Source organism: Lycium ferocissimum, chromosome 11, assembly GCF_029784015.1.
Source record: "Lycium ferocissimum isolate CSIRO_LF1 chromosome 11, AGI_CSIRO_Lferr_CH_V1, whole genome shotgun sequence".
Lineage (NCBI taxonomy): Eukaryota > Viridiplantae > Streptophyta > Magnoliopsida > Solanales > Solanaceae > Lycium > Lycium ferocissimum.
Window position 1 is genome coordinate 27,817,013 of NC_081352.1, and position 72,089 is coordinate 27,889,101.

Genomic DNA, 72,089 nt, shown 5'->3' on the forward strand with positions numbered 1-72,089 from the left:
CTTTGATTCAAGTTTTGGAGCGATTAAGGTATGTAGAACTTCCATCCACATGTGGGAACCTCTACGTTCTTCCCCATGCTCCGTTTCTTGATATCCATGAAGATCAAACCCTAGGGCATTAAACCCAACATATTGGTAGCCCATAGTTACGTATCTATGCATATGAATTTTTGTATCTATATTCGTCATTGTATTCCTAATCTTCCATTATGGTTATTAGGAACCCTAGCTTAATCCATGAATCATGAATTCTTCCTCATGCATTCTCATTATGTTCATATGAAAGTTTATGATTTTATGTAGCAAGTCACATGCATGTTTTCAAGACAACTACTTATATAATTATGAACTATTGTTATTACTCATGAATCAAGAACATGTTTGCAAGACTACAACAAGTTATCTTATGAAACCATGTTACAAGTTATTTCGTGAAATCATGATTACAAGTTATTTATAAGTTATTTCACGAAAATCATGGGCTTCTTAGCCAACTATATCATGTTCATGTTTTGGGATTGCTTAGTTAACCGAGAAGGCTCGGATAACGAAACTACGTTGCCACCGTAGGATAAGGGTTGTCAGCAAGTAGGCAACACCTTCATTATGCAGTTTGGATCCTTACATGCTATTATTACTTAAATCTCATATCCCCTGGCAAGGTGTGAGTGTTCTCCTGGTAGGGCGCAAGTACCAGATCATGTTGTCGGTTACACTATAGCATTCCCCACGTTACAAGAAGTTTTATATACATGTATTTTCATTGAATTACTGTTTTCAGGCTTTACTCACGTTTCATGCTCATGTTACGTTTCATGCTCATGTTCAAGTTACATTCAGTTTCAGTTCATGTTCTATACCTATGTTGTGCCATGTTCTTCATTTCGGCGGGTTTTACATACTAGTACTATTCACCATGTACTAACGTCCCTTTTGCCGGGGCACTGCACTTCGCGGTGCGGTCCGATTTTCGGGAGCATACACACGCGGTAGGATCTCTTCGATTATCGGCTTATTGGTGAGCCCCGCTCCTCTCGGGGTTCAACATGGAGTCTATATTTAGTATGCGAGATTATGGTAGTCCGGGCCATGTCTGGTAGTCGATAGTCGGACATGTTTTAGAGGTTTCATAGACAGATATTAGTTCACGAGTCGTTATGCTTTCATGTTTGCGAGACTATTATGTTTCATGAATTTTCATGCTATGAGATAATTTCAAGACTTTATTCCGCAAATTATATTTTCATGATTTATTTAAATAGCATCATATAGATATATTGTTTTGATGCCCATGTTGACAAGCAAGCCATGAGGTTCGCTCGGACACGTTCGGCATTTGGTAAAAGATTAGAAGGTGCTCAACAATCCCACGATACAACACTGATAAGTACAATTAGTATATATGAAAAAAAAACAAGGTAAACAATGCAAAAACAGTTAGTAAAATTACCTTTTGCATGTCTGACATTACTATAATTTCATCTCAATTCCCACCTAAATCATTGATTCCGAATAAACCATGTCCGTGACTCTTTTGACTCATTGTCAATGATAGCCAACAATGGGAAACATCTCTTCGATTCCCATTTTTCCAACACCACCGACAGTTCACCCTTACGTGCACCGGGCAACCATCAAACCCAATAAGCATCCCTCCAAACTTTTTCATTGCATCAAAACAAACATAAAAATAGTTAAACAAATTCACCTGTGCCGACTTTCTCTACGTTTTCACTATGCAAGTGTTGCCAAATTACTCAAAATGATTTGTTCTGCATAATCACAAAGTCTTGCAAACTCCTCCCTCCAATCCCTCATAAACTTATTAAACACTATTTGTTTTGCCCTATAACATATAGTTCTACCAACATGCAGCCCTAACTGGTCTCTCATCAAGTCCTGAATTTCCCAAATTCTAATATTAGGTTGAGAAGTGATCTTACCCTTAAATCTGTTGGATATGAACTTAGCATTGCACATCTTATTCTTGTTAGGTGGAGTGCATTTGTGAATTGGATGGTAAGTTTTCACCATAAAATCACGATTTTTTTTTTTTTTATCAAGACTAGCATGCAACCTCCAATTACAAATCTTGGACTTACACCTACACCTCACCTTCTTTTGCTCATTTGGTTTAATTTTCAACTGAACATGGTATTCAACAACATAATTAGCTACTGCCTTTCTAAATACTTCAACATTCTCAAATACCATACCTGATAAGTTGGTATTTTACCAATTTATCTCTTCTTTAATCTTATATTTTTGCTATGTTTGATTGATAAAATAGTGCATTTAACATCGTTTACATCTATTTTATAGGTTTTATGTGATTTAGACGTGATCGGAAGAAATCAAGTGAAAATAAAGTCAAAAAGAGGCCAAATTGGACAAAAAAACTATCCAGTTTTGCAAAACTGTCAAAACTGGAGAGTTTTGTTTTGCAAAATAATTTTGCAAAAACGAAACAAAACTGCAAAAACTGAAATCTGGGGCATATTTTGTCATTTCTTGGACTTGGAAAAATTGGGGAACTACAAAAGGAAGACAGGGGAGCAATTATATTCATCTTTAGCCATTTCATACAAGCTTGGAGAGCTAGGGTTTCATCTACACCATTGGAGGAGAAAATTGGAGCACCTTAATGAGATATTTCTTAAACCTTTCTTCAATTCCTTGTTTTGTATTGAATATTTAAGTGTGCAGTATTTTCTTCTTTTACTTGAATCTTGTTTATGATATTATTCATTATCAAGTGTTGGATTAAATCTCTTATTATGCTTATGTATTGAATGATTTTTATTTTTAATGAAGTGGGTCTTTGTTGTTTTAATTAATCTTGTTCTTTAATGTTTCTTAAGGGATTAGCTAACCCTAAGACTCGCCCATTTACTTTGATTGAGCTCGGAAGAGGAAATCTAGGTTGGGAAAGATTAATTAACAAGGATTTGGGTCATTAAACCCATCTAATAACTTGAGCTCGGAAGAGGATAGTTACTTAAGGTTGAATTGATTGTGCTTAATATCACACTCTAAGGCTTGGAAAAGCTTAGAGTGAAATTCATTGATTTGGTTGGAAGACTTTCAATGAGATTTTAGAAATCATTATCTATTAACATAAACCCGCTCTTAGTTGTAATATCATAACATATATTGGATCGTTACTTGAGAGTTCCTTGTATCCATGCTTGTGGCCATTGATCATTTTACTTGCTTTCTAGGTTAGTTTACATTTTTGCATTAGTTATAATTTTCTTAAAAAATCAAAATATTATCAAGTGTTTGGCTTAGCGCAGAAAGTGATAATTCCTTACTTGTTTAAATCGCCTAGTATATTGTTTCCAAAGGATCGACCCGACTCATAGTTGAGTAAATTATATTGCATACGACCGTGTACACTTTCTCTTTAAGGAGTGGATTTGGATGTTATCAATGCCTAGCTCAAAAATGCTAACCACACAATCTGGATCATACTTTATTTTGTTGCTCTTCCTTCTACTCGGCAAGTCAACACCAGGTTCAGCTTCCACATCCAGTTCATCATCTGAATCTTCATTATATTCTTCAGCAGAACTATCAATATACTGCTCATCCCCTGCTAAGCATCAATTATATTTGGAGGCCTTGTTGTTTCCAATCTCTTCAAAACCCCTATCTATTTTTCCCTCACCTAGGGGTACCTCAGCAGTGACAGTAGGTTCCTTTCTCTTTGGCATTTTCTTCTTCAATTTACTTCTCTTTTCATTCCTTAAAGAAATTAACTCTTCATCAGCTTCACTATCATCTTCATCTGGTATTTTATCCAGATCTGACTCACTACTAGCCAAAAATGAGTCTCCATCATTAGTTTGTTCATAATTCACTTCCTCTTCAACTTGATAGTTGACCACCTCTTGACATTAGGAACATTTACAGACCCTCTCTCTTCAACATTAGGAACATTTACAGACCCTCTCTCTTCAACCTCTTCAACACTAGGAGCATTTACAACAGCTTCATCACTTTCTTTAGGGTTTTCTATGTTTTCTCCAACCCCAGTATTTATATCAGTGTCAAAAGCCACATCTGTTGCCCTAAATGCATCATTTACCTCTAACCCACATATAAGACCAGTAGGGCCCACATCTTCCACCACCTCAGGGTTTTCACACACATGTGAAATATAAAAATGTAACACATCACCAAGTTTCAAACCACTCACTACATTTAACAATTCAACATCAGTCATCACTTGGACAAATGTTTTACTTATCAAGTCTTGGTAAAAGAAACTACCCACTAAATTATATCCAATTTTTTTTTTTATATATAAAACAGTAGCTCGAATAAAGAGAAGTGGTCATTATCAATATCAGCAATTGCAACATCCTTCTCATCTACATATTTGGGGTTAGGGCCCATTGTAAAGTTACCACCATGGTGAAAATGGACCTCAATAATATCTGACATATCTACTTTTTAAGATTGCCAATCGTTTAAAAAAAACCTAATTTTGCACGAAATAACAACAATACCATCCACTAAATATTTCGACAATAATAAAAGGCTAAAGCAAAAGTTACCTTTTTAAAGAAATGGAATGAACAGAATTCACAGAATAACCTTCAAAACCCACAAAAAACTAAGACTCCAACACACAAAATCAAGCAACTGAAAAAAACGAACTTAGGGTTTATTTTGGGGGTAACTAACATCGTATGAGTTAGAATTGGGTGGAAGTTTAAACACTATGTCGAATTCTACAGTGGAAATAGATGAATTTAGGGTTTGAAGTAGGATGAATTGAGGGTTTGATAATATTTGGAAGAGAAATGGATTTTGACCTAGGGAATATGATCGGGTTTTGATTTATTTGGGTAAAAAAATAAATCGGGTTTTGATTTATTTGGGTAAAAAATAAACCGGATTTTGATTTATTTGGGTAAAAAAATAAATCGGGTTTTGATTTATTTGGGTAAAAAAATAAACGGGTTCAATGGGTATAAAACGGGTTGGCCCGTGCATATGTGGCGTATTAATTGACGTGGCAAAATGTAATTGGGAGGCTAATACACATAGGCGGCGCGTGCCAACACGCATAAGTCTTATTTTAACCAGTTGGCCCAACGTGTCCAAGTGGCACAATAAAGATTGTCTTGGAGGGTTCATATGGTACGCTGCTTAGTTGAGGGGTCCAAGTGGAAAATATGGACAAGTATGAGGGTCTATCTATGACTTTAGCCAAATAAAAATGTTTGACTCTCAAATCTGAATGTGCCACATAAATCAGAACAGAGAGAGTGTTACATTAATAATATAACTAAACAACTAATTATTCTAGAAATTTTGTAGCAATACAAGATGCAACATCCAATATATTGTTGAATACTTCATTCGTTACAATTTACATGACAAATTTTACTCCGAATGCTATCTAAGAAAAAAAAAAAAAAAAAGAAGCTCTAATAATTTGTGATTTATTATCTTAAATATATCACGCTATTTATTTGACAATAAATGTTTCTATTAAGAGTAAATATAAAATATGTAATTCTTTTTAAAATAAATAAAAAAGAGTATCACATAAAATTGAAATGGAGGGATTAATTACTTGGTTGCACTGTTAATTTTACTTTTCCTAAATAACCGATAGTACCAACATCCATTGATCACTGAATATGATTAGGAAATGATCATTTTAAAAATTATTTATATTTATAATTCTTCCTTATGACCATATAGTGCTTAGAGTGTTCTACTAAGAAAACTATAAATCAATCATATTTAATGAGTAAATCTCTACCTTTTTATGCTTATCATGTATTGTTTTTATTTTCTCTTAGGGTATAATCTCCTGTAAGGCTTGGATTAGTTGTTGCTTGAGAGTAATTAAAAGTAATCAAATAACTTAACGTATGCAAATAATAGACAAAGTTAGTTTAAAAAATGAACTAGCTTATAACCCAAATCATCATGCCAACAAGGTAGATGTTTTTTCTTCTAATAGCAAAGTTAGTTCACTTGAGGATATATCATTTGTGAATACACATAGCATTGAATTGGATAATATATTATTTAACTCATGTACCTATAGCATAAGAATTTGTAATTCATTTCATCCTTTGATAAAGTATTGGCTATGTTGAAATTATAATTAAGTAAATCATATCTTTTTTTATAATAGTTTAATTTTTTAGATGAAATAATTAGGCACTACAATATGCATGTTATATAGCAAAGTAGAAAAAATTTATGGGTTTGAATCTCATGATTGCCACCTAGAAAGCAACAAAAAAGATATTTCACGTGCTTGACCAATGAAAATGAATGAAATGGATACGTAATCAGACTTTTGAAGATATAGTTAAATAAATAAAATTGCGTTATCTCTAACAAGTTAAAATTTTAAATGAGGTGATAACATTAAATTAAAAAAGACAGAAATTTATGTCTGAAATTTGCTCATCGAGGACGTTTCCTACGGACTTTCCATTGGAATTCCCAAATTTCCAATGGATTTCAGATGGAAATGTCTATCAGAAATTTCCCTCTTCTTAATTGTGTCACGCCATTTCAAAATGCTATTAGAGTAAGTAGAAGTTTTAGATTCAAGTGTCGTTCACCACTCATTGCCAAAAGAATTTACACGTATTTAACTCATGAAAAAAAAATTTAGACATGCATAAAAAGAGGCCATACTTTCTTTAACAATTTAGTTTTAGATAACATAGTCAAACACTCCAACAAACTAAAATCGAAATGTGTATTGGGACCGGGAGATATAGGACGACGACATACCATTCAAAACAAATACTATTCGAAAAGAATGAAATCATCAGAAAAAATGAAAGTTCTCGTTATTCACATTTCATTTGAATAATGGATTAACCTTTTAATTTAAAAAACATTAGATGGATTAGCTAAACAATTCATCAATTTGGTCACGTTGGAAATACCAAAATTTAAAAATCGAGAAAAAGTTCCAAACTTGTATGAGGAAAGATAGTTTGAACGTGAAATTTAAAGTGACTCAATCATGACTTTTTCACTATTAAATTCAATTATAAAATTACCTCAACAGCTTTAAATTTCTTCTTTTCTTTAATTTAATTTCCCTTCTAATTTACGTCACATTAGTCCGCCAGCCCAGATGAAGAAAAAGAAAAAAATTAAAATCATTGTTGGGATTATTTTAATAAAAAGGCATAAAAACATTCCTTTTTTTCTTCTAATAATCAAAACAACTTGTTCTCTTTCTTAGATAGTATTGTACTATGAGTTTAAATTATGTATATTTGATGTTATACATAATTTTATATTATCACTGCAATTTAACCGGTATAGCCAGGTATCATTAGGTTAAAATGATCTGAAGATATGTGGTGGATTTGTTGAGATATATATAAACGAGTATGAAGACGACGGCGTGATGGTGTGGGGCCATCTTAATGTCTTTGTCTGTCTAAAGCTGGTTTGCTACCTTTACTCATAAAGAAGCTAGTGAATTATGGCTTATTATAAGAAAAAGAAGGTGTTGCAACTCTTAAACAAATCCTCACATGAAAAAATAGAAAAGAAAATTATAAGCTACTTAAAAGTGTTGCATATATACTCTTAATCGTATGAAACATTTTGGGAAAAATCGTGCGAGTTTGGTCCAAAGTAGAAAATATCCCACCATATTAAGAACACATTTGAATCATTTTAGTCCAACACATGTACTTATCATTTATTATTGATTGTAGATTAATGCTAATTAAATATGGTTACATGCAAATATATTTTAAGTGACTTGATGACATACATTTTTCTTATTCACTGTGAGTGTATGGAACTCAAATTCGTTAACTATGGTTTTAATATTGGAATTTAACCCAGTAAAGTCGTTCAATCAGTAGTTATAGACTTTTGTAAATAAAGTTTCTCTCTCTATGAGGCCGGCGCACGTTAGCTAACTACCGTCGGTGAGAGGACGCGGCAGAGGTAAAGTCAATGATCAACAACAAGCATTCTAGCTTTAGCTCTTGTGTTGATTAGGACCTGTTAGCAAGTTGTGCTGAACTTGCTACTGCTATGTAATGCCCTACTTTGGTGGTTAATAAAAAGTTCAATTACAAAAAAAAAAAAAAAAAAAAAAAAAAAAGGGTCGTCCGCTAAAATAATAGCCGATAAATGTAAATTTTTTTAGATATATATATATAAACACTACATATTTTATACATAATAAGTGTGTGCGCGCTTGAAATTATGTTTTACTAGTGGCGAAGTGTGTAACTTTTCCTTCAGTATCCTCCATAACTGGCCCGTATGATATTAAGAAGATTGCCTAATTAAATCTTCCCGAGCATGAAGCTTCTATATGTACTATATTTTATCGTAAGATCTTTAATTATATCATCCCTAAAGATGAATATTATTGACTGATTTAGGGTATTGGCATTTCATCAAGTGTATAAAGTGAGTTAAAGCCCCGCAGAAATTTGATGTTGACGATTTTGGATAAGGTTTTCTTTTATACCATCCTACTTTGATCTAAAGAATATCTATAATTATTTGACTAGATTTCATTGGAACCTGAGAAAGAAGTTAAAGAGAGAGGATTAATTTTTCATGGAAGTATTATGTTGCTGTTGAATATAACATGATTTGAATTGACCACTTCCCTAATCAAGTCACTGAACAAAGAAGATCCCTCTAGAAGTATACACCTTGTTTTAGAATTCAAGAAGTGCGCCATTGTGCTTTTTTTTTTTTCCTCCGGATAAGAAAGAGTGTCCATTTAGCCTTTTTTTTTTTGGTCAGAAAAAGTGTTCACTTGTCAAATCAAGAAAGAATTAATCTTATTTTTTCAGATTTACCCTCTATTAAGTGTTATATGATCAAATTCCAATACGTATTTAATTAGGGGTAATTTAGTCAAATTACCTATTTTTTTTTTCTAGGAATCAGTATTTTCTTAAGGGGTGAGCAAATAGCTAAGTAGACACTCTTTTTGATCCGGACGGAGTACCATTTTACCCGGTAGGACACTAGCCTTTAATTTGTCCATCCATCAAATTTAAGATATTCGGCTTCAACTTTAAATCCTCCAAAAAAAATGTTAAGAGTTAAAATTCCTACAATATTGTGATTGAACAAAAGAACAAATACTGTGTTGTGATGAGCCACTATTTTACAAGCAATGTTGGTCTGATTAGGATGTGTTGGGCTAAACGGTCCAAAGATACTCTTAACATGATGTGATATTGTCCGCTTTGGGCCAAGCCCGCACGGTTTTCCCTAAAAAGCCTCACATCATTAAGAGTATCTCACTCCTTATAAGTAGCTCATTTTTCTTTCTAGCTACCAATGTGGTACTTTGTTCGCACACCAAACAAAAAGCTCCACTAAAATCAACAAGAGTTACAACAATGTTCTCCAAATGGCTACAACATCAAAACCAAACACGGAACAACAATACATAAAAGATAGCACCAAAACTAGTAAAGAAATGAGAGAAATCATCCCTAAAAACGAGCTATTGTTCGTACTCGAAAACTGGAGCTACAAACCACAAAATCCAATCTCCATGGTTGTAATCCAAGAACCAGATGTTGAGAACCCCCAGTTCAAATTTCAGCACGATCCAACGGTTAACGAATTGGAAACCGCAATTTTAAGTGGACTGCTGTGGCTGATTTTCACTGGTCCGAAAATCACCTCTTCTCTCTCAATTTTCTCTCTATATGGCTACTATGAATTCACTCTTGTGTTATAAAAAATAAGACCTAAGTTGATTCTATATATAGTGGAAAAAGTGGCCTGGTCCAAATTGGATTGAGTTTTATTAATCCAATTCCACATAGGAAGGGAAAACCCAAAAAACCCAACAAGATGCACATTGATCGTTAGAGGTTCCACAACACTTTCAAACACATGCACTCGTGGCTAGAAGTTTGAAATGTGCAAAATACTCAGAAAAATAGAAGAAGAACAACTTATGAGAGGATGAGAGAATATATTTCGATGTAGAAAATTCACAAAGAACGTTGATTTATATAGGCCAAAGTTGCTGGAGGTTACATAAATATTTACTTCCTCCGTTTCTAAATAAATGGTGTTTTAGACTTTTCATTTTGTTTCAAAATAAGTGGTACTTTAGGATTTCAAGAAGACATTGATCTTATTCTTCCAAAATTACCCTTATTTACATAATCATATATCATTTAATTAGGGGTAACTTCGTAAAAACTCTCCTAATTTTCTAGGAAAGAACACTTTCTTAGGGGTGTGCATAAAGCTAATAAAACCACTGATTATGAAAAGAATGGAGTAGTACCTATCACAAATTAAATTCAAATGTTACAAAAATTAATTCTGGAATATATCTGGATGTGTTCTTGTAAGCATGTATTTAATTTGCGATTAATGTAGAAATAATCACATTCAATTTGCTTCTGTCTTGAATTGCTTGTCAAACTATTCAATGCCATGCATTTTCTAAGCATGACAACAAACTGGTACACCTTTTTCAGGGTCCGGCAAGACACTAGCAACACTCTCCCTCTTAAGGCATCTTTGTGTATGCATCAAATTTAGAACGTTCTTCATCAACCTTAAAACCTCCAAATTTCTCATAAGCATGGAACCAACATGTCATGCTAATGGCTATAACATCAACATGTACAAAGTTGTCTCTTGTAGAAAAAGTACTACAATATTAATATTGAACAGAAATAAAATCAGTAACTAACAAGTTAGAACACCGTGTCGCATCGAGCCATTGTCTTCAAAGCGATTTCGATCTGACTCGGATGCAAATCGATGTGATCGGTGTCTCTCCGAGGTTCCACGACACTTTCAAACACATGCACTCGTGAGTAGTAATGTGGAGTTTGCAAAAATCAATTGCGTAGAAAAACAGAAGAAGAACAATTTATGAGAGGATGAGATCGAGAATATAATTTGACGTAGGAATTTCACAAAGAAAGCTGGTTTACATAGGCCAAAGTTGTTGGAGGATACATAAATAATTAACAGTCGTTACAAGTTTTTATTCTGCAATGTATATCTAGACATATTCTTGTACATATATTTAACTTGAAACTGTTGTAGAGACACATAAACTTTAATTTTTGAATCCGCCTCTGTCCTTAATTGCTTGTCAAACTATTCAATGCCATGCATTTTCCTAAGCATGACAACAAACTCGTACACCTTTTCAGGGTCCGGAAGGACACTAGCAACACTCTCCCTCTTAAGGCATCTCTTTATCCATGCATCAAATTTAGGACATTCTTCATCAACCTTGAAACCTCCAAATCTCTCATAAGCATGGAACCAACATGTCATGCTAATGGCTATGACATCAATATATCCAAAGTTGTCACCTCCAAAATAATCCTTGTCACCCAAAGCTCCCTCAAGTTTCTTCAATATGTCTACAAATTCCTTCTTGGCAAGCTCTAGTTCGTCTGCTTTAGTACTCCTCCATATAGCCATGCCTCCTTCATAGACCTGCACCTCATGTGTGTATTCACTTAGAAGTAATAATACAATTAGATCAACAACCCACACTCACAATAATACATGTAACTCAGTAATACATGCCATATACTTAATTATTGACTTAAATTTGCCCTCGGTTATACTATCGGAGAGTTAAAAAGCCCATGACATTACCTACAGGGCCAAAAATACCTCTTTTCACCAACGACCATCTAACGTGGAATAAAACATTTAGGTCAAATTACCTCCCTGCTATTCGATTTAAAGCAATTTTACCCCTCTACTATCCGAATTGGAGCAATATAATTTCTTACACAAAATATGATTTATTTCTTATATACTCAGCGAAATCCTTGTTTATTTCTAGGATTGAATATATTATGTCCCTATGTTCAATTGAGATTCGTGCTTACAAATAATAATAGTAATAATTATGTCTCAAGCCCAAACAAGTTAGAGCAGGTATATGAATTCATATTATCGGTGTCGCTCGAATCAAGCTTATCTCAATCCAATAATATTGTATAAATTAGGAAGGATAAATTTTAAAAAGGGTGAATGACATATAAAGACATAATAAGAAAAGTATTTACGTAATATGACGAAACTTTTTTATTTACAGAACATAACAAATTTTCATCTTTCATACCAACTTTTTTTTAAAAGGAAATATAATTTTTTTAAATTTTTTTTACTTTTTTTTTTCCTGGTTAAAGGCTTAAAAGATTCGCTCAAAATTTTGTGTATGAAATGTGTATGTCTCGCTCAAGACTTAAAAAGTTTGCTCAAAATTTAGTGTATGAAATGTGTATCGAGCTCGTTCAAGGCTTAAAAAATTCGCTCAAAATTTTGTGTATTGAAAACGGTACGAAATTTGTATCTCGCTCAAGGCTTAGAATTTCGCTCACATTTTCGTGTATAAAGTTCATGTTAGGTTTCTATAAAATTAATACAACTACAACAACATTGTATACAACTTTCATACAACATTCAAGACTTAAAATAATCGCTCAAAATTTTGTGTATGAAATATGTATATCTTGCTCAAGGCTTAAAAAGTTCGCTCAAATTTTGAGTATGAAAAATATATGAAATGTGTATATCTCGTTCACGGCTTAAACATTAGCTCAAAATTTTATGCATGAAATGTGTATATCTCGCTCAAGACTTAGAATTTCGCTCACATTTTTCGTGTATAAATTTCATGTTAGGTTTCTAGAAAATTAATGCAACTACCCAACACTGTATACAACTTTCGTACAATATTCAAAGCTTAAAATTTCGCTCACAATTTTGTGTTTGAAAAACTATGTTAAAAATTTCGCTCACATATACAAAAAATCATACATTTTTCATACACAAAAATTTGAGTTAGTTTTTTAAGCCTCGAGCAAAAAAAAATTAATAATTTTAAATTTTTATTTTTTATTTTTTTAAGATTATTTTAAAAAAAACATTAAGAGAAAACGAAAAAAAATATGAAAATCCGTCATGTTTCGTAAAATATCGTTATGTTTTGTAAATAAGGAAAGCTATCTATATATTTTGTAATAAAGAGTCTTAAGTAGGGCTGTGCACGAATCGGTTCGGTTCGGTTTTGGCCATCATCGAGTTGAAATTTTGAATTTCGACTTTCTAAAATTCTCAACCAAACTCGATCCATTCTAGGTTCAATTTGATTCGTTTTTTGTTATTTCGGTTCGGTTACACAAATCGATTTGTTCGAAATTTAAACAAGTAAATATTTTTATTTCAATTTTAGAGCAAACATAATCAAAAGTAATGAGATCCTAAATTTGCAGCCCTATGCCCTATAACCAAGACATTAACTAAGAAAAAACCATAAACTTGCAAGCAAAATAGCATATAAATAGCAAAACAAGAGTTTGACAACTTGTGCAAGCATACAAATCCGCATATAGCTAAACAAAATTAATGTTTTACCTTGAAAAACACTTGAGAAGAACAGACAGTGTAATAGGATTTAGGAGCCTGTGAGAGAGAGTTTGAGAAGAGAAGACAATATTGAAAGGGAGTGAGTGTATTTCTGTACTAGAATATTAGGTCTATGAAATATTGGGATTTGGGCCAGTGGTATAAAATATAAAGTATTAAGTGTATTAGAGTACTATTAGTCATTAGTGATATCTACCCAATTCGGTTTGTTCGGTCGGTTCGATTTATAAGTAATACCCAAACTCGTATTCGAATCGAAAAACCATAATATTTGACAATTAAATTTGTAAACCAAAATCGAATTGTATTATCCAAATTAAATTATCTGAATTGATTCGAATCGGTTTGAAAATTCGGATTGAACCGATTTGTGCACAGACCTAGTCTTAAGTAGGTACTCTATGTCATTTTCCCTTTTAAAAAAACATTAGATGTTCTCTATATATTCTACTGGCATATATAACATAATCGAGCAAAATAAGCATATACTTTGTTGGGTGATTAGGAGTATTAGAAATATAACCTTTTTATCAATGAAGTCAGCCCAAAATCTTGCCCTGGATCTTCCATAAGCACAAGAAGGTAGCAAAGGATTTTGATTAGCATACTTCTCATCAATATAATACACAATATTTGAAGACTCCACAATTGGCTTGCCATTATCCAACAAAATAGGAACTTTTTGGTAAATTGGATTTGATTTTAGAAGCAATTCACTTTTGCCTCCTAATAAATCTTCCTCTTGAGAAATATAGGCCAAACCCTTCTCAGCAAATGCAATTTTTACCCTCATGCAAAATGGGCTCACCCAGAAATCTAAGAGAAGTAAATCTTCTTTTGACATCTTTGAAACTTTTTATTTTTTTACTTTTATGTTTGATGGGTGATGATAGGTTGTGAATAAGTTGGGGATTTATATAGAGGCCAAAGATTTGAGTATTTGAGTTTCCAAAGCAAATGTTGTTACCTTGGTTTTTAAGACGTCCTCGGGATATTCACCCCTTCCTTGTTTATGCTTGTCATGAGGTGTGTTAAAAAAGGATAGTCCGACACACACAAAAAATTCAACGTTTATGTAGGGTTTGGAAAGGATCGCACTTTAATAGTATGTAATGTATGTATTCTATCATGATATAGGTGGAGATAACTTTGATTGATGTTTTGCCTAAGTTCGACTCAAATGTCCCGTGAATTTATCACGTGGAGATAACTTTACGATTGATTCACCTATATGTTTAATCATTTTTACCGTGTACAAACAAATTTTCGGACAAAAATAGGGACTTAATGTCATTTTTGCTGCTTTGGTGCTAGCCCTCGAAACGCTGACATTTCTCATTTGAAATCTTTAAATTTTGCCGCTCACGACATATTTTAAAAAATTTGCAAAGCGAGTTTAAATTTTCAAGCAAAAGCTTTTAGTTATTAAAGTCAGATATATAAATATATCGAACTTCAAAATTAGTTGAATTTTCAAACACAATATTTAAAGTTAAATTTTGTTATGATTAACTTTAGACACCTATGTTTAAAGTTGTCCGGAAATGAATACGTGTACAAACAAATTTAAAAAACGAGCACAAATTAAATGACAGCGTCAAAATCGCATATCCCTGCTGCCCGACACTGCTGGTGCTAGCCCAAACCTTCACATTTCTTCAACCAATTTGGCCCAAATTACTGGGTACGTCCATCCTTGCCCCGAATCACAACCAGATTCCAAATTTGGACATTGTTCTCCATTCTCTCTCTCACACAGCTGCGCTATAGCCATCACCTCTTTACAAAAAATATTTGCTTCATTCTTAATCTTCACCATATCTCAACTACCCCTTTACTTTCCCCTCAACCAATTCCCTCCCAAAAAAAAAAAAACAGATTGAATATTTTTTCCTCTTCAAGGAGATCCAAAAAATATCCACCATTTCTTGAAATTCCACTCAAAGTTTCAATTTTGCAGATTACACACCTTAATGTGTGTCATTTAAAATCAAGAAATCAAAACCCCATCATGTTTAGTGCTGTCCAAATAAAGAAAAATTTCAAGAAGATCCAAAAATCAACCATTTCTTGAAATTCCACTTTAAAGTTTTAATTTTTCAGATTTCACACCTTAAAGGGTGTCATTTAAGATAAAAGAAATCATAAAAAGAAAAAAATAGATTGAATTTTTCCTTAGTTCATTTCTTCAAGAAGATAAAAAATCCATCAGTTCTTGAAATTCCACTTTAAAGTTCCAATTTTTCAGATTCCACACCTTAATGGGTGTCATTTAAAATCAAGAAATCAGTAAAAAAATCCATCATTTCTTGAAATTCCACTTTAAAGTTCCAATTTTTAAGATTTAACAATTTAATGGGTGTCATTTAAGATCAAGAAATCATGTTTGGTGCTGTCCAGGTAGGACTATTTGCAGCAGGTGTTGTACTTTTTGTTCCAATGGGTATGGCAGGTTGGCATTTAAGTCGTAACAAAATGTTGTTTTTTAGTTGTGCACTTTTTATCACTCTTTTTGTTGGTGTTCATTTAGTTCCATATTTCCCTTCAGTTACTTCTTTCATTTCAACACCATCAAGTTCATTACCTCCATCATCATTTATCGTAAATCGCGATTATTGCTTTAATTTACTTCATCAAGTAGCATTTGATTATCAAGAATTGGGTAATAATAATGGTAGTGATAGTATAATAGATTCTTGGAAGTGGGTTGATTCTGGAAATGTTGTAGGTTGTGATTTTCAAAAGTTGAGTAAGAACGATGCGTCGGATTTGTTAAACGGATCGTGGGTTGTTGTTGCTGGTGATTCACAAGCAAGGTTAGTGGTAGTTTCACTTTTGGAGTTGATATTAGGGGAAAATAAGATGGAAAGTATAAGGGGGGATTTATTTTTGAGACATAGTGATTATGACATATTTGTCGATGAGATTGGGATGAAGTTGGACTTTATTTGGGCGCCATACGTGAGTAATTTGACCGATTTGGTTCACGGGTTTCAAGGAAAAACACGTTATCCGGATGTATTTGTGATGGGAGCAGGGCTATGGGATATGTTACATGTAAATAAAGCGTCGGATTATGGTGCTTCCTTGAGGTCTTTGAAGGATTCAGTAGTGTTGTTATTACCAGTTGCTTCAACTAATGATGATTCGAATGTGGTTGTTCCGATTCGGTCGCCCAACTTGTTTTGGTTGGGGATGCCTAAGTTGATAAGCTCAATGTTGAATACGGATGAGAAGAGGGAAAAGATGAGTGATGTAACTTGGCAAGCGTTTAATGATGAGCTTTATAAAAAAAAGCTGGTTCAACAATCTGGTGGACCGATGTTTTTGCTAGACATACATTCGTTGAGTAATAACTGCGGAGCTCGTTGCACGTCTGATGGAATGCATTATAATTCGGTTGTCTACGAAGCTATTGTACATATCATGTTAAACGGGTTGCTTATCGAATCTAACCAGAAGTTATGATGGAGTAGTTATGGTTTTCTGTTGGCAAGTAAGGACTTTACCGAGGTTGAGAATGGACCGACTATTACTTTTACCTATTTCTCTAGGTAATCTATTATTGACAACTTCGTCCCAACACAAGAGAAAGAAGCTGCAACACCCTTCCGCAATGGGGAAGGGCAGCAGAATTTCTTTGGTGATTGCTAGAGCTCATACTTCAATATCGTCAGCGAATATTTTTTTTCCAGGTTTTTCTTTGGCAACTGATATTTCAATGGCAAGAATTCTTTGATGGTAGTTCATATTCTTTTCCACTTGTTCAATTGTATGATTACTGATATACTTACACGAATTGTATTCTAGAGCAGGAGAAAACCCCTCATATCTCATCTCATATCTGATTTTGATATGATCATGTATGTAGAATAAATCAATGTTTCTGAAATATGTACAATATTTTGAATTCCAATTATATGATTGCACCTTTATACTGTCTTTTTACTTGTTTGTGTCAAGTTACCTAATCCCTCTTGAAACTAGTTAGATTTGATATGATAATAGACTGTCTTTTTCTGCTTCTCCAGTATATTAAAAAAATTTGTTGGATTAAATGCTTCAAACACTTGCTGTTTTGGTCCAACGTGATTGTTGATTTTGTTGTCAAGAAGATCTCGCATTCTACTAGAAATATGAGCTGAAATTTAGGTGCTACATTTATTTTATGCTTTGCGTAGTTTAGCAACATGTGTCGGGGTGTGTGGGTTGGGTGGGGGTGGGGATGGGGGGGAGATACCACAATTAGCTAGTCTCCTTGCGGAGTCAATGTACCTTGGACTTCTTTCATAGCATCCATTGCAATTAAAGGGAGATAAGTTGCAAAAAATACTTTAACTGCATTTTTGTGATTTTTGGAGTCAAAGCCAGTTTTGTAGTAATTCTTTTGGTAGTTGCAAGGTCTAAGTAACTTGGGTTTGATAGAGATATCACAATTAGCTTGTCAAATTGTGGAACTACCCTATGTTGCTCAAACTCTCCCAAAAATTCACTACTTTTCGGGGATCCGACCCGCACACAAGGGCATCTTTGAAGAGCCTGGGCAACATAGATTGTCCCTTGGACTCCTCACATATCATACCTTTCAATTATTAGACAGATGAGCTGCAAAAATGATACTTAACTCTAGTTTCTCAAAAATTTTGGTTGTTGCAAGGTCTAACTTGAGTTCATATGGGTCTTTTGTATGTTTGGTGCTCGTACTTCGGAGTTCGTAGTCTTGCATTAGAATTTAGAACTCGTGCTGTATTGAGAAGGCTCTGTAGTCATATTAGTCCATTGAAGAACTCCGAAACTTCCAACGAAAAAGGGAAGTTGCAAACTCATCTTTCAATGGCATAAAGCAGGCCAATATACAATAGCGTTGGGCAGAATAAGAAATTAGTTTATGCCATGATGATCTACATGGAAGAACAATTTCCTTGATGAATTCTTCTTGAGAATGAAGAACATTTACCTTTTCCACTCCTTGTATATGGAGAATGAATCATAATTTGTTATGTGATAACCGCGATGTCCAGGTCAGCTCACGGGGTGCCTGCTACCTTCGGCCAGCACAGGTACCGAGTAACTCTATCCATCCAGGCTTGGACAAATTGGTGTTGACCTTTATGGTTAAACAAGGATCTGAGATGCAATAGTTCAGTCTGCTACGGATCCCGAATGTCCGAGTTTGCTATCTCCAGTATGTGAACTTAGCCTATCCAACGCTTTATGATAGGAACCTAATTTTTCCAATTCAGCGGTTTGATCTATAACTTCCTCATGATTGCTTATTCATCATAGCCGCATCGCCTTATATTCTTCCTCCATGGTGCAAGAGTAGGAATACTTATAAATGTTTCCTGCTCTATTAGGATATAGAGTTTCTATCATATTGCTCTGGTTTATTTTTTTATATAGAGTTTCTATTATATTGCTCTGTTTTTTTTTTTTTTTTTTTTTTTGCAATATGGATGGGGTACTAACTCAGAATCTCCTAATTTAGTCCCTTTAATCCAATCAATATTTCATCTTACCCTTTGGAATCACCTGAAAAAAATGCTTCAAATATTGCTGTAGTTCTCTTAGTTAGTTACCTTTTGCTATCCATCAGTAGGTGTTGTAAGTCAACCTAATAGATATTGTTTTCGATATTATCTTTGTACCCTGAACATTTAAAACTTGATCAAAATATTCTCTGCTGAACATTTACTAGCTGACTATAAATCGTATGTATTAGCGACAATCCATCTCAACAAATTGCAGTATTTTTCTTATGCTAGGTGCTCTCCAACACCAGCAGTTGGGCAACTTCAGCTAGGAAGGTAGAATTTGTATCTAGGGTGAGTTCTGTAGGTTCAATTAAATCCATTACTTTTGGCTCGCATTATGTCACCATAAGCAAAATAAATACTGTACTGAAACCCGCAAGGGTGGCTCGGTTGGTTGAGCATGGGGCTTTCATAATGGAGGTCTTAGGTTCTAAACCCCCTGCCTAGATCAGCCAGGGATTTGTTTACCCTGTGCGCACCCGAAGGGTAGCGGCCGCAGGTTCCCTTGTCATAAAAAAAAGAAAGAAAGAAATATTGTATAGAAATACATACGTGTATTAATGGTCACAATCACACTGAACCCTCTGATTCCAAAATCCTGAATTCGCCTACGTCGAAAGGCATGGATTTCACTTCTACCCAAATTTTGCAGTGTCCGAGAACAGCACTAGCCTGGACTAGAACAGTTTCATTTCAGATATTTATATTGAACAGCACATGCTATGCATGTCAAGTTGAAGAAACTTGATGTTGGAAGCATAAGAGAAGCCTTTCATAATATGATATTTTCTTGAGAGTGCTGCAAAATGGTATTTTTTTTTTCTTCAAATAGAAAATATGTTGTTTTAACAGTGCAAATTTAGGTGAATTTTTTCTAGTATCACTTTGCTTTTTCCTAAAGTCGACTTCCTTTATTGAACGGATCTCTTTATATTTGACAATAAAAGTGATGCTCCAATTTGAGTTGTTTGAAATGAGCTGTCAGAACAGAAGAGCTAACAAAAACTTGAATCTTCAATTAAATTACTGAAATTATACATATATTTAGTACTTACTTCGTTTCAATTTATGTGGTAATATTTGATGTGGCAATATTTGATCGTGCACATAGTTTAAGAACGAAAGAAATATTGCCCTAAACCATGTGGAAAAAGAGAGAGAACAGAAGAAAATGCGACGTCATCCGAGGTAGTTTCACATAGCAATCAAATTCTTAATAATCACGTGAAAAGTAAGATGTCAGCTTAGCAGTTTATCAGCACCACACATTTTCTTTCAGTCAGTAATTATAAGGAAATGTTAATTCAATAAACTCTAATCAAGCTAAAAATTGAACTCTCGTATGACATTTAATTTAGGCAAAAGTCATAAATAGCCCCCTAAACTTCGCCGCATTTTACTCTGGACTACTTAAATCGAGGATTGTATCTATTGGGTACCAAACCAGTCTAAATTTTATCCTATTGGGTACCTTTTGCCTATGTGGCCCCTACGTGGCGCAGCAATTGAGTTCACTTTTTGTTGGGTGCGCGGACAACCCTTTCATCCTTAGATTTTTTTTTTTTTTTTGGTTAAAATTTTACCTCTTTTAAATAAAATTTAATAGATAAATAAATAAAAAACTAACCCACCTCCCCCCCCACCCTAGCCGCCTGTCTGTCCCCTGACCCCACCCCACCGTACGTTCCTTTTTTTCTCTTCTTCTTCACTGTAGTTCTCTTCTCTTCTTCTTCCTTTTTGTTTTTTTCTCTTCTTCTTCTTCTTCATTATAACACTTCATTTCTTTTAATTATTTATATAAAATTAATTTTTGAATTGGATGTTATTTTTTACCACCATTTTTTTTTGTCCTTTTTAGATCTGAAAAGCAGCATTACTATCTTGTTCACCGGAAAAAATGGGGATTCACCATTACTATGACTCTTTTTTTATCTCACCTTTCATTAAAGGTTGGTGGGTCTTGTAAAGACATTGATAGACCTAAATAAGAGAAGAAAAGAGGAATAAATTATTGGTGGGGTGGGGGGACGGCGGTTGGGGGTGGTGGTGCGGCGGCCAGTGGTGGGGAGCGGCGGCCGGTTTCTTTTGCAGTTGGAGGGGGAGGGGGGGAGGGGGGGCGGCGAAGGATGAAAATTTTGGGGGGTGTATAATTTATTTTTTAATTATTATGATGGATTCCACCGCCACGTGTCACGTTTTTATTGGACAAAGTTGTCACGTCATGGAAAGTGTATTACACTCTCTTAATTTTGTTGATTATTGTAAAAAAAGGTACCTAATAGATCAAATTTTGGGATCGGTTTAGGTACCCCGAAAAGTACAATCCTCGGTATAGGTAGCCCAGAGGAAAATGTGGCAGAGTTTAGGTGGCTATCTATGACTTTTGCCTTTAATTTAACTTATATAGAAGCATAGAGTTTGGAGGTGTTATCGTCGTCCACCTCCAAAAAAAAAAAAAAAAAAAGTGGACCCCATATTAAAAAATCAAGCAATATTCATGTAATTCTCAAAATATACTCATTAAGTCAATAATGGTGGATTCATTGCCATATGCGTATCAACCCATTAGTGGGAGCAAATGAAATCATTGGGAGCAAATGAAATCATTGCCATATTATTGATTTTCTTCAAAAGATAGCCAAACCATACAATTTCCTTTCTTTTCTTATATTAGCCTGAGATCTAATCTAGTTATTTAACTGTCATATTTGCTATTCTGCCATGTCATTTATTTGTTATGTTTACTAAAATAAATATACTTAAAATATTTATATTTTAAAATAAGATAGAATTTAATTAATTTTTCATTTTTATTCTTACTCTAATAAATGTGAAAAGAGACTAATGTCGTAAAAGAAAAAAATATTAAATGGAGATCAAATAATAAATAAGGTAAATTAGTCAAATTATAATTCTAATTGACTTTCCTTAAAAAAATGTGCAAAAGACAACACGATAAGTAAAATGAGCTAAACTAAGAATATTCACCAAAAAAATAAAAAATAGTAGTTCTTATTTCTACTTTGTTTCGTTTTAAACATGTAAAATTAATTTAATAATTTGAACTAATGTAAATTTGTTTTAATTTTAGAATTATCCAAATCAAAATTTGATAAAAAATAATAAGTTTTATTTTTTTGGCCAAACAGAAAATTTTATTCAACCAAGTATAGCATTATGTACAATCAGCTCATTTGGACTCTAGAGCTAAATCTCAAACATAAATCTCTCACTCAACATATTCTGTACTCAACCTCACTGCACAAGCCATCAGTAGCTCAATATGTGAGCTTCTTCATCTAGCAGCAGGGTGGGAGGCAGCTAACATGGGAAACAATTTAAACTATCTAATACTTTGGACCATTTAGGCTTGCATCTCCCCACAATATGTAGTTGCAGGGCAATCTCTTTGAGGATTTTGTGCTTGGTTTGCTGCTTCTGTTGAAATCTTCTATAGTTCCTCTCGGTCTAGATGTGGTATACAGTGGCAGCAAACAAAGTTCCTAGCACCAGGGTCTTTGGTTTACTGGGTCGGATGGTTGCCACAAGCCATTGCACTTCTCTAGACCATGATCCAACTCGTCTAGCTATGCCTATCCATGTGAGGAGAGACTGCCAGATGTATTTAGAATATTGGCATTCAAAGAACAGATGATCATGCGTTTCCTCAGCATTAGTGGAGAATAGCACACAATCAGGGTCAGCATGAATCCCCCACTTCCTGATCTTATCTACTGTAGACAGTCTCTTGTGCATAGTTAACCATAGAATAAATTGATGCCTAGGTATCATGCCTAGAGCCCGAATCAATTTCTTCCAAGATACTTTAGGGAACTGAGGTGTGAGTGATCTGTATATAGTCTGGATACTAAACTTTCCGGCTGATACAGCATTGTCTAAGTGTCCCAACCAATCCAAACCAATCAGCCCACCACTTCCTTGCGTCAAATATTTTCCTAACCACCCAGCTAGCCTGCTTGGGGGTTGGAGTCTGCCCAAAATCATCACCTTTCACATAATAAGCATGAATCCATAACACCCACAGTCTCTTTTTTTTCTTTGCAACAACCCATAGCAATTTGCAGATAGCAGCTTTATTCCACAAAAAGAAATTCAGGATATTCAACCCACCAGTGGACTTGGCTGACACATAGTGTCCCATGAGACCAGTGCTTTTCTAGAGTAATCATTCCTACCAGTCCACAAGAAGTTTCTGCAGACACTAGTTATTAGGGAGAGGATCTTTTTGGGTAGTAGAAACACTTGGGCCCAATAGATTTGCATTTCAAACAACACACTCTTGATAAGTTGTACTCTGCCCCCATAGGATAGGAACTTTGAGGTCCATCATTTTACTCTGGCTATGATCTTTTCCGTTAGAGGTAGACACTGGCTTACTGCCAATTTTCTAGATGACAGAGGAACACCTAAGTATTTAAATGGCAGGCTCCCTAGTGTGAAGTGGAAGTCATCCAGCATCTGGTCCCTAAGAACATCAGTGATCCCAGCCACATACAATGAATTCTTTTCCATGTTTGCTTTGAGCCCAGACACCTCTGAGAAGTGGTAAAACCTTTGTAGCATTGAGTGCAGGGACCCCATATCAGCTTGACACACCATAAGTAGGTCATCTGCAAAGCAGATGTGCACCAAATTCAGCCTTGCACACCTGGGGTGGTATTTGAAATCAGGGGTATGTCTAAGTTGCTTCAAGGATCTGTGCAAGTATTCCATAGCCAAAACAAAGAGGTAAGGGGACATAGGGTGCCCTTGCCTTAACCCTCTCTTGGAAGGGAAACTTGGGGTTAGTCCACCATTAATCAACAAAGAACCGTTTAAAAGTACTAACACATGTCATAATCGGCTGGACCACTGAAGTGGAACCCATATTCTTGAATGACCATCTCAACAAGGCCCATTCAACAGAGTCATAGGCTTTTCTTATATCTACTTTATCGGTGCATCTAGGAGAAACATGTTTTTGAGAATAGGAATTTATTAGTTCATATGCAATGATCACATTATCTAAAATATTCCTCCCTTCTATGAAAGCAGACTGGGATTGCCCCACTAACTTATCCACCACTGTCTTTATTCTTACCATAAGCACTTTTGAGATAAGTTTGTATAGGGTGGTGCAGCTGGCAATAGGCTTGTAGTCCTTGACATAATTGGGATTTGCCACCTTAGGCACAAGTGTAACTGTGGTGCTATTGATTTCTTTGAGCATCTTCCCATTCTTAAAGAAATGAATGACAACTTCTGTTATATCCTGTCCTATTAGGGGCCAAAACTGTCTGAAGAATTCCACCGGATAACCATCAGACCCCGGGGCCTTATCATTTGGCATTGACCTTAAGGCCCTGTACACCTCCTCTGTTGTTACTGGAAGCAGGAGCTGTTGTTGTTACGCTAGTGTTAGACAAGGACCATCTCTGGCTATATTAATATCAATTCAGGGCAGTTCAGGATTTGTATCACCCATCAACTTTTGAAAAAAAAACCACAAATTCCTGATGGATTGCTATTGGATCAGTCAACTTTACATGGTGTTCATTATATATCTTTGGAAATCCTATTCCTGGCTTGCCTTGCCTTTAAGTGAGCATGAAAGAATTTGGAATTAGAGTCTCTAGCTGCTATCCATGTAGCTCTAGATTTTTGTCTCAGTACCTCTCCTGTATAGCATCCCATTTGTGTAGTTGATCAATGGTGGTCCTCTCATCATGGAGTAGTTGAGTCTTTGAAAGGGTCAAGTCTGAGTCCTGTTTGAACATCTGACAGTTTTGTGTGCAGCCCCTCCAGCCTACCCTCTAGACTAGAGTGAACCTTTGATATGGTCCTAGTGCCTTTCTCAATATTCTGCAGTTTTTTTACAGATTCTAAACATTTGATACCCAGTGATCTTTTGGCCCCAACACTCTTCGACTATAACGCTTATAAGACTCCTGCTCCAACAGGACATTGAGCAGCTTGTAAGGTTGTTTTATGTGTTGGAAGCTAGTAACAGTATTTAGCACAATAGGAGAGCAATCAGAGCACCCTGGATTCATATAATCTGCCTCAATGTTGCTGTAATTCTGGAACCACCCATAATTTCCAAATATCCAGTCTATGTGGCTATAAATTCTGTCACCCACATCTCTCTTATTGCACCAAGAGTACTGACAACCTCTTCTAGTGACTTGTCCCAAGCCTAGATCATTAACACATTCTTGGAAGTCCTCAGTTTCAGTTATATGTACAGGGTTCCCATGTAATCTATCATCGACAGATAGCAAAGCATTGAAATCTCCAAGGATTAACCAAGGACCTGTCAAGGATGAGTATATTGTCCTCAACTGATCCCACATTTCCTTCCTCTCACCTACAGTGTTGAACCCATAAACGAAAGTGATGTAGCTGGCAAAGGATGTGTCCTTGTCCTCCACATAGCAGTGTATTACCTGGCTAGTGGTGTGCAAGATAGTAAGATCCAGATGTGCAGGCTTCCATCCAACCCATATCCTACCATTAGTGGCATAGTTGTAATTGAACCCAAGCTGCCAGTCTACTCCCAGAGTTTGAGTGACTTTGGCAACCTTATTCTCTTTCACTCTAGTCTCTAAAACAGCCATCAGAGACACTTTATTCTTTAGCATAAATGCTTTCAGCTCTTTTTGTTTAAAGGGCAGATTAAGCCCTCTGATGTTCCAAGAGCTTATAATCATGTCCTTTCCTTGGGCCTGGGTCATGCTCACCCCTTTCTACAATGTTATTCCCCTAGGGAATTCCTCTATGTACCTTCTTTCCTCTACCCTCTTGGACTTTCATCAAGATGCCTTCCATTGCTAGTATTATGGCATGAGCTTTTTGACCTCCACCTTGTGCCTGACTAACTCTTTTGCCCCTGTCCACAAGTGGAAATTCAGTCTCAGGGATTGGGATATTATTAGTCTGGGTCTGTGTAGATGGAGTGGAGGTTGCATCCACTGGGGTAGTTGGTAGTTGGCCACTTGCTGTTGGAATTTGCTCCTGTACTTCAGGTATACTAGCATCTCCCTCTTTAGCATTGCCTTCACCAGGTTTTGCTAGCCATTGAGGTACTGCCTTCTTTCTATTCCTTTTCTTGCGTTTGGGGGGAGCTTTTTCTTCTTGCTTGGTTTCCTGCTCACAATTACCGGTCAAGTGCCCAAACTGATTGAATCTGTGACAAAAGCACGAAGTCCATTCATATTCAATGTCCTGCTCCTTGACCCTACCATCTGTTGTCTCAATCATCATCACTCCAGGCAGAGGTTGAGTAATATCTATTTCAATGAGCATCCTTGTATAGGACAGTCGTTCCTCCTTTGCAGTCACCTTGTCTGTGCAGATAGGTTTACCTAGATAGCTAGCAATTCTACCCAGGTTCTCCTCTGTCCAGTATTGCAAAGGTAGCCCAGGGAAGAAAACCCAAAGTGGAAGGATACGCATCGACTTTGTGTGTAACTGAAAATCTGGTTTCCACATCTGCAGGATCATGGGTCTATTGTTAAAAATATACGGTCCATTCTCGAGGATAAGCTCTTTATCTTCTTCTGTGTCAAACTTGAAGATGAAGTACCCATCATCGTGCAAAAATACTTTAGGAGTAGCTACCGCACGCCAAACCCCATACACAAACTTAAGCATCTCTTTAAAAGCAGGTGTTCCTCCTAGCACATAACCTATCAAAGCCGTATTCCATTTCTCGCTTTGTTCCTTAATTTTCACAGGGTTAAGTCGCACCACTTTCAATCCATCCTTAACAACTAGTGGATAGTAGTTTAGCTTCATACCTTGTTTGTTTGCTCGATTATTCCGAACGATTTCAGCTAGGGTTGGTACTGGGGCTGCTCTCATTGCATCAAACTCCAATCGCCGTGCCGCTGCGTGACTATCATCTGGTAGAGGTTGTAATTCCTCCAATCCAGCTGTATCAGTAGTTATACGTGGGAGGGTTTTCGTCGATTCCGGATCCGCCATGGTCGTGTTGGTACCAGATGTGCTCATCTTTGGAGAGCCAGCTAGCTAGCTGTAGTGGCCCTAGGGTTTGAGCTACGCCTGATTCCGGTGTGACTATGCGGGCCGTGTTGCGATCTGTATTTTTTCAGCGAGTCATGGTGGTTCAGTGCACGTTAGCAAGTCCTAGCTTAACGTGCGCTGAGAGCCCTCTGTGTATATCATCTTAGGAGAAAAGACAACCTTTCTATTTAAACTGTATCTTCAATGAGTATTGTTTAGGTCCAATCTACGTACATTAACAATATAATATTTTACACCTTTAAATTAATCAAATTAAAATTCAAGTTATCAACTGATGCTTAAATATTGCTATTGTTTTGTCGCAAAGAGAGGAAAATAGTTTTCTTTTAAACAAGTCTTCTCTTTTAAAAAGTATTAATAAATTTTTGCAAACTTTGTATTCGTAGCAAACACTAATATAATAAAGTTTTGGATACAGAGCACAAACTACAGTGTTATATTAATCGTGTTTTGAACATACAACTTATTAGTAATATAAGTAAAAAGATTCAAGCGAATTTTTATTTTAAAAAGCTGACAAAATAATGAATAAAATAATTGTAATTTCAGAAATTATATTACCAATTAACATTAATAAGAACAAATTTTGAAATCAAAGAAAAATATATGGGTCAAAAAATTAATTTGATGTGTAACTATATAACATAAACTTTAGTAGAATTTAAATTAAATTTTAAAGAAAATACATTTATGATGTGAGACTACACGATAATATTTTCACTAAATTGATATAAATGATAAAAGTACTTATTAACAATATGTCATTGTAATTATGAAAGAAGAACAGAAGCAAATATTGTATCATGCTAACAACTTTTCTGCTATCTGTCGAGATAAATTACGCATTTGAATTATCTTACCGAACTTTCTAATTTTTATTTGTGAATGGTAAATAAGAAATAATTGATCTTCATGAGAATAATGTATAATGACTCACGGTTGTTGTATAAAATACAATTCAATCTAAGAAGCAAATATATATCTTTGCAAACCTAATAAATTTATAGCATTAAGCGATAGTAAAAAAACAGATAGAATGTTAGATTCTTAGTGCTTTACAACTTAAGAAATGAATATTCTCATAATTGAAAACTAATAAGTTATGTTACTTTATTAAATTATACTACTAAAGTTTTGGTTAGGACTAGTAGAATGTAAAGATTTCAACGGAATAAAAACTTTGAGATGAAATGAAACCAAATAATTTCCTGTACATACTTCTTCGAACGAAAATGTTGTCATACTAATATTATGTTTGTCGTTAGCTCATATTAGGCCTATTCGCACGGGCATCAACATCCAGTGATATCAAGAGAAAGCGGTCAAACTTAACAACCAATGGATTGATTTGATTATCTTGACAGTTGGCACGGTTGAAGAAATACAAAGTCTCCATTTGGGTGAGTCCCTTAGACAACAATATTGACATACAATGGAAAACCTAATGGTATCCAATAACTTCATTCTTGCAGGTCTTGTATATTTACATTTATTTTCCAAATCTCTATTACAACAGTCCACAAAGAACAAATACTAGTTTTTTTTGTCTATGGCAAGCTTCAAACTCACAATGTGCGCTTAAGTCATTTGACATGCTCTTACGAGCAAGTTTCCAATTCAAGCATTTCTTGAAATTGATCAAACTTTTTCGATCAAAAGTGTTTCACGCGGGAATCCATTGTCTATACGATTCTTGCATAGAAATAGCAAAAAGGGTATGTTGCTGCCATTTTGAAAGGATTAAAAAGCACTGAAGTAATGTGTGCTTTAACTCATTTGACATGCTCTTACGACTAAAAAAGACTTGGGGTGAAAGCATCTCGCTAGTTGAACCAACTCATCTTGTGACTTTGCCGCTCTCTTCTTTGTAAACGTATTACGCCCTCTATCTCAATTTATGTGGCACACTTTGCTTTTTATTCTGTCACAAAAAAATGTCCCCTTTCTATATTTAGACACAGTTTAATTTTAAAATTTCCTTTTATTTTTTTATTTTTTATCATTAATGAGATGATTTACAACCACACAAGTATTTAAGACTTGTTTTAGACCACAAATTTTAAAAGTCTTCCTTTCTTTCTTAAACATGCCTAGTCAAATGGTGCCACGTAAATTAGGATGGAGGGAGTATGTTCGATTTGGATCACTATCTCAGTTCAAACTCATTGCTTGCTTTGTAATTTCCTTTTACCTTTTTCCTACCAAAAAGGGTAGCTGGTTGACTATGTAAAGAAAAATGTTTGCTTTTGATTGTGATTCACAAGTAAAAAGGGTAGCTGCCCTAGGGTGCATATTGATATTACTACATTTTTTTTTTTTAGTTTTATTATTCCCAGTGTTCTAAATTGAATGTAAATGCTCAATGCAATTTAATCTGTTGTATCAAAATATTTGCCTTATATTCTACATTGCTACCTCTGTTACGGCGTAAGCTTTTCCTTGCCCCTTTTTCTTTTTTCCATTTTACGTAAAATTGAATATGTAGAAGACTTTTTTTTTTTTTTAATAACATGGGAACCCGCAGCCGCTACTCTTCGGATGCGCACAGGATCCAGCTCCTGTGCAATAACTCGGAAACGCAGAAGACATGTAAGATACATAAAAGTGGAACGACAGAGTTTTATGTAACGGATTATTGATGTCCATTGTAACTCATTTTATCAATAAAGACTTCAAACATTTATGATTATACATCTCTAATTGAATGGTAAAGTTAATTAATTACTTCATTCAATTCCAAGGGAGTTTAAACTAGACTTAATCTGAAGCCACTTCATGTATTACTCCACCTATAAATATGACGCATAAGTCGTAACACTGCAATGTAGCCATTACACGAAACTTTATAGTAAAGCAAAATGGCAAAGTTTTACAATATTTCCATCTTTGCAGCTTTGTTTCTCTTCACATTTACAACTTCATTTGAAATTGCACTCTCCTTATCTCCTACACCAAGCCCGCAACATAAGAACCCAACATCACAACATAATTCTCACTTAACTCCTACGAATGCCTTAGAAAATCCACATTCCCCATATTCAATCCCTACGGTAGAAATAGTATATCCCCTTTCTGAAGTTAAAATTTCTCCTAAACCTTCACCAAATAAACCTCTTCCTTCACATTTGGCTCCTAAAAGCTCAACAATAACTATCCATCAGCGCCGATCAAATTGGGGTCAGCTGGCTCCTAAAAGCTCAATTAAACAAAATCTTTCTCCGAAACCAGTTGAAAAACACACATCTAACTCAATTTTGGCTCCCCATTCTCATGTGTTTTCTTCAAAGCCAATTCCTCATTCAACCACTAAGGTTACAAAAACATCTCCTCCTAAATTTAAACTTGCTCCTAGGCCTACACCAAGAAAGTATTTTCCAACACATTTGGCTCCTGGAATCCCAATAAGTAAACAAAATCTTTCTCCGAAACCAATTGAAAAGCACACATCTAAATCAATCTTGGCTCCCCATTCTCATGTGCTTTCTTCAAAGCCAATTCCTCATTCAACCACTAAGGTTACAAAAACATCTCCTTCTAAATCTAAACTTGCTCCTAGGCCTACACCAAGAAAGTATGTTCCAACACATTTGGCTCCTAAAATCCCAATAAGTAAACAAAATCTTTCTCCAAAACCATCAACAAAGCCAACTAGAAACCAAGGGTCTAAGTTTTTCCTAGTAAGACCTAAAGTTGGATCTCATGTTACCACTAGGCAAGCAAAGAAGCAACATATCATTTCTCCACAGCTAGCACCAATCACTTATAAACAAAAGGTGAATCCCAAACTTTCACCCCAATCAACAAGAAAGTTTTCTCTTAACACACAGTTGGCTCCCAAATCTACAGTTACAAAACCAAATAGTCTTCTCAGTCCAACAAGGCATATTATCACTAAGTCACGTTTGGCTCCGAAAGAAACACCAAAATTGACTCATAAACTTACACCTAAACATGGGACTCATTAGAAGACGGGGAGAAGTGGAATGTGCTAATTTATTGCCATGGGATTAATGTTATCTATCTGTTAATTATGATTATTAGAAATTGTAGAAGAAGCTTATTTTTCCATATGCGGAGCATATATTTCAGCTTATTCCCTGAATGTTGCAATGAGTTTGGCATTACAAGATAAATAAAGTTCCAATTTGGGAAGTGTTGTAGACCACTTTTAACTCTATAAGATTTGTTTATTTTTTGTCACTAAATAAAACTGAATGTTGGATTGATCTATCTTGCCCCAAACGATGCAAAGAAGCACTATATTTTCCCACAATTTATGTGAACGTTGCTGTGAGCTAGGCGTTCAAAAAGTTAGTAATAAAAATGTGATGTGTATGCAACTTTTTGTGATTTGTAACATAGAAAGTGTGTCATCATAGACCATCTTCAAATTTAGCATATTGTAATTCAAATTTTTATTACATTAGTTAAAGTAATGCAAGATATATGTGAGAAACTGTCAGATCAAATTTTGTAAGTCATTATTGAGTTAAACCTTTAAGGTTGTTAGCATTGAACCACTGATATTTTAAAGTTATGGTCCATACATACTATTTGTTGCAATTTTAGAAAAATTTTACACATAAATTTATGTTCTATGATGGAAGTAGTAGGTTCTGATGAACCTTGTACGGGTATTTGCCTCTGGCTTTCATCCCGAACCCATAAATTCAAAATCCTGGCTCCGCCTCTATATACATCATCAATATTCATTCTTCTCCATTTTGGCCCATTTTTTTTTTTTATAGATCAGATACCGAATTCAGCTACATTATAGTAAATTGTCCCAGTAAAGCATTTAACAATGAGAAAGGGAAAATAAGGTGAAAAAAAATAATTTATTCAGAATATTATAAATCTATGAATGATCTCTGCAATTTCCCTCACTGGTTCTCTACTATATAGGAAATAACTAATGACATCCTATTTTTATAATGCAAAATCTAATTTAGCTAGGAACTAAGAAAACATATTGTATATTATTCAGACTAAAAATTCTATTTAGACATGAATTAAATAAATATCAAATGCTCCCTCTGTCCCAACTTAAGTGTCTCGGTTTGATTGGGCATGGAGTTTAAGAAATAAAGTTAAATTTTTAAATCTTGTGATCTTAAATTAAAGATGTGTGTGGGTCTTTAATCTTATGGTTTTAAACTTGTCATGTAGAATGTTGAAATTGAAAAATTTACTAAATATAGACAGAAACACTCTTTTTTAAAACAAACAAAAAAGGAAAGTAAGACACTTCAATTATTCTTCCAATATTGAAGGTAAAATTACTGCACTAACATATTAGAACATAATTGAAGTACCCGGAATACACCACATTTAAACACAAGTAGAATAAGCTAATTATATTATGAAACTCCACCAACATCAATCCTATTAAGGACAAAACAAAATCAATATAAACTACTCCATATACTTTTTTCTTTTTTCTTTTTTCTTTTTCGGCCCTCTTTTTTATTAATATATTCTGGATTAACATATGAATTCCACTCCTTACAATGAGACTATTGAAAACAACAAATTAATACATCTTACATATTCAAACAAACCACTTTTAAACACACGCAAGGAAGTCTACTAACATTAATCCTATTAAGGACAAAACAATATCAATAAAACCCACATTCTTTTTTTCATTTTTGCCCCTCCTTTCTGATTCATTAATTTCTGCATTAACATATGAATTCCGCTGCCTTCATAGCTTCGAATCTAGGTTCCTTAGCTTGGAACTTGAGACTTGCATACAATTTCATATAGTCCTCAAACATAAATTTGGGATACTTTAGAAATTTGTCTTTCTCTAATTTTTCTGCTTTCTCAATCAATTGTGGTGCTGGAAAAATAATAGCATCACTCCCTGGATTGTAAAATGATGCTATTGACATCCTATTTCCATCTGTTTGAGCTATCACTCTGTGATCCACACTCTTGTATTTTCCATTTGTGATCACCTTCAACCAAAAAACAACTTGTTAGTGAACCATATACACATTTTAGTAACCTTATATTAATGTAACACACACTACATTATGATAATAGAGCAAAGATTTTAAATTCTATGCACTAACTAAAAAGTATTTACCCAATCAGATTATTTGAAAGATTATTATAACTTATTTAATAAGCATTTTTTCGGTATTTATTTTATTATTTTATCAGACTATATCATATTCTTAAACGAGCAACATGATCAAAAGAATAGCCTGCAAACAGGGTCATGTGTTAGTTTCCTAGACAAAATATAGTCGTTGAATCAATAGTGAAATATGCGCTTACTCATGAACCGGTTATTCTCACTCAGACCAGGCTATCCACGAGAAAAATAAGGGTCTCAAATCGAAAAGGAATCATACAGGTTGTCCACTGGTTAGTTTGTAGTTTTTCTAGAGCTATTACTATTTTTGAATTTCCCTCCTGCTCCTTTCCCCGACTATTTAAAATTTCTATCGAGCTTCCCAATCTAATTCTTGATTGATAACCTAAATGATAAGTAATTAACTTATTATAACATGTTAAATTATATTATAATGAAAATTTGTATAATACGCTTAGTACATAAAACTTAATCTTGAAACCAAATAAAATGAAGTATACCTCTAGTTGGTCACCAATGTTGACAACAATGGAATGGGGCATTGGTGGGACATCAACCCATTGACCATCTTTTAGGAGTTGTAGTCCACTAACTTTGTCATCTTGGAACAAAAGAATGATGCCACCTGCATCAGTGTGAGCCCTTAGGCCCTTTATGAGTTCTGGTTTTGGACAAGGTGGATAATTTGCAACCTTTGTACCAAATGTTGGACCTTTTGTACCATAAAAAGCGTTCTTTAAATAACCTTTTTCAAGTCCAAGGTTCTCACAAAGTAAGTCCAAGAGTTGTTCTGCTAATTTCTCTAGTTTATTTGCAAATTCCTTCATCACCTTCCTGTTATATATGGCCAAAGTTAAATTTTGTCAAACAAGCAGAGTAGACTATACCAAACTAAAGTCTATGAATTATGAACAAGCAAAAGAAATGTATTCATTCTACTATACGAAGTTGCTCAATTTCACTCATCCATTAATTCATACTCCTCTAGTAAGCAATCTTGTTTTTGCCCTTTATCCCTAGTGGTGCTCTAACATGCAGTATAACGGAGGTTAAATTTAAAGCATAGCTAAATATAAGAAGGGAAATTTTGAACATTTCTTGAAAAATTGCCACATGGAGTCCACCCTGTCCAGTTGTAGTTTTGTGAATGATAAGGACAAATATAAGAAGATGTGCTAACAACAGGGGTATGAAGGTATGAATTAATCCAAAGTATAGCGAAAGGTAAAATTGAGCAATTTCGTACGGTAAAGAGGTAAATTTGGACCTTTCCTTTAACTTATTTACACCAACAATATAAAAACTTAGTATACTGTTAATATACGTATTTTAACCTTTTATAGCAGGTAGTTTTCTTAGTTTTCAAGTTAACTGATCCCATACGGATGATTACCTGCAGTTATTAGGTGATCTGATAGTGTAAAAATCCGTTTACACTATCCATGTATAAAAATTAAACTCAAGAAAGGATGCAAGTTTGAAATGATAAATTCCAGTTAATGGAGCATAGTGATCTGTTCATGTCAAATAATTTGGCAATGAAATAGCAAGAGTACTGAGAAATAAAGAACAAAAATGGAAATATAAAGTGTTTTGACCTGTAATCATCTTGAAGATCAGGAACATCAGAGATGTTTGAAACAGGAAGGTGTTTCAAGTTGAAAGAGCTTTCCCAGTCCAAATCATTGTTCTCAACCTCAACATCCTCAAGCCCTTTGCTTGCCACCATTTGCTTGAACCCTTTTTCCATACAATTGTTGTAATATTCCTTTGTTAGCTTCTCCACAATGTCCATAAGCTCATGAGAGATCCCATGATTCACCACCTAAGATACATATGATCACAACACACAAAGATGAGTAGGGGTTGTTTCTTATTAAATGATATTTATGATAGAGAAAAAGGATTCAAGTTATATATACTTATTGAATAAAGTATTTTTGTATTATCATATTGCAATTTAATCGATTATAATAGGTTCTTATTCTATTTTTAGGTTATTATACGAGGTTCGTATGAAAACTTGCCTATAGTTGTAGCATAATTTATTTAATCGAGTGAAAGATCTGTCAGAAAACGAAACTTATAGCTTGTTTGACCAAGCTTTCGAAGTCTGCTTATTTTGAAAAGTTTTTTGAAGAGCAGCAGCATGTGTTTGGCTAATCGATTGAAAAACACACAATATTATAGCAACAATTTGTGCTTGGCCAATGGTTGCAAAAATGTTAATGGGAAATAACTACTTTCTTCACCTTCTTTTAAAAAAAAAAAAAAAAAAAAAAAAAAAAAATAGCTTCCGATACTACTTAAGAGGAACTTTTTTTTTTCCCCAAAAAGTTTGACCAAGCACCTCAATTTTCTAAAATAAGAACCAAGAAAAAAAAAAGCAAAGCATTATTGACTCCTCAGAAGCTTGGACAAACAGACTACTTATTAAACTCGAGAGAAAATAATATATCATGGTAGAGTTTACCTCAGAAGCTTGGACAAACAGACTACTTATTAAACTCGAGAGAAAATAATATATCATAGTAGAGTTTAACTTTTGTACACTCATAAGTCATAATGTAAACAAGTTTGACATTATCAGATCACCTCAAGCTATTAATCGTCTTAACAAGTAAGATTAGTAATCTAGAATATGCACTAAGTTAAAGTACATTGAAAGTGCTGATAAAGCTCCAAGGTTAATATATATAAGTTAAATCTGCAGTTCAATAATATTACCTCAAAGAACCCCCAGTTCTCACAAGCATCCTTTATTTTCTCCATAATTGCAGCCCTTTTTTCAGTGTTAAGCATCTCCATGTCAACCACTGGGAAGGTCTCCATCTTTTTTGGTTATTTTTACTTCTCTTACTCTGGAATTATTTAATTTGTTAGGGAATTTAGTACCTTGTGTTAAGAATGGAGAGGAAGAACATACTTGGAACAGTATTTATAGGCGTGGGGAAACAGAAAAGGACAAATGACTAGGTGATATATTGGAAATATTTAAAATAATAAAAAATTTAAGATGTAAGAATAATAAGGTAAGTGGAAGTTAGTGGCAACAAGACTTGTGGAGTGTGTATGTCAGCACATCCTTGATGGAACCCTTCACTAAAAGCTTGTCGTTTAGCCATACGGCTTTACCTTTTTCTCGGAGATCCGCTATTGATATATGTATTGGAATTCCAACTAATTTAAAGTTGCATTAAAAATTTCTTGCGAAAATATCCGCAAGTAAATACATGCGAATTAAAAACCCCATGTAATTTACTTAGGAAATTTTGAATTCGCAAATGATAATTATCCATGAAAGTTTTTCCTTTAAATTTTTTTTGCAGGAAAATTCTCATGAAACTAGATTACTTGCAGATTTTCCTCTATAATCCTTAGGAATATCCCCATGTAATTTGCATTTTTCTAGTAGTGTCATAAGATTAAAGCTAGTGGTGTGTTTCTTTCGTTCTTAATCAGACATTTGAAATTTGAATTCTAAATATGGTAAAAAATCTTATTAGATAGGAAGCGATTTCGTCTTAAATAGACTTTAAAAAATTGTGAAAGGGGGATTTTCTTGCGAATCTTATTGGAAAAATATCCGTAGGTAATTCTCCATGAATATTTTCAATTAAATTTGTAAGATTTTTTTTTCAATTAAATTTGTAAGATTTTTTTTAGGCAAAAATAAAATTCTATTCTACAATATTTCCATGAATCCACATTATTAATATGAACTACCTTAATTTTAAGCCTCTCAGAGGTTCGTCACACTATTTCCCAATTTAGTTGTTACAATTAAAGGAATCGTCAATATTTCCATTACCAATTACTCCCAGACAATAATAACAATTAACAAATAAATTGAAGATTCAACACGTGGAAGTAAAAAAAAAAAGGCACACAAAGTTGTACACCGTGTCCTTCGTTTAGCCTTATAACTTGTTCGGTAGTATCCACCATCATCATTTTCCTTATGATTTGTCCATTCACTTTTTTTGTTTTTTGTTTAAAATTCTATTCTTAAGGTATATTCTCAACAAATGTCATTTATATGTATTAAATAACACATTAAATTTTCTTTTATGTGAGAAATGCCTTAATTAAATATATTGTACCTTGTTCCATCAGCACATCCTTGATGGAACCCTTCACTAAAAGCTTGTCGTTTAGCCATACGGCTTTACCTTTTTCTCGGAGATCCGCTATTGATAGTTGTATTGGAATTCCAACTAATTTAAAGTTGCATTAAAAATTTCTTGCGAAAATATCCGCAAGTAAATACATGCGAATTAAAAACCCCATGTAATTTACTTAGGAAAATTTGAATTCGCAAATGATAATTATCCATGAAAGTTTTTCCTTTAAATTTTTTTTGCAGGAAAATTCTCATGAAACTAGATTACTTGCAGATTTTCCTCTATAATCCTCAGGAATATCCCCATGTAATTTGCATTTTTCTAGTAGTGGATCACAAGATTAAAGCTAGTGGTGTGTTTCTTTCATCCTTAATCAGAGATTTGGGATTTGAGTTTTGAGTATGGTAAAAAATCTTATTAGCTAGGAAGCGATTTTCTCTTAAATAGACTTTAAAAAATTGTGAAGGGGGGATTTTCTTGCGAATTTTATTGGAAAAAATCCGGAGGTAATTTCCCATGAATATTTTCAATTAAATCTGTAAGATTTTTTAGGCCAAAAATAAAATTCTATTCTACAGTAGTTCCATGAATCCACATTATTATCATTAACTACCTTAATTTTAAGCCTCTCAGAGGTTCGTCACACTATTTCCCAATTTTAGTCACAATTTAGTTGTTATTATTACAATTAAAGGAATCGTCAATATTTCCATTAACAATTACTCCTAGACAATTATTAGCTATTAACAAATAAATTGAAGATTCAACACGTGGAACACGTGGAAGTATAGAAGGCACACAAAGTTGTACACCGTGTCCTCCGTTTAGCCTTATAACTTGTTCGATGGGTATCCACTATCCACTATCATCATTTTCCTTATGATTTGTCCATTCACTTTTTTTTTTTTTTTTTTTAATTCTATTCTTAAGGTATATTCTTTATGCCAGAAATGCCTTAATTAAATATATTGTACCTTGTTAAGTAATTGCTAATGTTTTTTCCCTATTCTAAGAATGAATATTGTAATAATATAATTAAGATGATGTTTGAAAATAGAATCAGAAGATTACTTGATACTTGAGTGATATTTATTTGTAAATGTAGGACTTAATAGATAGACTTAAGTAACATATTATAATTAAATTACATCATTTTACATGAATATGAAAAATAACATATACAAAGTAGGAAATATATTTAATAATTAGTTATATCATTTTAATAATAAATGCAAATCTTTTACTGATTTTAAAAATAAAAATAAAATTATACACAATTTAGTATATTTTCTAATGGTATTAGCCAAAAAATGCCAGATGTGATCGTTTCTTAGCTTTGTTATATCATTTTGTATCAATCATATAAAATTATTAGTTATAAAAAATATATATATGACAATTATCTGGTTATTGAATTACTCCCTTCTCCCCAATTTATGTGGCTAAGAATCATTTTATTAAGTGTAAAGTGAGAAGATCAAAACTAAATAGTTTATAAAATATAGATATGTGACATTATTTTTTGGGACAGACAAAAAATAAAAGTGTGCCACATAAAATGGGATAGAAAGATTAGAGCCGGGTGTCCAAAAAATATTAATACCAACCATACCATGCCTAATGACATGTAATATTCTATCCAAACAAATTTCACAACATTGATTTTTATATGGAATCAACATTTTAACTAAATTTACCTATAAGTAATCAATAAATATAAAATAGATAAAGTCAATATTGAAAGACATTATTCGAATGTTAACTTTCATTATTTAAAGGTTAATTATAATAATTTGCATGCGATCACTAATTTTTGTAACTTATAAAAAATATATAATTCTTTATATTTTTAATATATAATTTCTAGAAGTAAAATTCCCAAGTAATTCAGGTAATAAAATTCTCAGGTAAAACCCCAAGAAATAATCCTTAGTAAATTCGCAGCAACAAAATCCCCAAGTAATTCATTAGGTAATAAAATTCTCAGGTTAATCCCTAGCTAAATTCACAAGAACAAACTCCCTAAGCAATTCCCCAGGTGCTAAATTCCCAGGTAAATCCCCAAGAAACAATTCCCAGCTAAATTTGCAGCAACAAAATTCCCAAGTATTTTTTCAGATAATAAAATTCCCATATCAATCCCCAAGTAAATCTGCAAGTACCATTATATGGGGATTTTCCTTCAAGCTCACAAAGGAAAAAAAATTTCTTGTATTTTAGTTGTTTACCTGCGGAATTACCTATAAAAATTATACTTGGGGATCATTTTTCCAAATAAATCCCCAGGTAATAATTTGGCGCTAAATTTATTTGCGAATATACTTGGGGAAATCGAGTCCACATGTAAATATTCTAGAAATTAGGAATTTTTAGATTTTCACATGAAAATCTGCAGGAATGACATGCGGAAAAAATTCCGAGGTAAATTCCCATGTAATTTAAGTTTTTCTAGTAGACTTCTTCTTTAATTTTTTTTCTTTTGGTTTCATTTGTTGGTATTAGTTTTAGATCACGACTCATTCAGACTGACGCTGAGAATTTTAATTTAAAAGTAAAAAACTTCCTGTTAAAGACGACTTTATTCTCAAAACTTGACCTCTCATAAAAGATGACAAAATACTCTACCATACTCCCCACTATGAGGAACATTCGTGGTATATATGGTTTCTTCTTTTGCTTCATCTATCTTCACGTTTGGTGGGATTGGACCTAACTAGTGCTACGTACTTCAATGCTCTTTCGTTTTCTTTTCTTGAAATCTTTGACTGGTTCAGATAGTGGTAATCTTCTCCATGTACACGCCATTTGTACTACTAATTACTAACGGTTAGGTTTACAAAATAAATTTACTTATTAGGTTTACAAAATAAATTTACTTTATATGTGTTTTTATTGAACCTAGGGGGATTGGTGTAAACATTATGGTTCATCCAAATTCAGTAATTTTAACTTAAATTATGTATATGTACTTAAAAAATCATTAAGTAATTGGTACAAAACAAAAATTGCAAATTAAATCGATTAAATCAAACGAATCGTTCTAAAATTGTGAGCTCGTGTTCTACTTATAAAATTTATATTCTGAATCCGCTCACACACATAACACCGCCCCAAACGATTGCGGCAACTTCTCCCCAGGCGACCATGGCCAGCAACCTCAACAGCTCAACGCCGGTCATGTATGTCTTCATATTTTGACTGGAGATTTTGACAGATATATCTTAGTCTTTCTTATTACTATCGCTTGATCATTGCTTGTTGCGTATTATTTCTATTGCTTTTAGTTTCCGGTTTCCACATTACAAGTGGGGCAACGGAAAGAAAGAAATGTTGAAAAGTATCCTCTAAGAATTTATTTTGACAGAAATGTCACAAAGATAAAAATTAAAGGAGCGAATGCATGATGTGAACCAATCGACAATAACATTCAAATATGAAAAAGTAATATAAAGAACGTGTTGACACAAAGACATCACCACCTAGCTTGAACAATCAGCAGCAAACCATGGTAGGTTTGGAACTTCAACAAGCAATGTCTCTTCTTTTTCAAATTTCAACATGCACGCAACTTCCTCAGCCATGCTAAAACTAAATGATGACGAGATTATAATACGATGATAAAGTTATTTAATAAATATACTTTTATTGATAGATTTGAGATTACGCTGGGTATATTGTTGTTTGTACTTTTATTGATAGACATTTGATATATCAAACTAAAATCGGGACAAAATATATATAACATAAAAAAAAAATTCATATATTTGGTTTAAACCGAATAATTTGGGGAAAATATATATAACCTAGTTTATCAACAAAGACTTTTTTTTCACTCATTAATTAACCAAATATAGGTAAAATTTTCTGCAAAAATACTTTTCAGAAAATAAATCATTTTGCGAAAAAATAGTTCTCAGACAGTGTTGTTGGTCAGATATATACACCAAACACTAGGGGCAGATGGCCCGCATGCGCATAGGCGCGGTCTAGTAGGTTGGGCCAAATAGCATAAATGGGTTGGGCATTCGATGAAAAGTTAGGAATTAGAAAAGTCATAAATTTTAAATCTTGAATTTGTCTCCGCACACACTTGTATTCAATCAAACTCATAGCAGGAAATTAGACAATTAAAGGAAATTGAGTCTAGTCAAACACGCATGCAACTACTGTTCTTTTATTCTCATTCCTAAATTCTAATCAACGGTTTATTTTAAGTCAAAGTCCCATTCCTTGTAGAATTCTACAATGGAGTATTATTTCTGTTAACAGGATACAAACAAAATCATAGAAGAAGTGTCCACTTCATAATTGCAACATGCATGTTTAGGCAAATATCTTTTTCTATTACATGCATGTTTAGGCAAATATCTTTTTCTATTACTTAATTCATTTTTTTACGTTTCTTTGACTTGTTTATTATACCTACGTGTAACCTGTGGCTGTGATGCCAAAAGTACGTTATTATGGATGAGTTGAATAAACGGTTGTTCTCATATGCTGGATAGTTGCTAGTTTTTTTGGTTATATATGATAGACGTTGTGCGTCCACTAAACAATAAGTAAACAAGATAAGATTTTACCGTGAAAAACTCTTTTTTCACTTCACTACACCAAGCAACTTCAGATTACACCCTCTTGTAATCTAGGAATTAAACTCTTAATTCCTCACCCTTACAACAACCCTATTGTAAGCTACACGCTATGACTAACTTCTGTACACATTCGACAAAGTTTAACTTAAGCAACTTTTTGCCAAACCAACTAATACACCTTGACTAACTCTAGCCAAGGGTACCACTCAATAACTACAAACCAAAGTACAACTACTGAGAATTCAGAACACCTACACAACTTCTTAACAGAAGAGTAGGTTTACAAGATAAAGAATAAAAACAAAGCTCAAAACAAACTAAGGGACATTTGCATCTTCAGTTTTTGGGACCTGGTCCTTCAGTCTGTGATTAACTTTGCTTTGAACACTTAGAGAATCTTGTGACGGCTGCACTTTTAGAGTGATTCTAGGTTTTCCAAGCAATTGCACAATATGTTGGAACATGTTGTATATATATTGGGGAGCATGTGGGTTAGATAGAGACCACTCATCCCGTGTTTGATTTAAAACATGGGTCGCGGTTCTTTGTACGGTTGTGCGATTAGCATGTTTTTTACAGATGTTCCGTGACTCTACAATGTATAGAGAGAAGCGCATCGCGAACCAGGTTTCTCTCTATTTCTCCAATAGTTTGACAATCATCAAAACGTAGAATGCATTTTGTCTTATCAATTCCCCTTTTGATGATGACAAAATTTGACGCAATTGTTCCCCCTGAGAATAAAGTCCCACTTGTTCCCCCTGTGATATAAAATAGTTTTAAGCGTTAGTGCATAAACCAACTCCTTTAATTTCAGTCCTTCCCTTTTAATCACAGTATCGCTCAGTCTTCCTTCCCCCTTCTGGCATCATCGAAAAGAGACAAAGTTAATCGAGCATAAAGAGGTTCAATAGCATTAATTCAGAGCCACTGGGGCAATATGGCATGAACAGTTTATGAACAAGCAAGCGAGTAACAGTGCATAAGACAAAGGGATTCCTAAAATAGCGGAGATGACAAGCAGGAATTAGCAATCAGATCAATAGTGTATGAGAAGTTACTTGTCATCGTACCAAATCATACATCGAGAGAAAAAAAAAATAGCATAGATGCTGACTTAAGGAGGAGGAAGAACCGGTGAGGGAGAGGAAGATGAAAACTGAGGAAGAAGGGCCGTCAGGAGTTTATCAAAACGTGCATTATTGGTGTCTTTGATCTTGCAGCACCTGGTCACGAAGGACAACGACCCTTTGCTTAAGTCTTTCATTTGCGACCATCAGACGCATGATTTTAGCATTGGCAGCCTCCAAGGCATAAGATGAACCAGACTCCTGTGTCATTTTAGATAGGCTTTCTTCGGAGCTCCAAGAAGCGAAGAGATGGTAGAGACTCCACCGACACCTCCAGGCTTGAACACACGCTTCTTAGACCCCTTCGAATTTTCTATGCATTCTCTTTTGCGAGTTGAGAAGCACTTCTACTATCTGCTGGTGCATGGAGAAACCTGATTCCATTCGACTTCGACTTGTGCTTTTTAGGGAGGAACGAGTTCTGGTGACTCATGGCCTGATGACTTGTTGCCCTGAGGGTTTTGTTTTCTACGACTTTCCCTTTTGGATCATACTTTTCATAACATCAGAAATTGAAATGTCTTCATATAGCGCCATATTCCTGTCCTTAGTTAAGTTATGTGTATACCCATGTGCTTTTGCATAGAGCGCAGAAGCCCCAGATTCATCTCGGGCCGAGAGTGCAGGTCCCTCTTTGGATTCCCTTGTTAACTTTACAGACTCAGATTGCAAATTACCAATAACACCCTCACTGTTTTCAGGGCTTGCAAGGTTTGTGCAAGAACAACCCACATCGCAGCATTGTTGTATAGGATATTAGATCCATTTGTTTTTCTTGTTGAAGTGCACCTATCTAGCTCTATGGACGATTCAACTGTTTCTTTGTTTCTTTCAGAGGAAGGTAAATTTCCTTCAGTAGCAGGAAGGACAGACCCATCTCTATTTACGGGGTGATTCATTTCAATTCTCACGGACTTACCTTATGGCATATGGGCAACGCCTTCATGTGTAGTTTCCTGACCTTGTTTTTTAGTCTCTTTAGTCAGGTCAAGCTGGTCAGCTTGGTCAGAATTGGGCAAGAAGGCTACAAATTTTCTAGGAGATAGATTCTTGCGAGTCCGAGAAAGGCCAGAGATTTTGGATCTTGGGAAGGATGGTAGATTATTATCTGAGGAGTTTGAAGATCTGGTTACTGAGGCAGGGGATGTGAATTTGAAAAAGGACGAAGTAGAAATAGTTTTAGCTAAGGTAGACATTCTGAAAATGATAATACCAATACTTGATGATAAACTGGTTGAGGAGAAAGCAATGTTGAAGGAGAATCCAGAAAAATGGAGAAGTAGGAGTAAAGTAGGGTTGTGGACTTGAGTGAAAAGAGATACGAGAAGAATCATAAATTTATGAAAAGGTAGTTGAGTGGAATTGAGTGGATCGATTTAGAGATGACATGGCACTATAACAGTTGTAAAATTTATACACGCATTGAAGGGATTACTAACCTGAGTCACAAAGAGCAGGTCCCTTGACTAGTTTATGACAGATTTAAGAGAGACTCTGGGTTGTGCACTGTCACAAAAGTTTGCGTTGGTTGAGACTGTCATGCGTGTATACCTGTAACAGTATAAGAGTGAGTTAGATTCCATCGAAAAACATTTATTGTATTGTAACTCTTCTCCTATCATAGCCAAAAAAAAAAATCAGTTTGGCTTGATCAAGCCCAACTCAAAACGGTTTCTTTCAAAATACTCCATGCTCAAGGCCTTTGTGAAGATATCAGCGACCTGGTCTTCTGTCTTGCAAAACTTCATGCATATTAGACCTTTTTCAACATTGTCTCTCAGAAAATGATGTCTAACGTCAATGTGCTTGGCTCGTTTGTAATATACAGGATTTTTGGCCATGTTCAGATCACTTGTATTATTACATAGCAGGGGTACACAATCGGTGAGAACACCCAAGTCCTCGAGTTGTTGCTTGATCCACAACAATTGAGTGCAGCAGGATGCCGCATCAACATATTCAGCTTCGACAGTGGAGAGAGCTACTGAGTTTTGTTAGTTTGTTCCCTAAGATATCAAACATGATCCCGGAAAATGTGTCATGCCAGATGTGCTCTTCCTATCTACTAAATAACCAGCATAGTCAGCATATGCATACCCAATCAATTCAAAGCTGTCTCCTGAAGGATAATAAAGAACTAAGCCTGTAGTTCCCTTGAGATATCTTAAGATTCTTTTTGCAGCCTTCAAATGAGATTCTTTGGGACAAGATAGAAATCTCACACATAGCCCTACACTGAACACTATATCAGGCCTGCTAGCCGTCAAATATAACAAAGATCCTATGATTTGCCTATACATCGTCTCATTTATAGGAGCACCAGGTTCGTCCATATCAAGCCTAGTGGCAGTATGATGCAAGAAAATAAGGACAAGATAGAAAAGAAGACATAATTGATAAACAATTGGACAATAACTAGAAGAACTAGTCCTAGTTACCTTTGAAAAGGATCAAAGGAACCTATCTTATGTAACAATGCTCAAGAGAATAACAATTCCTTGCAAATTGAATGATCAAACCAAGGTTGTACAATTTGGAGTCCACCAAATCACAATAAGTCTCAACTAGAGAGAAAGGTTAAATATTCATATATTTCAAAATAGGTTCTCGTCTTCCCAAAGATGACTAGGGACTTGCACACTTGACTTTTTGTTTTCCCAAGAGGTGATTAGGAACTTGGACACTCTTTTCTCAAGGTGACCTTTAGTCTTCCTAAGAATTGACTTTGGAACTTGTGTCAATTAATGATTTAACTATTCGTTTGCCTCTACACCCTTTCACACACCCCAAACTGATTTTTAACTTCTCCTAATGAGTGCATCCCCCTTCTCCACATTTTTGGGGGGTTCAATGGACCAACTCCTTGGGAATTAACTCTTGACTAGTCCTTTTGACTTCCAAAATAACTTTCACACTCCCTAACACCTTGAAAGCTTAACTTATCACCAAAATTAGATCAAACAAAGGTTGCAAAGCTGAAATTATCAAGAACACACATGAACATTCACAAAATCTTTATGAACACTCAAGAACACAATTATTCAAAATAGTGTAAATGATATACCAAAACGACCATCTTGATGTCTAGTTTCCAAATATCACCACGGATCACCCAAGACACCTAAACTAATGGCATGATTGGAGACTTTAAAAACAATAGTTCTTAAACTTCTTCTTGAACTTATGAACATCCAAGAACACAAATCTTCAAACACAAAAATAAGATTCACCAATAGATCAAGAACACCAAATACTCCAAGTAACACGAATTTCATCCAAAACAACAACGATCAAGAAGTTTAAACCCTAAGAACACTAGGAAATTCGTCCAAAAACAGATTTTTTTTTTAATTTTTTATTTATTTATTTATAAAGTTTGATACAAAACAAGGACTAGATTTGTAGGGACAAATCTATGACTGGCTTCTAATACCAAATGATGCAAGAAAAAAAAAGAAAAAAAAAGATAGAAAAGAAGACACAATTGATAAACAATTGGACAATAACTAGAAGAACTAGTCCTAGTTACCTTCCAAAAAGGATCAAAGGCACCTATCTTATGCAACAATCCTCAAGAGAATTAAAATTCTTTACAAATTGAATGATCAAACGGGGTGTTGACACCTAATTTTTGACCTCCCATAATTTACTTTAATTGCTCACAATACTTGAACATTAAATGGGGAAATATATGTTTTTTTTTAAGAAAAAATCAGGATGATTTTATAAAGTATGCAGATAATATTTTACCTTTATTGTTTGGTAAAATAATCTTTATAGAAATTAATCAGCAAATATTTACCCCATTTTAATTCAAGGAATTTTATTTGATTGAAGTGAATAATCATTTTCACCTCAAAGTTTTATTTCTGCATACTCCATTTGTATGGGCAATTCTCAAATTAATTATAATTAATTTAATGATTAATTATGGTTATATTTGTAAATCGCTTACTATATGTTTAATTATGGCTACAATTGAAATAATCAATTAGTTAGTCAAATAGGGCCACAATTGAAAATAAGCAAAATTCATGTTTTAATTCAATTAAGGCCATGCCTGTAAATTCAATATTTGTGAGAATTAGTTGTGCTTTTAAATTAATTGTTTGTCTAGTTTTAATTAATTTTCTTAGTAAATCGGTCCCTTTAAATTTTTACCTACTCATTATATATATATATATATATATATATATATATATATATATATATATATATATATATATATATATATATATATATACGTGTGTGTGTGTGTGTGTGTGTGCGCGTGGGGGTGGGTTGTGTTCTTTTTATGGGCCGAGACCGGAGCCTATATATATATATATATATATATATATATATATATATATATATATATATATATATATATATATATATGTATGATGTGTGTGTGTGTGGCCATGACCCGGCCCAAGTCCGCACTTAAAGGGGTAAATTCCCCTTATCCTTTTCATTTCATGGCAAAAGCCAAACGAACCCTTAAAGGGTTCGCCCCCACTTTGAGGAGGTAAACCCTAGCGCCACTCATTCTCTCTCCTCGTCACCTATGCCGAAAATGGTAAATTCGAGGGCCTGCGTGGTCGCTTTAGTTGTTGTGTGGTAAAGAATGGCAAGAGCATTAAATGCTCTACCATTTCTCACCTATTTTCACCACTACCCAACCCAAACACGGTGTAATCCTTTCCCTTTTCTTTGTTTTTACGCATTTTTGCAACGGTCATGCATTGCTTTCTCTTAATTAATTTTGTTGTCTTGTGAGTTTGAATCCGCGAATTTCATTGGTTCATGAAGAACCCAGAGGATCGACCAACTGAGGCTCAAATCTAGCCCTTTATTTGTTGTTTGCCACCAATCTACACCGCACAATGTTGATTGTGAGGAAACAAGTCCAAAAGTTTGACTTGTCCCGCATCGTTGTGATTAGGGTTTGGAAAATTTTGAGGGTTCTATATAAAGAACCCCAATTCACAGAAAAAGGGAGGAGGGCAATTGAAAATGATCACTTGCACGCTAAAAATTTCAAAATACCTAGGGTTTCTAGCTATTTGCTTAAAGCCTTTAATTTTTCGGATTAAGTTTAAAGTTTTTAAAAAAAATTAGTTGTTGTGGCTAATTGTTGGGTTTGAGGAGTAAAAATTCTTCCAAATCCTAATCTCTTCTAGGCTGCGCATCAAAAAGGTAATTTCCTATCTCTTTTATTTTTATCGCATTTTTTTCTGTTAATTATGCTTTACTAGTTTAGTGTTAATTTAATATTAATGTAGTTAATTGTGTTCACTAAGCTGATTTTGTCTAGTTTCAATTAGTAATTAGCTGAATGTTAATTTTGCCTAGTTAATGGTGTCTGTTAACTTAGTTACTAGCTATGTTAAGCTAAATAATATTTATGTGCTAATATTTTGATTTAGAGCAATTAGGGACTGTTTTATATTGGTCTAAGTTTGTTGTTATGTTGCTAGTTTTAAATTCTTTGTGTATGACTCGATCCTAGTCAGTGCTTATCTCAAATATATGACTTTAGCTTTCCTCATAGATCTTGCTGGTTAATTTATGATGACTTGAAGATTAACACGCTAAAACTTGTTAAAAAATGTAGCTAATCAGTCTAGATGTCAAACATTTACCTTGTGATTAGGCTTCATTTGATATGGTTTTCTGGGAATACTCTGTTTGTCTTAGCTAAGGGTCAAACATATCTATGTGATTCTGTATAACATATCTATCCTTATAAGATATCTGTTTGAACTTATGTTGCTATGCCTCACCGATTCATTAAAGAAATAAGGAAAAGGTGTTGTTTTGTGTAGCCTATATCTAGGTATGATAAGTTTTGCATAAGTCTATTGGGGAAAGTGTTACTCCTCTTCATCCTTTTTTTTTCTTTCTTTTCTCTTCTAGATATGGATCAATTTGACTGTGGAGTCCCTATACTTTAAGTTGATTCCCTGAAATTGTTACATGATAATTCATTTGATCCATGCTTTTATAAGTGATTCACAAAACTTTATAGATATGTTAACTAGTTACATTTAAATTTGTTTGCTAATTAGATAAAGACTCACCTCATCCTTTCCCTTGATGCTTACTTGGAAAAATGTTTTCATGAGTACTGCTGAATACTGACCATCTATCTTTTGGACTTTTATGTGTGGTTGTTATATATACAATGCACGGGTTCTGTGTTTGTTCCAAAGAGTAATTGTGGATTATCTTGTCTGGTCTTAAATGTATAGTAGTTGACTAGGTCATTATGTTTGGTCCTGTTTGAATCCAATAAGATATTAGTGTTGATGTCAAATAGTTAACTTGTTAGATGTGTTAGTTAACATCTATGCATCTTGTTGGGGATGTTTGTTATTACTGGACATGCACTCTTTCTCCTATGTACCATGAACTTAATACATAAATGGAGAGGCAGAATAGCACTTGGGGATTAAGCTTAAGCCTTCCCTGGTGTCTACCATGCCTGGGGTTACTAGAAACCCCTTGGATCTTGTGTGGCATTAGGAATAAGAGGGTGAAAGTTTTTCTCTTTGGGCTATTCTGATATCTCCATGGGTGTATATCAATGGTATATGGTGGATGGTTTTTGTATACTTATATGTGTGATTTGATTTACTTGGTTTAAGAGAATATGAACCTATGGAATGGCCTCTTTCTATTTTCAACATTAGGGCTTTTTCTATGTTATTTCAATTCATGTGAGCTTTAAGATTATAAATCTACAGTTTTGTATTTTTGGGCTTGCCTCTTTGCTGTTTCAGTCAACATGGATGTGTGTGTGCTAGTCAAATTTCTTTCCATTAAATGTAGTGTATTTTAGAGTCATGTGACTTATGTGTACTATACCAAATGATGTCTTCGTTAAGTTCCCAGTTTTTTTTTAGATGTCTCCGAATCCTTATTTCCCCTCTTTGCTTGCATGAAACATCACTGTCTGGTCTGCTTCTATTGCATAAATCTATCGGGCCAAGAGCCCAATTACTTTCCTTGATTGAGTCCGCTAATAGAATGGAAAGGGAAGCTAAATTATTTTGAAGGCCCATCCATGGGTTAAAATGGACACTGGTGGGCTTGGTAGGCCCACCAGCTCAATTCTCTTCCTATCTCCCTTACTTTACATTTATATGTCACATGTGTATGTAATTGTAAACATTTGTAAATATTGTAACCCATGTGGATGTAGAACTTAGGAAAACATTTAGTATCTTAGGAAAGTCGCACAAAACGTTTTTTTCAAACTCGTTTAATTCTAAACCTTGCATGGCAAAAAATGGTACTTAATATGATTTTGCTAAAGGTTAAAAATTGATTCAATGTTTTTGGGTAAACCAAATGACCTTTTTTAGGAAAAGATTAAGTAACAGTTAACTTTGGGCCTTCCGCCCTTTAACAAAAAATCTGGAAGTTTATTTTGGGGGCCTCAAGCCCATTGTCATAACCAAAAATTGTTTATTGTGACTAAAAGAAAAAAATGAATTTGAGACGAAAGATGGATAGTGTGGCTTAGGGACTATTTCAAATGGCAAATCTATCTTGAAACATTTTAAAAACACTTGGGCAAAATTCTGGAAATTGGGAGCTAAAAAACTCGGGATTTTTGAATGAAAATGGACTCTTTGACTCAAACATTTTGGCTGCTGGGCTAAAGGCCCAAAACCTTATGGACTGAAATAAAGAGAAATATGCTTGGACCATTTTAAGGAAAGATGGCTTTGGGCTAGAATGAGATTGACTTAAATGAGCTTTAAGGTGAATGATATTGGACTTGAATAAACTTTCATTTTTTCTTTACATATATATGTATAAAAGGAGATATAGTCCATATTTTCCTATATATGTATAATGAAACCCATAAGAACTAAATCTATTTTATTAGGACTAGAATAGTAGCGGCTCTACTTGGGAGAAATCTCGGGTGTGTCCTAATCCGGCAATAAAGTGAGTTCAACACTTATGTGAATTTTTTAAATTCAAAAACCCCTTTTCTAAGGGGAATTTTTGCCTAATTTTTTCTTGAGTTTATGATACAAATGAATGACATTTTGCGAAAAATTAAACACTTTAAAGCAAATAAGTACATTAATCACACATTGAAACTCGTAGGTCAACCGTATTCTACGGATCTTTAATATTAGGGTGCGTAAAACCTTCTAGTGGACCACGTAACCTTACCTCGAACTTTGGTACCAAAAAGATTTCTCTCTTGCTTGAAAAATCTTTTACCCGGTTTTCCTAGTTTTCCTTTGATAAATTAGGTGACGGCTCTAAAAATACTAAAATCCAATTAGAGCACTAACAACCTCGTAGTAACTTTTTTGCCTTAACCCGCGTAAAAGTGAACCGTAACACGGGGGTTGTACAATTTGGATTCCACCAAATAGCTACAAATCAGTCTTAAACAAGACAAGTGTTTCATTCATATATCATAATCAACCTTCTCTAAAATGAGTCTAAGTGTAGCTTATATAGAAAAGCCACACAGTGGTCTTTGAAACAAGCCATATACAACTTTTAAGAAATACCCTACATGGCTTGTAAAGCAAATGAAACTTAGCTTAAGTATAAGACGCACGCATGACCACTTAAGGCTAGATCATGGGCTATCATAAACTGATTATGGGCTCTTTTCCTGGGCTCAGAAGTGTCCACAGCTCCTGAAATGAAGACTCCATCTCCAAAGCCTAGATGGATGTCATGTAGAATCCTGGCCGGACGGCTGGAATGTATGATGGCCAGTTTGGCTTGCATCACAGTAGCTATAGGAGTGTTAATAGGCTTGGCATTTTCCATGTCAAATCTCTTGGGTAACTCCTTGATGTACTTTTGTTGACTGATCATAGTCCCCTTTGATGTTTATTTTATCTGCAAATTGAGAAAGAAGTTTAACTCTCCCGTGTTAAATTGCTAAATACAAGACTCGGCTGAAACTTGCAAATCTTCACACAGTGAAGTTTTTGTAGCACCAAAATGATATCATTTGCATAGACTTATACAGTTAACAAGTTTTTTCCTCTTTTCTTCACAAACAAGGTATTGTCGATCTTTCCTCTGGTAAAGCCATTTTCAAGAAGAAATTTTGAAAATCTTTCGTACCATGGTCGAGGAGCTCGCTTCAGACCATATAAAGCCTTGTCAAGCTTGAACACATACTTTGGATGTTCATGATTTTCAAAGCCAGGGGGTTGCTTGACAAAGACTTCCTCTTTGAGATACCCGTTCAAAAATGCACTTTTGACATCCATTTGGAACAATTTGAATTCCATTTGAGATGCAAAGACTATAAGAATCCTGGTTGCCTCCATTCTAGACACCGAAGCAAATGTTTCATCGTAATCTATTCCTTAACTGTAGTTGTACCTTGAACTACTAACTGGCCTTGTTTGGTAGTGTTCCAGCTCATCAAGTTTGTTGCGAAAGACCCGTCTATTCCCCATCATTTACATCGATGGTGCAGGGACAGTGTATTCTTTATTTCTTTCAAATTGATGAAGCTCTTCTTGCATAGCAGCTATCCAGTTAGCATCCTTCAAGGCTTCTTTGATATTTTTGGGCTCAATTTGGAATAGGAAAGCAGAGAATATGAACATATTTCTCGCCTTTGATTTGGTTTGAATACCTGAGTCCAAGGGAGTAATAACGTTTTTGAAAAGGATGAGATCTTCTGTGCTTCCATTTTGAGCTTGAACCACCGAAGTGGACGGACCAGTTTCCTCAGTGTTGGATCCATCATTAGCATTGATTGATATGTGGCTTCCACTTTCTTGATCGACTTCGAATGTTTGTGACCGGCACTATGACCACATGCTGCGCGGAAAATTTAGTAGTATGAGAATGAGGTTCCTCCGCATTTGTTGAGGGACTATCAGCATCTGCTTCATCAACTTGTTTTATTTGATTCATCAACTGTCTTTCCATTTGGTATCTCGATTGCTTCATTTGGAGCCTTGTCATTTCCCTGGGAGTTTGACTCGTGCACACTTTCCTCTACACATTGCGTCCTTTTGTTTTAGACCTTGTAAGCCTTGCTGTGGGATGAGTAACTTAGGAAGATCCCTTTATCACTTTTAGCGTCAAACTTTCCGGGGGTTATGTAGGTAGGTTTAGGACAAAACATTTGCGGCGTGAAAGCTGCAAGTATGTCGACAGGCTTTCTTCCGTTTTAACGACTCATAAGGAGTCTTCTCGACGGAGACTTTGATCATACATCTGTTTATTATATGACAGGTTGTGTTGATAGCTTTAGCCCAGAAACTTTTGGACACACCACTCGCTATCAAAACCGTTCTAGCCGTATATTTAAGAGTTCTGTTTTTGCACTCCACAACACCATTTTGTTGAGGTGTTCTAGGGGTAGAAAAGTTGAGACTGATACCATTTCGATGAGAACTCATCAAAATTTGCATTTTTAAATTCAGTGCCATGATCAGATCTAATGCTCACAATATGCCTACTAAGTTTTACTTGGATCTATTTTACGAAGGCATAAAATACAGGAAATGTTTCATCCTTGCTTTTCAAGAATAAAGTTCAAGTAAATCTGGAATAGTTATCCACAATCACAAAAATGTATTTCTTTCCTCCTCTACTTGGAATTCTCATTGGTCCACATAGATCCATGTGAAGAAGTTCAAGTGGCCTTGAGGTACTTACCTCCCTTTTTTTATTTGAATGAGGATCTTGTTTTCCGTTTTATGCAAGAATCCTGAAGTCTTGTGATCCTTAAATTTTGCTTTTGGTAGTCCGCAAACCAGGTCCTTCACAACAAGTCTGTTTAGTAACAAATAGCACGCATGCCCTAGTCTTATGTGCCAGAGCTCAGGGTCATCCTCCATTGCACTTAGACAAGTCAGATCATTTTCACTTTGAGGACCAAAATCTGCAACATATACATTCTTGAATCAGTTGGCTATTAGCACCACTTCACCAGTTGTGAGATTTGTGACAGTGCAGGAACATGACAGAAACTTTACTTCATTTCCTTTGTCACAGATTTGGGACACACTTAGCAGGCTATATTTCAGACCGTTTACATAGTACACATTCTGAATAGCATGAGAGAGTGTCCTTCCAACTTTACCCACTCCAAGAATGTACCCATTTTTGCTATTTCTAAAGGACACATTTCTAGCTTAAAAGACTTTGAGTGAAAGAAAGTCATCCTTTTTGCCAGTCATGTGCTTCGAGCAGCCACTATCCATATACCATCTATGACCACCTCTGTTGACCTCATCCTTATCTTGTTCATCATTACCATCTGTGTCTAACTTGGCCAAGAATGCAGGAATTGACTCATATTCATCGTGAGCTTGCTTGGGGGGAGAACTCTCTTTCTTTGGGCGACCTGATTTTCTACTGGTGTTTCTGAGTTTTTCAATCATTCTTCGGAGTCTGCGAGTGAGAAATTCCATGTCAAGCTCATCATCGCTTGAAACACACTGGCTGTAATGCTTTTCACTATCCCTGATCGTCTTGTACTTGATTGTACTCCCTCCAAGTTTAGTGGAGCAACCATTTGAACCCTCTTTCTGGGTGTTAACCTTTTAGAAAGAACCAGCTCTGATACTAATTGATAGAGGCTGTGCGTGCATCAAACAATAAATGAGGGACCTAGTTGTTTACCAGTTCCCTGATGCAGTGCAGTAAGTAAACAAGACAAGATTTTACCGTGAAAAACTCCTTGCTCAAGGGATTAAAAATCACGACCTACCACGTAGGATTTCACTTTACTACACCGAGCAACTTCAGATTACACCCTCTTGTAATCTAGGAATTAAACCCTTAATCCCTCACCCTTACAATAGCCCTATTGTAAGCTACACGTTATGACTGACTCTAGCCATGCATTCAATAAAGTTGAACTACCTTTAGCCAAACCAACTAATACACCTTAACTAACTCCAGCCAAGGGTACCCCTCAATAGCTACAAACCAATGTACAACTACTGAGAATTCAGAATACCTACAACAACTTCTTTGGAGAAGAGTAGGTTTACAAGATAAAGAACATAAACAAAGCTCAAAACAAAATAAGGGACATTTGCATCTTCAGTTATTGGGATGTGGTCCTTCAGCCTGTGATCAGCTTTGTTTTGAACACTTAGAGAATCTCGTGACGGCTGCACTTTTAGAGTGAGTCTAGGTTTTCCAAGTGATTCATAATATGTTGGAACGTGTTGTATATAATTGGGGAGCATGTGGGTTAGAGAGAGACCACTCATCCCGTGTTTGATTTAAAGCATGGGCCGCAACACTCGCCTAAATAGATTTGTGCATGGCGGTATCGGCTTTACGATTATTCTTCGTCGACTATACAACGTAGAGAGAAAGATCGCGAACATGAGTCTCTCTCTCTATTTCTCCAGTAGTTTGACAATCATCAAAACGTAGAATGCATTTTGTCTTATCAATATATACTGTCAGATCTCTCTATAACAGTCATCTTCTATAATACTTTTCACCATAACACCAAGTTTACTTGAAACCACAATTTCATGTTCTCTATAATAGCATTTCCCTATAGCAGCTAAAAAATATTTGAACAAACAATATCGTTATAAAAAAGTTTGACTATATGTATGCATTCATATGAATTTTAATTGAAATAAGTTTTGGAAAGAGAAACAAGAAAGGGACAAAGGGAGCATAAGTGCCCTTCCCTTGCATGTATGAAACAAAGTTGATCTCCATCAACGAAGTTGTAACTAAGGAAATTTAAACGATATTCCATTCTTGCACGTAATGGATGGAGGATAAAATTGTCCAATTTCAAATAGTTTTGGGTTAAAATTGCCTTTTTAATTGTTCATTTAAGCTGGAGCAATCATATGGAATTTTTTAGCTACTTGATCTATGGCCAAGGCATATTTGAGCTACTTGATTAACGAAGGGGCATTTTTGTGCCAAAAGCGAAATGAAGGGCAAAGTTAATAGTTCGGCGCCAAAATTGGCTCCTTTTCATTCAAGTTGGAGCAATCGTCAACGGTAGAGACGACTGGCTAACTACAAGACCATTTTTGAGCTGCTTGATTAATGGTGAGGATATTTTTGTGCTAAAAATGAGACAGAGGGCAATAAGTTTTCCCGATCGAATAGTTCAGAAGCAATTTGGCTCTTTTTCACTGAGGTTGAACACCAAGGGTATTTTTTAGTTGATTGGCTAACAATGGCGGTATTTTTGAGCTACTTGATTAACGGTAAGGATTCTTTTGTGTCAACATGAAAGGGAGTGCAAAGTTTTTCCGTTTGAATGCTTAAAGGGCAGAAATGACCACCTTTCCCAAAATAATTATCGTTTAATTTTATCTAAGTATGGTACTACATCTAGTGGATTATCAAATGATGAACTTTATTAAATATTTTCTGCTATGTTCCCCAAATAAGACGATCAACATATGTTTTCATGCCAAAATAGTCTCTTCATCACATTAAGATGTTCTGAGACTTGAAATTCCACCATTTAATGTCCAAGTTTTCCTTTCTCTTAGTATAATTTAATTGGATAAACCGTACCTTCAACCAGGGAAATACGAAAAAATAAATATGGTATATCAGTATATGTAACATATACTCTCTTTGTTTCTCTTCGTTTCAAGTTGTATGACATAGTTTAGATCCGCACGAAATCTAAAAAGAAATGAAGACTTAAATTTGTGATCTTAAACATGTCACGACATATATTTATATAGTAATAAATATTGAAAGTGTAAAGTTGATTTTTTCAAATTTAAAAATATACATTCCTTTTTGAATGATTGAAAAGGAAACCGTAATATAAACTGATCAAACAAAGAGAGTATTTCTTTACATTTAAAATAAATTGAAGATAAACAAGGTAGATGATGTTACATGTCATATTGATGATAGTAGCATTGTAAGCCACAAATAAAACAGAGAGCACAGTAGATGTTGCTATGTCGGTTCTTTGAATCTAGCTTTAATTTCCATGAATGGATACTTCAATTTATACCTTAATCCATAGTTCTAATTTGTGGTCTCCAACTCATAAAATTGAAAAATGGCCACTTATCTTGCTCCTCCCTGTTCAGTGGCCATTCAGGCTAGGAGATATTCTTGTCCAATTGATACCCCTTCGCTTGAATTGTGCAGATAGGTAAACAAACATTTATCTATATATATACAGTTAAAAAAAAAATGCGTGTGTTCGGTATGGAAAAAAATATTTTTCAGAAAATGTTTTCCAAATTTCTCATATTTGAGTGGTCAAAATGTTTTGGAGAAATTTTTTCTAGGAAAATAAGTTTTTTAAAAATGAGAAAAATGATTTCCTAATGAAATTAGGGTTCATTAGGGAAAACAAGTTTCGTAAATGACATCGAAGGACCAAGGTCAATGCCTCGTCCCCACCCACGCCCAATCCACCCCTTGACCATCCCACCAACCCCAAACCTCCACTCCCACCCCATAGTGCTTTGCTAGATTATATAGAAATCTCTTTGGATAATATTTATATGGTTACTTACCATACACAAGAAAATTAGTAAGAACTCATTTGTTTTTCAAGGAAAAATTTTCTGAAAAATATTTTTCATGGAAAACATTTTCCTTGAATTTTCTTAGCTTGTTTTATTTAATATTTTAATTATTTTTAGTGAAAATTCTGACTTCGTTATCAGAACCAACGCATATACTTGTCTCTAAGGCACCACATGCAAGTAATTGTAAGCTAGTACTTGCTCCATCCCAAAAAAAATGTTATGATTCGGATTACGAGGGTCAAACTAACTAATATTCGGTCTAAATTTGGATTTAGAAATCCTTAATTTTTTTATAAATAAAAATTACATAATTAAAAACTACATAAGAAATAGTATAAGTCAATAGTCAACAATTCAAAATAATTAGAAAGTATTTGAACAAAATTATGATCAAGAAATTATTATTTGACTTCCCAAGTTGTAACTATAACAATCTTTAAGGATGAAGGGAGTAGTACATTATTCACTATAAACAAGAAGTATATATGCCAATTAAAATCAATAAAAAAGATCCAGAACTTTTACATATCAATTGATTAACACTTGAAGAAACAAAGGTGGACGTGCCGGAGTGGTTATCGGGCATGACTAGAAATCATGTGGGCTTTGCCCGCGCAGGTTCGAATCCTGCCGTCCACGTTTATATATATATATATTTTTTTGGGTTTAATTTATATTCAACGAAGAAAATGAAACGACATTTTAAAAATAAAAAAAATCACTTCACGTTATTGTTACTACTAAACACTTTTTTCCTTCTATTTGGTCTTGCATGTGCTGACCAAAGATCTTAACTGAGACTACATTTGTATGTTTCTCACTTAATAAATGTTTCAAGAAAAATCTATGTTTTTTTGCTCATTTGCTTTTTAACGTTCTTACAACTTCAATTCTAATAACATTCTATCCTCCCCTCTTTGAACCCCGGCCACAGGCATAAAGTTTAACTTATTTTTTCAGTGAAACAGTTTTTAAGTATATTATTTTAAGATGTTTTTATGATTTGTGATTAAGACTTCAAAATGTAAAGGTTTGCTACCCTACTTCGCTTTGAAATGGAATGTGAACGTAAATTCGAATTTTTTAACCTTGTAATTTAACTAAAATTGAAATCCTAGTTAACCTCTCAAAAATACTTAGCTTGTAATACATATGCGTAGGGGGTGGAACTGAAGAATGTTAGCAATTCAAAAGTGATTCAATAAAAAAAAGTGTGTCCAATTGAAGAAAAAGAAACTTAAACTATCGTTTATGCATTTGAATGTTTTGTATTAAGGTGCTCTTGTTACATTAATTTATATATTTGTTTACTTCTGCAGATATCGATATCGCTTATATAAAACTTTAGGTACGCTACTCTTGCCGTTGCACTAGAAATTTCCCTTATACTAAGAAAATTCAACAATTGATAAATATATAAAAGAAGTTTGTTTTACAATTTACACTATCGGCCACGACAAAGCTAGATTTTATTTGAAGATGCATATGCTGGTATGAATGACAATCATATTTATTCCTGTTTGACAGCCTTCCTGTTTTATTAGGTAAATTGATTTGCTTATATACTAGCTGGTAGTTCACTCTGATTTAATTGCTAGCCAATTCAATAAATGCATAATACTCGTTATTTTGAAATAGGAAAGTTGAAAAACTCACAACACCAAGGGAATCAACATGCTAGAATTTGACTACGTTGGATACTATAAAAGAAAAGTGCTTTTTGTGAGAAACTGTCTTTCGAAAAAGTACAACAACAACATATCTAGTGAAATCCCACAATGTGGGGTTTGGGGAGGTTAAAGTGTAGGCAAACTTTAACACTACCTTGAAAGGTAGAGAAGCTGCTTCCGAAAGACCCTCGGCTCAAGAGAAAGTTTGACAAAAAAAAAAAAAAGTGAGATACAGACAAGTTGATCAAAGCAGTTTTAAAGTGGAAATAACGAGAGCGAAAAAGTCATGATAAAGCAGCCTGAAAAAAGAGGCAGTAGCTACCACATATACATAAGGTAAAAGGCAATTACTACAGTCGATATACAAATGCATACACTAATCGCAGTACAAGAAATAACAACATGTAACAAAAATAAACTTTCATTACCAAAGTGGATATGTACACAGAATCAAAGTTGATGCAGATTGGACAAAGAGCCCCAACCTTGCTTGTCCTTGCATTACTACTGCCAAACTATTTAGCTAAGGATAAAAGTCCAACAACTGTAATCGACCAGCTAGCTTGGTTCTGCCTCTGCTTCTTATAAAAATCTCCTGAATCACCTGCCTAATAAGTTCATCTCCTGCTCTCCTCTTGGCCTGAAATACCCTATTGTTCCTTTCCCTCCAAATGACATATATGCATCCAGCAAAAGCCACTCTATACATCATTGAATCTGCACTTTTGCCTTTAGCATGTCTGTTAGCCCAATTAACTTCATCGTGTCATGGTAATACCTGCCTATGATCCCTTGCCGCTGTAATAACTTGTACCAAATATGTGTACTAAATTGATATTCAAAAAATAAATGTTTTAGGCTCTCATCAGTAGCGGTGCAGATAGAACAAGTTTGGTCCTTGATAATTCTCCGTCTCTTCAATCTATCTTTGGTATACAACTTCTCATGAACAACAAGAAGTAGTATGAATAGCCATTTGGGATTTACTAAGTTATTACTAAGTTAATGCACCTAGGTCTATTAAAATGAGACGTTTACATCCAATCCGAATAAAAGTTCATCAAAACAAATACGCCATCATCCATTACATAGTATGCATATCGCTATACTCAACTTCTCCAATATGTCCACCACCCCTTCCACTATTGGAGTATTCAACTGTTTTATCTATCAGGACACGTCCACCTCGTCCATGACCTCCACCTCGACCACTTGCATTGCTAGGCCCTCTCCCTGCTCCAATATCGAGTATTCAGGCATCTCCATTAGTTCCACCACTTCCACGACCCCTTTTGCGGCTAGACTAACCTTTTTTACCCACCTTCTTCTTTGCTTTTTCCGTTCTAACCTTATAACAAATCATTTTTGGTCTCCCTGGTCGTCGAGCAATCGGAGGATCAAGGATGGGAGCAATACCATCTTCACGAACATTAGGAAAAGCATCACGTGCTCTTTCAGCCATTTTTTTAATCATTTTCAGATTTTGCCTCTATTTTCGAATCATTAAGTTCAAAATTTATAGGTTCCAAAGTTACATCGTGTCAATTCCTAAATAAATGTAATCATATTCATGAACAAACCTAATTAATAAAGCTATGCATTGTAAAGAAATTAAAACAAATTAATAAGAGTAGATAAAAGTTTGTGAATTTAGAAAGTGCATATAATTACGTTAGAAGAAATGCATTCAACGTTGAGGTAGATATCACAGAGTGTACCAGCCTATCAAGCTCTTCAATGTTGATGACATGACACGAATCATCAAAATTTAACAAATACAGGGTAAAAAGAATTTGTTGGGAAGATTGCACATACAAATACATTCAACCAAGATAAAATATTCACCAACACATGAATTTCACATGACAAATTGTTACTATACAAAGTTTTAAAAAAAAAAAATACAGCGGACCTCATGCTGGAGAATTTTCTAATGCAGCCTTGTAGTGGAGCTAAAATGGAAGAATCATATATGAATTTGTTGACAATATGGGGTTTGTTCTTATCTTTTTATCTCCCATCTTAATTGGCACATTACTACACATTAATTTTAAAAAAAAATAATTAAGTGATTTAATGTGACTAATTGATATTCTTAATTAAGAGTGGAAGTTATGAAGAGGTGTGAGTTATGAAAATCACTTTTTAAAATAAATAAAATAATTGAAAAATGAGAAAAACGCCAAAAAAAAAAGGATAATAAAGATAAATAGGATTCTTGGCCATAGAGAGGTGACACATCACTTTGTCTATGCCTAGCTTTATTTTATATATAGCTATAGATTTCAATGAGTCTTTAGTTCGGTTAAATTTCAATGAGTCATTTACCCATAAATGGATTTTGACTCATTGAGTATTTGATCTTTTCAATTGATTTGAGGACAAGTAATAATGGTTTGTAATTGCCCAAAAAAAAAGTAATAATGGTTTGTTAGTTAAATGGACCGTTTTAAATATACACCTCTCGAGCTACTACTGATAAGAATGTGAACTTTAATATTGGTATGCAACAATAATTTCAAATTTCAAAACACGTGTGAGATAAAAAGAAAGATGACCTAAGAAGATTTGCATATAATTAGCTCAGCTAAGTCATTATTATAGCTCGATACGTATGTAACCAAAGGCGCATTTAGGACTTGAATTTTATGGGTGAGTTTGAAATTTTATCGCAATCTGTTTGATTACTTTATTGAGTTCAAAATCTATTACTATTTGTTAGTATATCATTTTTTTTATGCATTTACAAAAGTTGAATCAAAACTAATAAATTTCCATACAACACTACATCCGCTCCAACACGTACAGCCACAACGTGTTATAGTAACTAAATAATCCCAACGTGTTACATAAAGCAAATATTGTATAATTGTTAGGTTTTTTGCAATTTTCTCTATCCCTCTATGTAAATTATCCAATATTGGTTGGCAGCCAACAACGTTTTCACCATCTAGAGTAACGATGAGTCGAAGAACCCCATGCATTGATGGTTGTTGGGGGTCCATATTGACTATCATGAGGTATTTCTTTGTAGCTGGTGTAGTCATAACTTTTTTACCGGTTCGTTCTTTCATGAATTGACGGAGGGACTATTATATTTGACATAATCTACGTATCCACAGTTGTAGGAAATCAATCCGTAATTTGTATTGATGTATGAAAGTCCTTATATACAAAGTAGGTATAATGATACTAGGCTAAATTATAGGACCTAATTACAATACATAAGGGAATATTTACATAAGGAAGGGAATATTTACAATATTTACATAGTCTATCACACCCCGCGAAGCGGGAGGTTGTCGTACGCTTAGACCCCCCGAAATCATCAAAGAGCACGCGCGGAAGACCTTTAGTGAAGATATCCGCGATCCGGTAACGGGACGGGACGTGAAGAACACGAACTTCTCCACGGGCAACTTTCTCGCGTACGAAAATGTATGTCCATCTCAATATGTTTAGTGCGTTGGTGTTGAACCGGATTACACGATAGGTATATGGCACTAACGTTATCACAATAAACCAATGTATTTGTCCGATGGGACGGCGGAGCTCCAAGAGAAGGTTGCGAAGCCAACAGACTCGAGACGACATTAGCGACGCACGGTATTCGGCCTCCAGACTCGACTTGGACAAGGTAGGTTGCCGTTTGATGACCGAGGAGGTTATCTCCAAGGAAGACACAATGCAAGTGGATCGGCGAGTGTCCGGACAACCACCCCAATCAGACCGTATAAGAGACAAGAGAGGCAACGGAGGATTTGTACGCGTACGGAGACCAAACTCAATAGTACCTTGAACGTATCGGATTACGCGTTTAGAGCATGCATATGTGCAACCTTAGGATCATGCACGTGAAGGCATACTTGTTGAACCGCATAGGAGATGTCCGGTCGTGTGTGAATGTAAGGTACCAGAAAGCGCCGCCAACTTACGATATGGGTGGGATCATCGCAAGGAGGCCCGGCCGCGGCACCAAGTTTGGAGTTAGTGTCGACCGGTGTCCGACCGGGCTTCTGAGCGGTCATGCCCGCACGCTCTATAATATCGCCGCATAATTCTTCTCCGAGAGAGAAACATGCCGTGCGAAGTCCGGTAACAAGCCGATACCCTTAAAATAGCCGAGAGGGCCCAAATCCTTCATAGCAAATTCGCACTAAGGAGAGACATGACGGATTTCCGAGAGAATCCGAGGAAGTCAGAGAATAATATCATCAACATATAGCAGTAATGTAAGCAATGTCGAACCTCGACAATAAATAAAGAGAGAGTGATCGGATCGGCTATGTGAAAAACCAACGGTGGAGACATAGTCTGCAGCGTTGGAACCATGCACGGAGCTTTGCTTAAGTCCGTACAACGACTTCCTCAAGAGACAAACACGACGGGGATGCTTGGGATCCTTAAACCCAATAGGTCGATGCATATAAACCGTCTCATTAAGATTACCGTGTAGGAAAGCATTCTTGACGTCCAACCGAATGAACGGGCCAAGAGTGTAAAAGCGCAATGCTCAAGACAAGGCGAATAGTAGTTGGTTTGACAACGGGATCGAAAGTCTCATCGCAATCAACTCCAACCCGTCGAGACCTCGCCATCGCGCACAAAGACGGGCTTTGTGCCGCTCAAAAGAACCATCAGATTTCTTTTTACGACGAAAAAATCCACATAGAACGAATAAGATTCACATCGTGGAGACGGAACCAACTCCCACGTCTTATTATTAATTAGAGCATTATATTCATCAACCATGGCAGCTTTCCAATTGTGGTCATTTAGAGCACTAACAGGATTTCGCGGGATAAGCGAGATGGAGAGAAGGCTGGAAGTATTTAAGTTGAACGGTTGTTTGGGTTTGAAGATCCCGCGTTGGCTTCTAGAACTACGCGGGAGGCCGCCGGGCGTGACGGTGCGGGGCGCCGGGGGTTAGGGACCGCCGGGCAACTACGGGTGGGGCCGGGGGTTAGGGACCGCCGGCGATCCACGGCGGAGGGGATACAAGCCGTGTCCCCGGTGACCTGGCCGGGGCGGATCCACGGGTGGAGCTTATGTGGGGGAGGGGGCCGCCGGGGCGTGTCGATCGGTGCGGGGGCGGTGGAGGGGTGGGACCGAGGGAACGACGGGAGGAGCGGTGGAGATAGAAAATGCAAGGTATATGGGGAAATGCCATGGTCCAAGAATTCATAGGACGTTGGGGAGGGAGTGCAATTTGGAGAAGGGAAATTGAGTTTCGTCAAAGAGGACATGCCGTGAGATGATGATTTTGTTGGTGGACAAATCATAACACTTATATCCTCATGATTCAACGGATAGCCCAAAAAACACACGGGGTGGATCTTGCTTGTAACTTATGAATAGTCGTAGATGGGAAAAGTGGATAGCATAGACACCCCGGAGATGAGAATAGGGAGGGGGTTCGTTTATAGAGAACTTGGGTTGGTGATTTATGCCTAAGGACTTTGGTGGGAAGTATATTGAGGAGGTAGGTGGCCATTTGGAGAGCATGATGAGTGGGGACGGAGGAGTGGACAAGAAGAGTGCGCACTATGTTGTTAATGGATTTAATTTTGCGTTCCGCTTTGCCATTTTGAGATGTATGGGCAAGAAAACCGAAAATTTATACCATCGAGGCGCAAAAAAAGATTGAAATTGCCCATTTGCGAATTCCCGCCCATTGTCACATTGAATGTTTTTAATGTCTCTTTTCGATTGAGTCCGTATTAATGCCTTAAAAGATAGAAAGATAGAATACACTGGGACTTGTTAGAGATAGGAAAAGTCCAAAGAAAATTACTATAATCATCAAGAAAGAAAACATAATAGCGGTGCCCATTAGAACTTAAAACAGAGATGTCCATAAATCGCTATGAATGATGTCAAAACGGCATAGTAGTAAACGACAACGAATCGAAAATGGCAATTTAACATGTTTCCCCAAAGGACAAGAGGTGCAAAAAGAAGTACGGGCCTATTACATTGATTAAGGCATTACTACGAAGAGAACTAAGGATAGCTTTTGGATGGCCGAGGCGGGAATGCACGAAGCTAGGGTGATGCGGCAAGGAAGGTGGATGGTGGAGTGGACCATTCCGTGGCATTGAGGATACAATTCCCGGTGCTCTCCACATCTGTTTAAGCGGCTCCGTCGGTAAATCCTTCAGAAACCCAAGAGATCAAACTCAGACGAAACATTATTATCCTTAGTGAATTTACGTACGGAAACAAGGTTTTGATGAGTTTTGGAGCATGGAAGACATTTCGAGACGTAATTGAGCATTAGGGGGGGAAGGGATGTATGACCATAGCCTCGAATTGAATAGTGCTACTTATTACCAACAATGAAAACTCCAAATTAAAATAAGACGATGAAAGTACCTGAGTCGCGGTATGTAAGAAGTCGCCCGTGTGTACCAATTGTCATCCGGTTGATGCGCTGGATAGAGTATGCATGGTCGCCTCACGTGCGTCGGAAAGTGTACCCGAGCCGGGAGGAACATGGAAGGCTGTGCCTCGCCGAGGCCGAGGACCCGCAAGAATGCCGCCGCCGGCCGCGACGTGGTTGGTCGTTCTTGCCGCCGTCTCGTCGGATACGGGCGAGGGGGCGGTGACCGGCTTCTTTGAGGCGGCCCGGGCGCACACATAGCTCCCCTGCTTTGGTAGGCATCCCGTCGGCCACCGGCCACCACCGGCGATCCTCCGCTGCCGCGGCTCTGCTTCCCCGCGGTTGGCGTTGTTGTTGTTATTTTTGCCCATTGTTTAAATTCCGCCACGATTATTATCACGTCGGTTAGCGGAATTATTGTTACCGCCGGGTGGTGGAGAGGAGTATCATTATCAACAAGTAGAGCGCGCGGGTTGGAATCGCGGGCACGTTCCTTGGGCGCCGCATCTTCGAGCTTTGGAGCACACGCGGAGAAAGAAGGCAAAACATCTTTACGTTGAATGGTGGTGACAAAGTGTGTATACGTCTCTCGATGGCTTGGCGAGAAGTCGCAAGACCGGACGTTGATCGGACAGCTGGCGACCGACGTTGGCAAAGTCGATCCGTGAGAGACTTGAGCCTATTGTAATAGGCCATAACCGAGCCGAAGTCGGCCATTTTTGTGGTGGTGAATTCCGTCTCAAGGTACGCCGCCCGTGAGTGTTTGTTATCTTGGAAAAGTTGAGCAACGCGATTCCAAGCCTTCTCGGCAACATCATCCGCCACGAGAATAGAGGTAAGAATATCATGGGAGACGGTGGCGTATATCCGTTGAAGGACCACCGCATCTAGGCGTTTCCCGGAGCGGAAGGTTAGCCGCCTTTGTTGCGTCATACGCGGTGAGTTCAGCGGTGTCAGTGGGTGGTATGATGTGCTCGAGTACGGAGTGAACGCGGGCTAGGACTTTGAATAGGGTTGCCCATTCGTGATAATGGCCGGTTTCCATGTCTAGAGTGATTGGGATTAAGGATTTCACATTCGTGACGGTTAAGCGAGAATGGAAATTTTTTGTTCTCGGCCATGGAAGGGAGAAGAGGAAGGAGGAAAGGGGGGCGGCTAGGGTTAGGGTTGGAAGAGAAAGAGAGAGGTGGACGGCTAGGGTTTTGGAGAGAAACCTAGTCTGATACCATGTAGGAAATCAATCCGTAATCTGTATTGATGTATGAAAGTCCTTATATACAAAGTAGGTATAATGATACTAGGCTAAATTATAGGACCTAATTACAATACATAAGGAAGGGAATATTTACATAAGGAAGGGAATATTTACAATATTTACATAGTCTATCAACAGTATATATGACATGCTAATTGAATTTTACTTTAATATAAAACTATCACAATCTAATATATACTATATACTGAAAATGTATCAAAGGTATATTTATTGAGAATACAAGATTGTCTAGCTTTAAAATACAATTTTAAAGAAAACTAAAGTGTTCCGTAAAAAGAGACTCCTAATTTATTGGGATACAATGTTTTTTAAAATATTTATTATTAGTAATAAATGTAGTACTTATCTCTTCTTTTTAAAAAAAAAAAAAATTGAAGTGGGCCGGGCAGGTGCCCTGGTGGGCCGTCACCCGGGCTACTAGTGGGCTGGGCTAGCGGGCTGTCCATCTTGTCCGGCCCAATCCCCTAATAAGTCCCACCTAGCCCAGCCCCTAGTTAGGTCTGGGCAAGGCAGGTGGTGGGCCGGGTTTACCGGGCCCGCCCGGCCCACTTGACAGGCTTTGTTTAGGGTGTGTTCGTACGAAGGAAAATATTCTTCGTGGAAAATGTTATTCAGTAAAATAAGGGTTTATTAATTTTTATTTTTTTTGTGTTCAGTACGTAAGATGACGTGTGTTGGAGAGTTAGGAAGACACAATCAATGTGTCATGTCATTTGTCGAGCTTGTTTTCCCTTCTTTCCTTTGGAGAAGTCATTTCCTCATTTTTAAGAAACTTATGTCTTCGAGAAAATGTTTTTAAAATATTTTGACCAACCGAGCATGAAAAATTTGAAAAATGTTTTCGTTCATATCAAACACACCCTTAATCCTTTTATTTTCATTTTATTCATGGGCTCTTGACCCAATTACTAATTTTAAAGGCTGAAGTGCACAAATACTTGATTTGAGAATTACCATTTAAACCAAACTCGAAGCTCAAAATTTGCACGTCTACACATTTCAGAACAATTTCCGTGACATACAGTATTTAAAGTTTCATATGGCTGAAGTTTAGACACATACGACTGAAGTTCAGTCATTTTTGAATGAATTTCAAATGCAAATAGCTGAAGTTCAACATATTTGTCTTAACTTCAGCTGTACACGGCTGAATTCAGTTATATTTTCCAAAGCTCAGACATTTTTATCTAAAGTTCATGCACATGTCACTATACATTCATGTGTGGAAAAAGAAAAAAGAAAAAGAAGACAACAATAATGATGTTACATGAAGGATTATCTACTTCAAAAGCTAAACAATTTTCGTATTCCAATCTAGAGAAAAGGTCGCGCTTGCAACTATTCCATATTTGCGCTGATACTGAATTGGTGTATGATTAGAATTTAGAACTAGCTAACATTACAAAAGTATACTTGTTAAACTACATAAGTACAATTTCTGTTTCTCACTTTGGCGTATTTATAAACTTTAATCTAATAAAGGGAAAAAAAGGTTATAGTATGCATCCATAGAGTCACTCGACAATGACTAGAAAAAGACAACTTGCGTCAAACTTTTACTTTTCACTCATTCAACAATTTCACGTTATTCAAATAAAACTCTCCTCCCACTTCGCCTACTTGTCTACATTAGCAACTCCATTCCCCACTTTGATGAAACTTCTTTGCATTTGACTAGTATTACTAGCGGTTACTAGACTAGAGGCCTCGATTGGATGAACTAAAATAAGCGAACATAAGTGTCCAAAAAAAATAAGTTGGGATAAATTTAGCTAACTTATTTTTTCGCTTATAAATTGTTTTGTTTTATAAATGCTTCTTTTAATAATTTAATTTAATCTTACGATTATTTTTTTGGGCTTATTTTATGCCAAAATGGCTTTAGGTTGACCAAGTAGAAACACTCAAAAAAAAGGCTAAAATTTATAATAAAGAACTATAAAAAAGCCCAATCCAAACGGGCTCTAGTATGGGAAGTACGGTTTGACAGAATCCATTGACACTAATCCAGACTCTATATATTTATAAGAACTTTATTGAATAAGTATACATATAATAAATTTCAAATTTCATAAAACTTAAAATCTTGTATCTGCTTCTAAATTTACAAATCTCCGTGACCAAACATTGGATTCTTTTTGTTTTCTCAGTAAATGTCGAGAATTTCAAGAATCGATCTATTACAAAGTGGACAATTACCTCGATTTACCCAGAGCTCTCTTGAACACACCCTGCAAAATGTGTGCCCACATGGTATAAATGCTGCTCCTTTTTTCCTTCTCATACACACACAACACACACTATCATTACCCACCTCTTCTTTTTCCATTAATAATTCCCCTTCATAGACTTCTGTTTCCTCTAATAATCTCATCAACGACATTCTCGTTGGTGTTAGAATCTGTCGTCTTATCTTAGTCACCATCAATATGCGCCAGGGCGAATTCAGCCTGTGTCGGGCCTTGAGCCCAAGCTGTCCTGGCGTTCTGCGGCTAATGCCGCAGCCAAGTTCATTCTCGATGAACTTCCTTCCACCGCCAGACACGGCGTTGCTGATGGTGTTTCTGGCGGTGGAAGGATATGATGACTTGTAACTTCTACGTCGTCGTTTTCGTCGTCAACGACATTTAATGTTGTTGCTGGCAAGATACCCCAAGTGGACACACAACATCCAATTCCTTTCAATCCTAGCCGTTCAGTTAGACTCTTTCGTCGTCTTATAACTCGATCCCCACCGTTCATTCTCTCTTTGCCTGTCAGCAATTCACCTTCGTTCTTCTTGCTAATCCTTTTCTAAGGTTTTTCCTGCAATCCAAAACCCAAAATTTCAGCCATTTTATAGATAGAGGCTGAATCAGGAGTTGAATTTTATGGGTTCTAAATTTTAGGATAGTCATATAATTAGGTGTATTCCAAATTTAAATTTTGTACATATTTAATACGGAGTAATATTGATAAAAGAAATAAATAGTTTGAACTAAAGCTACTGTTTCTAGCTCCGCCCCGTTTATAGATAAATTTTCTGACATAGGATATATACAACAAACATGAATATGTGCTTATAAAGTTTCAGCACTCAAAATGAAAATTTATCCATCAATTAACAATTTGAACAAGTATATACAGACTTATTTGATGGGTTCAATTGAATTCAATATCGTTTGACACATAATACGCATATAAATAACCAATATTTTAGAAGTGTAATAAGTTTAGCGGCAAAGGTTGAAACCAACCTGTTTGAATTCTGAATGTATAAGCATTTCTATAGGAAAGGTGAAATGGAAAATAGAAAAGTATATAAAAGAGAAATAATATACTTACCAAGAACCAGAATGAAATTAATCCTCCATCGCCACTACCATCACCTTTTTTTCTGAATCGATTTTATTAGCATAAATGGAAAGAAAAAAAAATGAAGGAAGAAAATTGGTTTTTAGGGGTTGGGGGGAGAGCTATTTTGGTAAGAATTATGGAAAAGTCAATGAAATGTGGTGTCTTTGTGGAGAATTAGATAAGAGAGGACTAGTAGATATGATAGTACTACTGTTTGTCTTCTATATTGAAGGTTTGAATTAGAAAACAAACAAAAAGACAAAATGGAAGGAAGGAAAGAGCAACAAAAGGAGAATAATTGGTGTGGGTCTTTAAGGGATATTTCTTAGGGGTTTAAATTAGATTACTTTATTAGGTTTGAAAATTAAATATAAGGAACCAACAATGCAGAATTTTGAATTTTACGAATTGTTAATTTTATGATAATGACTTCAAGTATTAGTAATTGAATTTCTCAACACATATACAGAGTTTGAGTTAAAATTAATAATTCTTCCGAACCGTATGTTAAAAATCGATTTTACGTTATAAATGCGTATGACCTCCTCTCTATGCTTTGCGGTAATGATTATTTTGGCATCACAACCTTTACCACAAGTATACAACAATACTATCCATAGATTGAATTATTTCGTGGATTGAATTTCACTGGCTGTCTACGGTTCTACTGTGTGTCCTCGGTGTAGAAGTTTTAAAGCCTTCCTCCACCTCTAAGAACAAAAAATAATTATTATTTTATTATCTAATAAAGTTTTGAGTATAAATATATATATTCTAAAAACAATTCGATCGACTATTTGACTAAAGATTCCCTTACTTTGTTTTTGGTTTAAAAACTACTGGAACAAAAGATTAATTAGTATTTTATATTATGATGAAGTTTGAGTCTCTGCAAAGAATTACCACTGTTTTTTTAATTGAATTACATATTTCAGAAAATTACGTGTTTGTATAAATAAGGTTTTAGGTAACCGCCGGCCTTAAATAAAGTCAAAAGCCATCGAAGCAGGCTCACGGATCAACATTTTTCCATGTGGCATTTGCCTTTGGCTTTAGGATATCTTTCTCTTTTTTGAAGAACAATTATTTATTATTTATTAATTTATTATCTGTCATCTTTCTTTATGTTCAATGACTAAGTTTGGAGTTTGAGTCGTTAAACCACAAATGTAATATACTAATATAATATTAGGAACAAATTGTAAACTTAGGAAAGGATTTAACGTGCAAATCCGGTTATCAAACTTACAAGAAAATAAAATAGTTTTAATCAAATTTACAACAATACACTCTATCCATTAGGGAGAGCATGATTCTAGCTTAAAGCACCTATCTGTTTCCTCTTATCCTTTTCAGTATTATTATTATTATTCTATTATTTTCTTGTTCTTCAATTTTATTGCTAGTTTCTTTTGCTTTGGTTATTCTTACTATTTTTGCTATCAATATTTTTCTTTTCTTAATATTTTTATTAGAGCTTCTTTCATTCTTGTATTTTTTAAACCTATTTCATTTTTCTAGAGCCGAGGATCTAGCGAAAACTGCCTCTCTATCTCATACAAGGTAGCGATAAAGTCTGCGCATACTCTACCTTTCCCGGGCCTCACTTGCGTATGTTGTTGTTGCTGTATGCTCCGTCCATTATATTTTCTTATTCCATGTTATGTAAAAAGTGTATGAATTGAACTCCAAAACTTTAAAAAAAAAAAAAAAAAAACTAACTTTTGACACATAAACTTATACGAAATATTAAATTTTATCACAAATGTGATGAAAATAGTTTCACTATTCCTTTATTTTTCTCTCCTAGTAAAAGACTAGTATTTATATTAACCGGAGGTAGGGGTGTACAAAGCAAACCGACAAATCGCACCAAACCGATAAACCGAATCAAACCGAGAAAAAAACCCGACTAGTGGTTTGGTTTGAAAAAAAAACCCGACCGTAATTGGTTTGGTTTGGTTTTAGCT

General features: G+C 35.3%; 5 protein-coding genes and 1 non-coding gene across 6 annotated transcripts; 3 read left to right on the plus strand and 3 right to left on the minus strand.

Annotated features, from left to right (window-relative positions):
- Positions 1-11,127: 11,127 nt before the first annotated feature.
- LOC132036553 (probable glutathione S-transferase) lies at positions 11,128-14,266 on the minus strand. Its single transcript, XM_059426910.1, has 2 exons — positions 13,946-14,266; positions 11,128-11,475 (listed from the first exon to the last, which is right to left on the minus strand). Exons 1-2 carry the CDS (start codon positions 14,264-14,266, stop codon positions 11,128-11,130), a joined length of 669 nt encoding a protein of 222 aa, XP_059282893.1.
- A 1,538-nt stretch (positions 14,267-15,804) lies between these two features.
- On the plus strand, positions 15,805-16,890 carry LOC132038188 (protein ALTERED XYLOGLUCAN 9-like). The gene has a single exon (XM_059428897.1). It carries the CDS (start codon positions 15,805-15,807, stop codon positions 16,888-16,890), a length of 1,086 nt encoding a protein of 361 aa, XP_059284880.1.
- A 5,934-nt stretch (positions 16,891-22,824) lies between these two features.
- LOC132038189 (uncharacterized) lies at positions 22,825-25,690 on the minus strand. Its single transcript, XM_059428899.1, has 6 exons — positions 24,854-25,690; positions 24,630-24,721; positions 24,461-24,551; positions 23,789-24,354; positions 23,355-23,673; positions 22,825-23,133 (listed from the first exon to the last, which is right to left on the minus strand). The coding sequence occupies exons 1-6, from the start codon at positions 25,688-25,690 to the stop codon at positions 22,825-22,827; spliced, it is 2,214 nt and encodes a 737-aa protein (XP_059284882.1).
- Positions 25,691-29,860: 4,170 nt separating this feature from the next.
- On the plus strand, positions 29,861-30,967 carry LOC132038190 (extensin-like). The gene has a single exon (XM_059428900.1). The coding sequence runs from the start codon at positions 29,861-29,863 to the stop codon at positions 30,965-30,967; it is 1,107 nt and encodes a 368-aa protein (XP_059284883.1).
- Positions 30,968-32,332: 1,365 nt separating this feature from the next.
- LOC132035902 (1-aminocyclopropane-1-carboxylate oxidase-like) lies at positions 32,333-36,025 on the minus strand. The gene is made up of 4 exons (XM_059426054.1): positions 35,836-36,025; positions 34,707-34,933; positions 33,609-33,942; positions 32,333-32,965 (listed from the first exon to the last, which is right to left on the minus strand). Exons 1-4 carry the CDS (start codon positions 35,938-35,940, stop codon positions 32,687-32,689), a joined length of 945 nt encoding a protein of 314 aa, XP_059282037.1. The 5' UTR covers positions 35,941-36,025; the 3' UTR covers positions 32,333-32,686.
- A 21,987-nt stretch (positions 36,026-58,012) lies between these two features.
- Positions 58,013-58,094, plus strand: TRNAS-AGA (transfer RNA serine (anticodon AGA)). The gene has a single exon. It is a non-coding gene; the product is annotated as a tRNA-Ser (tRNA).
- Positions 58,095-72,089: the final 13,995 nt, after the last annotated feature.

Bases quoted from the DNA above. Each gene is read 5' to 3' on its own strand.
- LOC132036553 (XM_059426910.1), bottom strand. From the start codon at position 14,266: ATGTCAAAAGAAGATTTACTTCTCTTAGATTTCTGGGTGAGCCCATTT. The intron at 11,476-13,945 runs GTTATATTTCTA...CATGAGGTGCAG, and splicing joins CTGACTTCATTGATAAAAAG to GTCTATGAAGGAGGCATGGC.
- LOC132038188 (XM_059428897.1), top strand. From the start codon at position 15,805: ATGTTTGGTGCTGTCCAGGTAGGACTATTTGCAGCAGGTGTTGTACTT.
- LOC132038190 (XM_059428900.1), top strand. From the start codon at position 29,861: ATGGCAAAGTTTTACAATATTTCCATCTTTGCAGCTTTGTTTCTCTTC.
- LOC132038189 (XM_059428899.1), bottom strand. From the start codon at position 25,690: ATGACCCAGGCCCAAGGAAAGGACATGATTATAAGCTCTTGGAACATC. The intron at 24,722-24,853 runs GTATCAAATGTT...ATGTTCAAACAG, and splicing joins TGGGGCCAAAAGATCACTGG to GACTCAGACTTGACCCTTTC. The intron at 24,355-24,460 runs GTTTTTTTTTCA...TAACAACAACAG, and splicing joins CAATCCATCAGGAATTTGTG to CTCCTGCTTCCAGTAACAAC.
- LOC132035902 (XM_059426054.1), bottom strand. From the start codon at position 35,940: ATGGAGACCTTCCCAGTGGTTGACATGGAGATGCTTAACACTGAAAAA. The intron at 34,934-35,835 runs GTAATATTATTG...TATGTATCTTAG, and splicing joins AGAACTGGGGGTTCTTTGAG to GTGGTGAATCATGGGATCTC. The intron at 32,966-33,608 runs GTATACTTCATT...TTTTGGTTGAAG, and splicing joins ACATTGGTGACCAACTAGAG to GTGATCACAAATGGAAAATA.